Raw genomic sequence first — 71516 nt, forward strand, 5'->3', positions numbered from 1 at the left:
GCTTACGGTTACTTGGGGTAGGAACTTGACAGATAGATTTTTTTTTTTGAAAGCTGACGCTCCCCTTGCCTTAGCTGTAACCTGATTCCTCTTCACTTTAGACAACAGGGTTCTCAGGAGGACGTTACAATTATTCCAGTCCGGCTTGTGACTACTGAGGCACCCCTTAAAGACTGATATAAACCTGCTTGGGTTGGTGGAAAACTCTTTTGCCTGTGCTTTGAAAGCAGCCAAATCCACAGGATTAAAGGGCACATGAGTATAAACCTGCATAGTTGTGGCAGGACGCCTGTCTGATTCAGACCGGGCGACTTTAGTTTCAGTGATTAAGGGGTATAGGCCAACCATTGGGGACTTACAAGATGTGGGTGTAGGGGCCGAAGGGGACACCGGCTCTGCCATTACAGTGGGGGTGGGGGTCTGGGGACTAACATTAGCTGCTACCAAACCAGTTGGAGTCAGATTACAGCGCTGTAAAATATCTGGTCGAGTACATAAAGTCAGAAACAAATGCGCATACATATGTTTATTCCATTTTCTTGTTTTTTGACAGAACAGGAGTAACTGAAGGATCGTGTTGTAATTAATTGACCCTCCTGGTGGCCACCACTCCTGGTCCTTTAGTTGATATTGAGGCCAGTCAACTGTACAGAATTGTTTTAATTGGCTTTTAGTTATTGGATTCGCACCAAATATCTTCCAGTTTGCTAGAATGCACTCTAGGGGCGTACACCGTGCCCTAACCTCTGAGCTCTGTCCCTGTCCCGTACCTACAGGGTAACTCTGGGCGTCCCCAGGTTCCAACAGAGCATATAATCCGGATTTTAAAAGGATCCTACCTTATCCAAGGAACCGGTCCTTCACCGTGGCCTGCAGCTGCTCCTCCCCCAAGTCTAAGGGACCAGTTTTTTACCGTGGTCCACAACAGCTTCTCCACTATATGAGTGCATTGCACCATTGTGCCCTCTGGGGTCGATCAAATCGCGTCTCCTCCGAGGCCCCCGCTGAACTCACCGGTGCGCACTGGGCGTCGGTTCTTGCCGCAATCCTTGACCTCCAGGAGGGGTCCGGGCAAGGCTAAATTGCAGCCTCGAGCCCACCCAGGGACGCCAAAAGCTGTTGCTGGCACCCAGTGCCGAGAGGCTGAACAACAGCTTGAGTTGGTTCGTTACCCGGTGTGCTACACCCAATAATTACAACGGGGTGGAGAAGCAGAAAAGTTTATTTGAAGCTTTAAAAAGGTACAGGGAGATTTGAAAAATCTTTTGGTCTTCCATCCCCTTGAGTTACTAGTGGCCATGCCCCAGTGTTCCCAACACTCCTGTGCTACTGCAGCTGTCTGTGCCGCTGCCTGACTGGCTGCTACCTTTATAGGATCCCTAGTCAGTGAAGCCCCGCCCCCTAATCAGGGCTCAGCTTCTCTCCCAGCACGAAGCCCCTACACATACAGATACTACCAATACAAAACCAAACACACACAAATACCTTCTCCTCCAACAGAACTCCCACTCAAACTCCCCTGTTTACAGCTCTGTTTGCTAGCTCCTGTGCCGCTACCTTTATAGGACCCCTAGTCAGTGAAGCCCCTCCCCCAATCAGGGCTCAGCTTCTCTCCCAGCACAAAGCCCCTCCAAGTCTCTACAAATACAGATACTACCAATACAAAACCAAACACACAAATACCTTCTCCTCCAACAGAACTCCCACTCAAACTCCCCTGTTTACAGCTCTGTTTGCTAGCTCCTGTGCCGCTGCCTGACTGGCCGCTACCTTTCTAGGACCCCTAGTCAGTGAAGCCCCGGCCCCTAATCAGGGCTCAGCTTCTCTCCCAGCACAAAGCCCCTCCAAGCCTCTACACATACAGATACTTCCAATACAAAACCAAACACACACCAATACCTTCTCCTACAACAGAACTCCCACTCAAACTTCCCTGTTTACAGCTCTGTTTGCTAGCTCCTGTGCCGCTGCCTGACTGGCTGCTCCCTTTATAGGACCCCTAGTCAGGGAAGCCCCGCCCCCTCATCAGGGATCAGCTTCTCTCCCAGCACAAAGCCCCTACACATACAGATACCACCAATACAAAACCAAACACACACAAACACCTTCTCCTTGAACAGAACTCCCACTCAAACTCCCCTGTTTACAGCTCTGTTTGTTAGCTCCTGTGCCGCTGCCTGACTGGCTGCTCCCTTTATAGGACCCCTTGTCAGTGAAGCCCCGCCCCCTCATCAGGGATCAGCTTCTCTCCCAGCACAAAGCCCCTACAAGCCTCTACACATACAGATACCACCAATACAATACCAAACACACACACACAAAAATACCTTCTCCTCCAACCGAACTCCCACTCAAACTTCCCTGTTTACAGCTCTGTTTGCTAGCTCCTGTGCCGCTACCTTTATAGGACCCCTAGTCAGTGAAGCCCCGCCCCCTAATCAGGGCTCAGCTTCTCTCCCAGCACAAAGCCCTTACACATACAGATACTACCAATACAAAACCAAACACACACACAAATACCTTCTGCTCCAACAGAACTCCCACTCAAACTCCCTTTTTAGGGGAGTTTGAGTAGGAGTTCTGTTGGAGGAGAAGGCATTTGTGTGTGTGTTTGGTTTTGTATTGGTGGTATCTGTATGTGTGGAGGCTTGGAGGGGCTTTGTGCTGGGAGAGAAGCTGAGCCCTGATTAGGGGGCGGGGCTTCACTGACTAGGGGTCCTATAAAGGGAGCAGCCAGTCAGGCAGCGGCACAGGAGCTAGCAAACAGAGCTGTAAACAGGGGAGTTTGAGTGGGAGTTCTCTTGGAGGAGAAGGTATTTGTGTGTGTGTTTGGTTTTGTATTGGTCGTATCTGTATGTGTAGGGGCTTTGTGCTGGGAGAGAAGCTGAGCCCTGATTAGGGGGCGGGGCTTCACTGACTAGGGGTCCTATAAAGGGAGCAGCCAGTCAGACAGCGGCACAGGAGCTAGCAAACAGAGCTGTAAACAGCGGAGGGTGAGTGGGAGTTCTGTTGGAGGAGAAGGTATTTGTGTGTGTCTTTGGTTTTGTATTGGTCGTATCTGTATGTGTAGAGGCTTGGAGGGGCTTTGTGCTGGAAGAGAAGCTGAGCCCTGATTAGGGGGCGGGGCTTCCCTGACTAGGGGTCCTCTCAAGGTAGCAGCCAGTCAGGCAGCGGCACAGGAGCTAGCAAACAGAGCTGTAAACAGGGGAGTTTGAGTGGGAGTTCTGTTGGAGGAGAAGATATTTGTGTGTGTTTGGTTTTGTATTGGTAGTATCTGTATGTGTAGGGGCTTTGTGCTGGGAGAGAAGCTGAGCCCTGATTAGGGGGCGGGGCTTCACTGATTAGGGGTCCTATAAAGGTAGCAGCCAGTCAGGCAGCGGCACAGACAGCTGCAGCGGTACAGGACACTGTGTATTCACCTACATGGTATAGGGAAGCACAGAACCTGCCCTGGGGGCTGCAGATCTAAATATAGGAGGCCGTGCCTGAGTCTTCAACTGCCTGAAGCAACAACTGGGAGAAGTGCAAACTGGCTTGTTTCCTCAATGGAACATTAGTTCTGAACCCTAATGATAACAAACTGCTTTATCATGGGCGTGTAAAATGTACTGGTGCTAGAGCCCAGTCAATGCTGCAGGCTGGTGCCCAATTCATCAGAACCTCCCTTTTTTCAAATTGATCTCATATGTCTGTGAACTCCCACCATTTGCTATGGGTCACAGGCCCTCTCTGCAAATGGCTCACTGCATGGCTCCTACCATGGTCTTTCAGTCTCTGATGGTCCCGTTTTCACTAAGAACCCTGGGTGCACCTGGCTTTCCCAGAATTACTCTGCTCTAAGAGCCAGTTCAGCTAAAGGACACTAAGGGGGCAGCTGGAGCACCTTGTTCCTCACACCACAGGCACATTCTTCTGGTCGCCGCACGTTACTAGAAACCCGGCAACTGCAGACCAGGCCCCTTGGCCTAACATGAGCAGGTGCACCAACGGCATAGCACACGGAATGTTTTGTTAGGACAGAAGCCTGGGAATCAGGGCTCTGGGGCTCTATCTATGCTCTGAGAGGGGAGTGGGTTCTAGTAGTTAAAACAGGGTGGGGAGCTGGCAGCCAGGGCTCCTGAGTTCCTTTTCTGTTTGTGACAGCAGTGAGCTGTTCCCCACCCACCCCATTGCCTGGGCTGGGGCTGCTCTCAGCCAGACCTGGCAGCTCAGCCGGGTGAACAGGTGTTACTTATTTAACACAGTGCAGGAATGCTAAGTGGTTGATCAGCGAGGCTGTTGTCCCCCTAATCCCTTAAGGCTCATCAATTCCTGCTTGGCTGCAAGCAGCTTGCGGCTCAGATCCTGAGAGAGGCTATTTAACACAGCTGGTGCTTTGGCTCCAACTCCTAACAGCACTGGCCTGCAAAGCCACACCATACACACACACAGCTCTGCCACTCCCCTCACTGCCACAGCCGCCCCTGCCCCCCAGCCAGGGGGCAGCATAGGTAGGGCCCGAAGTGTCCTTCCGAACAAACCCCTCCTGAACTGAAAGAACAAAAAGGGGGATGTAACCAGGACTGAGCGACATGCTTAGACTGCAGGGCCCAGCCCTAGGGGCAGATTGTAAGGCCAGAGGGACTACTGTGATCATCTAGTCTGACCTCCTGCATAACACAGGCCATTGGACTTAGTTTAAAAAACAGCCAATCTGGACTTAAAAATTGCCAGTGATGGAAATCCACAATGAGCCTCGTTAATTACCTTCACTGTTACGAATTTGTACCTCATTTCTAGTCTGAATTTGTCTAGTTTCAGTTTCATCCATTGGATCTGGTTATACCTTTTTCTGCTAGGCTGAAGAGACTTAGATAAATTTCTGTTCTCCATGTAGGTACTGTGATCAAGTCACCCCTAACCTTCTTTCTGTTATGCTCCTTTGGAGACTGAGCTCCTTGAGTCCATCACTGTAAGCCATGTTTTCTAATCATTCTCATGGCTCTTCTCTGAACCCTCTCCAGTTTACCAACATCCTTCTGGAATTATGGGCACCAGAACTGGACACAGAATTCCAGCAACGAACATAAGGACAACCTTGGGTCAGACCAATGGTTAATCCAGCCCAGTGTCCTGCCTTCCAACAGTGGCTGGTGCCTGCTGCTTCAGAGAGAGTGAACAGAACAGGGCAATTTATTGAGTGATCCATCCCCTGTCATCATGTCTCAGAATCCGGCAGTCAGAGGCTTAGGGACACCCAGAGCAAGGGGCTGTGTCCCTGATAATCTTGGCTAATAGCCATTGATGGACCTAACCTCCATGAACTTTCTAATTTGTTTAACCCAGTTATACTTTTGGCTAGTGGTTGCATCCGTGCCAAATACAGAGCAAATATAACCTCAATACTCCTGTTTTGGACTGGGGGTGTGGTGAAGGGAAAGAGAGATGTGACTTTGGTGAATGGTGGGTTTGTGATTTGGCGTGGGGGCTGGTATTGCAAGGAGGAAGGGGACAGGGGATAGATGAGCATGGTGAGGTGGTGGAGGGGTGGGGGCAGTGTAGATGAGTGTGGTGGAGTTATGGGGGCAGGGGTAGATAAGTGTGGCAGAGTGGGGTCTGGGGACAGGGGGTATATAAGTGTGGCAGGGTGGTGGACAGTGCAGATGAGCATAGTAGGGTGGTGGGGGGCATGGAGTAGATGAGTGTGTCTGTGGAGTAGAGTGGGTGGCAGGGGTAGATAAACATAGCATGTGGGGGTTGGAGTTGGAGGCAGGGAGTCCATAAGCAGGAGGGGTGGAGGATGGGGGATCTATGATCATGGCAAGGGGGGGTAGATGTGTGTGGTGGGGGGCAGGGAGTAAATGAGCAGGGTGGATAAATGTGTGTGGTGGGGGTCATGGGGGCTGGGGTAAATAAGCAGGGTGACGGGAGGTGGTAGATGAGCATGACGGGGATGGATGGGCTGGATGAATGGACTATAAGGTGGAGAGAAAGCTGGCTAGATTGTCGGGCTCAACAGGTAGTGATCAATGGCTCCATGTCTAGTTGGCAGCCGGTATCAAGTGGAGTGCCCCAAGGGTCGGTCCTCGGGCCGGTTTTGTTCAATATCTTCATAAATTATATGGAGGATGGTGTGGATTGCATCCTCAGCAAGTTTGCAGACGACACTAAACTGGGAGGAGTGGTAGATACGCTGGAGGGTAGGGATAGGATACAGAGGGACCTAGACAAATTGGAGGATTGGGCCAAAAGAAATCTGATGAGGTTCAACAACAACAAGTGCAGAGGACGGAAGAATCCCATGCACCGCTACAGACGAAAGACCGAATGGCTTGGCAGCAGTTCGGCAGAAAAGGACCTAGGGGTTACAGTGGATGAGAAGCTGGATATGAGTCAACAGTGTGCCCTTGTTGCCAAGAAGGCCAATGGCATTTTGGGATGTATAAGTAGGGGCATTGCCAGAAGATCAAGGGACGTGATCGTTCCCCTCTATTCGACATTGGTGAGGCCTCATCTGGAGTACTGTGTCCAGTTTTGGTTCCCACACTACAAGAAGGATGTGGAAAAATTGGAAAGAGTCCAGCGGAGGGCAACAAAAGTGATTAGGGGACTGGAACACATGAGTCATGAGGAGAGGCTGAGGGAACTGGGGATGTTTAGTCTAAGGAAGAGATGAATGAGGGGGGATTTGATAGCTGCTTTCAACTACCTGAAAGGGGGTTCCAAAGAGGATGGCTCTAGACTGTTCTCAGTGGTAGCAGATGACAGAACAAGGAGTAATGGTCTCAAGTTGCAGTGGGGGAGGTTTAGGTTGGATATTAGGAAAAACTTTTTCACTAGGAGGGTGGTGAAGCACTGGAATGTGTTACCTAGGGAGGTGGTGGAATCTCCTTCCTTAGAAGTTTTTAAGGTCAGGCTTGACAAAGCCCTGGCTGGGATGATTTAATTGGGGATCGGTCCTGCTTTGAGCAGGGGGTTGGACTAGATGACCTCCTGAGGTCCCTTCTAACCCTGATATTCTATGATTCTATGGGGCGGGTGCAGAGGATAGATGAGCATGGCACGGGGGAGATGAGCATAGCAAGGGCAGGGGAGAGCATTTAAGTCACACATACTAATTAGAGGTTTCAGAGTAGCAGCCGTGTTAGTCTGTATCCGAAAAACGAAAAGGAGTACTTTTGGCACCCTAGAGACCATCAAATAAATTTGTTAGTCTCTAAGGTGCCACTAGTACTCCCTTTCTCTTTGAAGAACATCTGAGGAATGGGGGCGGGGGGAATAAACATGGGAAAATAGTTTTACTTTGTGTAATGACCCATCCACTCCCAGTCTTTATTCAAGCCTAAGTTAATTGTATCCAGTTTGCAAATTAATTCCAATTCAGCAGTCTCTCGTTGGAGTCTGTTTTTGAAGTTTTTCTGTTGAAGAATTGAACTTTTAGGTCTGTAATCGAGTGACAGAAGAGATTGAAGTGTTCTCCAACTGGTTTTTGAATGTTATAATTCTTGACGTCTGATTTGTGTCCATTTATTCTTTTACGTAGAGACTGTCCAGTTTGACCAATGTACATGGCAGAGGGGCATTGCTGGCACATGATGGCATATATCACATTGGTAGATGTGCAGGTGAATGAGCCTCTGATAGTGTGGCTGATGTGATTAGGCCCTGTGATGGTGTTCCCTGAATAGATATGTGGACACAGTTGGCAACGGGCTTTGTTGCAAGGATAGGTTCATGGGTTGGTAGTTTTGTTCTGTGATGTGTGGTTGCTGGTGAGTATTTGCTTCAGGCTGGGGGCTGTCTGTAAGCAAGGACTGGCCTGTCTCCCAAGATCTGTGAGAGTGATGGGTCTTCCTTCAGGATAGGTTGTAGATCCTTGATGATGCGTTGGAGAGGTTTTAGTTGGGGGCAGAAGGTGATGGCTAGTGGCATTCTGTTATTTTCTTTGTTGGGCCTGTTGTAGTAGGTGACTTCTGGGTACTCTTCTAGCTCTGTCAATCTGTTTCTTCACTTCAGCAGGTGGGTATTGTAGTTGTAAGGATACTTGATAGAGATCTTGTAGGTGTTTGTCTCTGTCTGAGGGGTTGGAGCAAATGCGGTTGTATCGAAGAGCTTGGCTGTAGATAATGGATCGTGTGGTGTGGTCTGGATGAAAGCTGGAGGCATGTAGGTAGGCACAGTGGTCAGTAGGTTTCCGGTATAGGGTGGTGTTTATGTGACCATCTCTTATTAGCACCATAGTGTCCAGGAAGTGGACCACTTCTTTGGACTGGTCTAGGCTGAGGTTGATGATGGGACGGAAATTGTTGAAATCATGATGGAATTCCTCAAGGGTTTCTTTTCCATGGGTCCAGATGATGAAGTTGTCATCAATGTAGTGCAAGTAGAGTAGGGGCATTAGGGGACGAGAGCTGAGGAAGCGTTGTTCTGTCAGACATAAAAATGTTGGCTTACTGTGTGGCCATGCGGGTACCCATCGCAGTGCCGCTGATTTGAAGGTATACATTGTCCCCAAATGTGAAATAGTTATGGGTAAGGACAAAGTCACAAAGTTCAGCCACCAGGTTTGCCGTGACATTACCAGGGATAGTGTTCTTGACGGCTTGCAGTCCATCTTTGTGTGGAATGTTGGTGTAGAGGGCTTCTACATCCATAGTGGCCAGGATGGTGTTATCAGGAAGATCACCGAGGGATTGTAGTTTCCTCAGGAAGTCAGTGGTGTCTCGAAGATAGCTGGGAGGGCTGGTAGCGAAGGGCCTGAGGAGGGAGTCTACATAGCCAGACAATCCTGCTGTCAGGGTGCCAGTGCCTGAGATGAAATTTATTTGTTGGTCTCTAGGGTTCCGCAAGTCCTCCTTTTCTTTTTCTGGATACAGACTAACACAGCTGCTACTCTGAAACCTGTCAGATGTTCTTGTCAACTGCTGGAAATGGCCCACCTTGATTATCACTAAAAAGGTCCCTCCCCCCCCTTGCTGGTAATAGCTCACCTTACCTGATCACTCTGGTTAGAGTGTGTATGGTAACACCCATTGTTTCATGTTCTGCGTGTAAATCTCCCCTCTGTATTTTCCACTGAATGCATCCAATGAAGTGAGCTGTAACTCAGAAAAGCTTATGCTCAAATAAATTTGTTAGTGTCTAAGGTGCCACAAGTCCTCCTTTTCTTTATACCAATTAGAGAGGAGCAAAAGACGGTGGGGACACCACTTTTCGGATTATCCCTCCCTCCATCACAGGCCCCACACCCCACTGCCAAATGTGGGTTTCCCCCGGTCATCAGCCTCACTCTGCACCCAATATCCACCCGAAGTGCCCGGAATCTGGCCCTCCCCCCAGGCCAGGGGTGACTCTGAATTGTCCCTGGAGAAACTGAGCTCCCTCCGTGTTCATTCAGTTGCCTCCCCCCCAGCCCAGCATTCGCACTCGCCTTCCTGTCCTCGGCTAGGAGCGAGACGCCTGGTCTGCGGAAACTCCTGGGCAGCGCGATTAGCCGCCGCCGCAGCCGCAGGGCACAGCGCATAGAAACCTGCGGGCTTCCGCTCATCGCGGAGCATCGCCGGTCTCGGTGGGGGAGTGCAGGGTCCTCCGGCTTTCACCCCTGAGCCTCCACCCGGAGAAATTCGTCAGCTGCCGCAGGTAACTCCCGGACGTACTGACCCTCTCTTCCAGCTTTTAGTGGTGGGGGTGTTGAAAGCTGCCCCCTGAGACCTGTCCGTGTCTCGCCCCGCTCAGTGGGGTTGGGAGCACAGTCGTGTCTCCGGGAGTGGGGACCCGGACAGGGGTAAGGGCCGGGGGCCCAGGCTTGGGCCACAGCCGGGACCCCGGGCGCGGGACCGGGAGCGGAGCCCCTTGTGAAGGCTGGGGGTGGGCGCCTATCCTTCCCGCGGAAGGGGGCCTTCGAGTGTGTGCGTTCAGGGGCGCAGGTTCATTTCACCCCTTCTCCGCTGGCACCCACCGCCTATGAGCTCCTTTCCCTGCCAAGTTTTGATCTTCGCGACTCTTTGAGTTTAGTCTATTTCGGAACATTTTCCTTCAACCCGAATCACTGTTTCAGCTAAAAGATTCTTAAGAGAGGAATTTTGTTCTGAAAGGACTTGACAATTGAACAAATCAACAAAGTACGAATTTCCCTCATGCTGAGTTATTTGTAAATTTCTGAAGTGGGGCTCAGCCACCTCTCCGGGTAGCATTAGTCCAGTTCTCAGTAATAATCATTAACTCGAATAACGTCCTCCTTATTCCAGCGCTTTGGGATTGGAATGGATTCTGTCATTCCAACATTGCTGGAAAGCTGACCTGCATGTATTATTTTACTAATGAAATACATTTATGCTGTTATTTTTTTAAGTAAAGGCATTTATTATTTCTTAATTTGGATGAAAGTTTGGAACATTGTTGAGGCTTAGGATTCCTAGCGCACTTTAGAGCTCTCTTTAGTAGCAACTGGTGAGCCAGATTTCTTAAACAATTTATTAGCAGAATGCAAATGTTTTATCAGATACTGGAGGGACAGGAACAATCTTAGACTGACAAGGACCTAGAAAGACAGAGAGGAAATAGACAGACAGGGGAAGAGACAGAAAGCAGGCAGAGACACAAGACAGTGTCATCCACAAATTGGATAAACAAATAATGCTAGATTGGGGATATCCTTTTAAAGCTGCTAACTATTTTATCTTATGTGAATTTTCCCAGCAAAGACCTTCTTACATCCTTTAAAAAGATGTTACATTTGATCTGAATGTAGAGGGGTTATTGGTTTGATAAAGGCTCCAGCTGATACCAGGGACCCATCATGCTATGTCTATCTATCAATTGCCAAACACACCCATCTTTCGCTTTATCCCTCTCTTTTTCACCATTCTTTTTCCTAATTTTTGGAAACAAGTTTGACAACTGATAGGCCCCTGTATTATTATTAATTAATCCCACATTTTTTCTGCAATATAATTAGAATTTTTTGAAGTTAAAGATTTGCTAAAGCAATCCATATCCCTTATCCACAATAAATAAAGCAGCCCAGATTGTTACTTTGTTCTGATCTAAAAGTGCCCCTGGTCTAGATAGACAGATAGATGCTGTCATATTTACAGGGTAGCCACAGTCCGGTCAACCTCCTTGCATCCCATCAGGTGTTTGATCTCTTGCCCTTACTTGTCTGGGTGTGGGAATCTCACAATTCTCCCACACTTAACCTGGGATCTGGGTACAACCCCGTCTGTGTCAAACCCTTCTTACTGAGCAGGTCCACCTGGCTGTCACAAGTGCATCCTCTTAAATCCAGCTACCATATTCAGCAGCAGAAACAAAACTTTGGAGAAAATTTAGGAACACACACATCCAGTCTCTTCTAATCTCACTGAGCTACTGGAACCCAATGGGTCCAGCTCACAGTCCTGTAGGAAGCCATGGGGCCCATGCTAACTTCAGTCTAGCAGGTGCAGATAATGCTGGTAGTGAACATGTGGCATCATGGGCTCGCTGCCCCAGTACCAGCCTGCCAGGGATGTACTCCAGTGGCTGGCTAATGACAGGGGTCCACGCTGCTGCAACTTCTTTGTTGTTGTTACCCATGTTAGCTAGATTGAAGCTGGCATGTTATGCCTAACTGTGCCACAATCACACCTTTCTGGATCTGTAGCCATAACCTCAGCTTGCCCTGCATGTTGGTCTCCCATTTCTCAGGGAAGTTGGGTCTTTGGTCCCAATCATCCCGATGCAACTATGGTGCCAAGTCTTGCCTTTTCTTTAGGCCTTGTCTGTATGGGGAAATAGGGAGCAGATCAATGATTCTGGAATTCAGTAACATTTATTCTGTAACAGTATCCACCCAGAGAGCTGGCTTGTTCTGCCCTGTCCCATTTCCCAGGGTAGACAATGAGAATGGCAGTGGGTCAGTTGGACCATCTAGAACAGTGGTTCTCAACTAGGGTTACGTGTACCCCTGGGGGTACTCGGAAGTCTTCCAAGGGGTACAAAAGCTCAACTAGATATTTGCCTAGTTTTACAACAGGCTGCGTAAAAAACACTAGTGAAGTCAGTACAAACTAAAATTTCATACAGTGATTTGTTTAGACTGCTCTGTGTACTATACACTGAAATATAAGTACAATATTTATATTCAAATTTATTTATTTTATAATTGTATGGTAAAAATGAGAAAGTAAGCCATTTTTTCAGAAATAGTGTGCTGTGACACTTTTGAATTTTTATGTCTGATTTTATAAGTTTTTAAGAGGTGAAACTTGAGGGGTACACAAGACAAATCAGACTCTTAAAATGGGTAAGGTAGTCTGGAAAGATTGTGAGCCACACTTTTTGGCATCGTGTCCCCTTTTTAATTTTCAAGAAACCCTCACGCCCCCCACCTCTCCTTTACCATCATCCAACCCCCCTTTTAACAAATTCAATTTGTAATTTAAAATTAAAAATAAGCACAAATAGTTTTTCTTGGCACAAAAATTTAATAAAAATGAAATTTAAGATAAGAAATAGCATAAACAAAACAAATTTAATGTGAAGGATGATGCTGCATTTTCTTCATGAGTTGGGAAATCCTAGGTTTGAAAGATGAAAGTGTGCAACGCAAATTGTTTTTGACATCCAGTTGATTCCTTTGTTTTGTTTTTATTATGACTAAACTTGAAAAGCTTTTTTCACAGAGGTACATGGACGAAAACGAAAGAATAATATGTAGTGCTTCTTCTCCAACTTTTCGGGTAAATTGGGAAATATTTTATCCCAAATTGTTCCAGGCTTAAGTTTTCAAAATTATCTTTTGCACTTGAATCGTATCTCATTTTGAGTGCTTGTTCTTGCAATACTTCTGGCAATGAATCGACATCAACACTGAATGGATTATGTGCTAATTTATGAACAGGGTTGCCAGAAAAGTTGTCTGGAAAATAGCAGATGAATTCGTCAGCAAGGCAGTCCAGATGAAACACAACTTTGTTCTTTGCATTCTCTTTACAAAGTTCTTGGAAACCTTCATTTTCAGCGAGTGATGAAAATGTTGGAAAAGACAAAAAGTTAGGCATCTGGGCTTGTGTTCGATGTTTCCAAAGCTTGATTTTTTCCGCAAACACTTTGATGGCACCGTGGTGCACTATAATGTTTTCAGTGTTGTTTCCTTACAACTTCAAATTGAGATTGTTCAAAGATTCAGAAATGTCCATGACGTATGCCAGTGAAAGTTGAAACGTGTGGTCTGTAAATGCATGCTATAACTCTCTTCTTTTTTCTGTTGCTTGAGGAAAATTTCCACTTCATCTTTCAGTTCGAATAATCTCGAAAGCATGTTCCCTTTGGAAAGCCATCATACCTCTGTGTGAAACAAAATAATTTTATGATCCACTCCCAAATCTGCACAAAGAGCTGCAAAAAGTCTCGTATTTAAAACACTGTTCTTCACAAAATTGACAACTTTGATGGCCAAATTCAACGAGTCATGTAAGTCATCTGGAAGGGTTTTAGCAGCCAATGCTTATCTGTGTATGACACAGTGAGTCATGGTTATGGCTGGATTTTTTTTCTTTCACCAAGGTCACAAATGCAGAGCAAGAGCCAAGCATCACTGGAGTACTGGCTGTGCATACACCAACCAGTTTTTCACATGAAAGGCCATTCTCTTAAAAAAAAAAAAAAAAAAAAAAGTCAGAAAACGTTTTCATAACATCCGAAGCCTTTGATGTGGTCATCAATTCCTTCGAAAAAAGCAGTTATTCTTTCACAGTTCCATCGTTAATGAATCAAACGTAGACAAACAAATGACAGCATTGTACTACATCAGTGGTATCGTCGCACTGAATTGCGAAAAAAGGAGAAGCTTTCACTGCCTCCACAACTTGAAGTTTTAGATCTTTCGCCATGTCATCGATGCGATGTTTCGTGGAATTGTCAGAAAACGAAATTTCCGATATATTTTTCTTGCTTTCAGCACCAAGCACAATATCCGCTTCTTTCAATAAGCAAGGCTTCACAAGAGTTTCTCCTATTATGTGCGCTTTCTTAGCTTTAGCGATGAGCAATGACAGTTCATAAGATGCTTCTACCACTTTGGCCGACGCTTAATGAAAAGCTCCAGTAGTGTCCAGCTTCATGCATTTTAAACGTTGAAGTTTAGCAGCAAAAAGCTCTTTTGGTTTCTCTTTCAAAGCGTTGTGGCTCTTTGCCAAGTGTCACTCAAGACGACTAGGTCTCAAGGCATCATTGCTGAGAACCGCGTGGCATACTATGCATTGAGGATGATCGATCCCATTTTTTTCCATGATGGTGAAACCATACTTAATGTAGTCTTCATCATACTTCCTTTTCTTAATCGTGGCCATAATACATTATAAAAAAATCTATAAAAATAATTTTCCTGATTCATGAATAATAACGGATGCAAGTTAATTTGAGTTGTCGCAAACATTTATTTACTACTACTACTATTACGTAGGGACGCGTGCTGCCCTATATATACCCCACCACCAGTCCGGCAAGTAGCCGATCTTGCATTGTGAGTGGTGGAGATAACCACTCCCATGATAGAACACTCTCGAAGTCTCGAGAGTCTTGAATACTCTCGCAAGTGAGCTAGGAAGTTTTTAAAAGTTCCCTTGCTTTCTACATCGTTCTTCGGCTTCCTCACCAACTGAAATGGCACTCCGACACGTCAAAAGGCAAAAAAATAAAAAATATTCCCATTTTGTGGTATGAAATTTGAAAACATTGCAGTTATATAGTTTTATTTATAGTTGTATTTTTATTATTGTACTTTATGTTATACCTTTATTCTTGTCTACTTATATTCATAATCAGAAACGAGAAGATTGTTAATACTTTATTGTAGTTAAATAATATAGACCTGTAATTGGACAATTTTATGAATACTTATTATTATGTATACATAATAATTATAATTTTGTCTGTTGGTCTATTATCTCCTTGACCCTTGACTACCCCCTCCCGGGACCCTACCCCCTATCCAACCCCCCTGCTCCTTGTCCCCTGACCCCAATCAACATCCCCGCCCCCTGACAGGCCCCCCGAGACTCCCGCACCTATCCAAACCCCCTGTTCCCTGTCTCCTGACCGCCCCCACAAAACCTCTGCCCCATCCAACCACTCCCTGTCCCCTGACTGCCCCCTGGACACTGTTCCTGGTTCGCTGTGCACGCACACACAGATCCTAAACCCCCCCGTGCACAGCGAAACACCACATGCACAAAAAATGAAATACTCTATTGGAGTCAGGCCGAAATATCATTTACGGGCGACTTTTGACACTGTTACCCTGCCATCTGTCAACACAGCCAGATTCTACTAGCTGGCAAGGGGAGAAAAGGGAAAGGAGGGCAATGAATCATACCCCTCCCTGCCAGCATTTCAAACGTGGAACGTTGATCATGTTGGGAAGGTCGGACCCACACATCTCCATTTTCCCTCATTTTTTTGCCCCAGATGCGTGGGCATGATTGGAGCTATGCACAAACTTCAGGTATCCTGATCTGACTGATCTCCTGTTTGCCCTTTTGTCGAGTCACGCTGCTAAGCGCATTGAAATAGTAGCCATATAATAAAAGTATTAATTTTAAATAAACCAATCTGGTAAAAATCAATCCCAAAATGTCACTGTCTAGAGGTCTAAAGCGTAAAAGAACAGTGACTTCATTTAAATCTGGAAGACTGGATGAGACTACAGAAACGGTTACACCGAAGTCACATAGTGTAATGCTTATGGCACCTTAGAGACTAACCAATTTATTTGAGCATGAGCTTTCGTGAGCTACAGCTCACTTCATCGGATGCATACCGTGGAAACTGCAGCAGACATTATATACACACAGAGATCATGAAACAATACCTCCTCCCACCCCACTGTCCTGCTGGTAATAGCTTATCTAAAGTGATCATCAAGTTGGGCCATTTCCAGCACAAATCCAGGTTTTCTCACCCTCCACCCCCCCACACACAAACTCACTCTCCTGCTGGTAATAGCCCATCTAAAGTGACAACTCTCTTCATAATGTGCATGATAATCAAGATGGGCCATTTCCTGCACAAATCCAGGTTCTCTCACCCCCCACCCCCATACACACACAAACTCACTCTCCTGCTGGTAATAGCTCATCCAAAGTGACCACTCTCCCTACAATGTGCATGGTAATCAAGGTTGGCCATGTCCAGCACAAATCCAGGCTTTCTTTGTGCTGGACATGGCCCACCTTGATTACCATGCACATTGTAGGGAGAGTGGTCACTTTGGATGAGCTATTACCAGCAGGAGAGTGAGTTTGTGTGTGTGGATTTTGGAGGGGGGGTGAGGGGGTGGGAGAACCTGGATTTGTGCAGGAAATGGCCCACCTTGATTATCATGCACATTGTGAAGAGAGTTGTCACTTTAGATGGGCTATTACCAACAGGAGAGTGAGTTTGTGGGGGGTGGGGGTGGAGGGTGAGAACCTGGATTTGTGCTGGAAATGGCCTAACTTGATGATCACTTTAGATAAGCTATAACCAGCAGGACAGTGGGGTGGAAGGAAGTATTGTTTCATGATCTCTGTGTGTATATAATGTCTGCTGCAGTTTCCACGGTATGCATCCGATGAAGTGAGCTGTAGCTCACGAAAGCTCATGCTCAAATAAATTGGTTAGTCTCTAAGGTTCCACAAGTACTCCTTTTCTTTTTGCGAATACAGACTAACACGGCTGTTACTCTGAAAGTGTAATGCTTGTTAAACTTCGTGAAATATTCACATATCATGAGGACAACGGAGTGGTTTGTGTCTATTGTCGAGACGCCAGAGCTTCAGGAGAATTTTCAACAGGAAGAATGTGGAATGATGTATGGAAGTTGGATTTCTTAAAGCGAAATCTGTCAAATCCCTATGTTCAAAATACAAAGACTTTCTTGCTGAAGAGATTGTTATAGTCAGTCAGTACAACGATTTCAAGTTTGCAGTAGCCAAAAGAATCAAAAGCCAACTGGTTTTAAGTTTCCCGGATATGGTGATATTTGCTCACCCGAACGAAGAGTTTCAGGATCTTGCAAAGTTGATGGATATTGGAGGAACATTCCTAGCATCAAGTGCAGACTGTGAGCGTGGCTTTAGCTTAATGAACACTCTAAAAAACACTACGGAATCGTTTACAAGTAGATCATTTGAACATGCAGATGTATATTAAGAGTTACCAGCTGGATGGAGGACTGATAGATCTGGACAGAGTTTATATTGAATGTGCAAATGAAAAAGATCGCAGGGAAAAACAGTAAGGTTAGTTTAGCAGTCTTTGACATTTCAACCAATAAGAAAATTTAAAATGCATTTGTAATTACATATCTTATTCTTGGCTGATAATCATTTATTGATATTTTTTAGGAAAATTTTAAATTTAAAACACAAACTCTTGTTTTGCTTTTTTAACTTATGATGTCTCTATCTGAAAACCCATATAAATGGACATAATGGCATACTTATTAAATTCTTTATCATATGTTTATCAAAGTCTTTTCGGACATGTGTATAGAATGAAAGGTGAAAGTGGACACCAATGGGCAGAAGCCTATGGACTGATAATGATCATGATTAATATGTGCTTGATATATGCTCGTGATTGTCTATAAAAAAGATCATAAAGGGTAATGCTTAAAACTAACTTCTGCTTCATGAAGAATGGTTAAATTTCCTTTTTCTAAGTATTTAAAATGACATTTATAAAATAACATGGTGTAAAACTATTATTATTACAAATTGCAAATTAAAACTTTTTAAATGTATAAGCATTTTACTCGCTTGAGTGCATTTGCCTCATGGTGCACAAATTTGAACTCTGCTTCAAAAATTTGCACAGAAGAAATTTTTTGCACACACGGCCTGTCAAAAATTAGAGGGAACGTTGTCCCCAGGACCTCCTGCCCCTTATCCAACCCCCACCCCCCTTACCAGGCCACTCAGAGTGGCAGGACTGGCTTACTGGAAAGCCTGGGAGGTGGGCGGGCACAAGCCGCGCTGCCCGCATGGTGGCATGGCTGCGAGGGGCATGGGGGCGGGGGGGACAGCAGAGGAGGAGCTGGGGGCTAGCCTCCCCAGCAGGGAGCTCAAGGGCCAGACAGCCTCACGTTCCCCCTTGGAATTTCTTCTTGCCCCCCAGTTTAGGAACCAATGATCTAGAAGAATGCCTGTGATGGCTGTTCCATTGCTTGGCATCTGGAACAATTTAATCTAAATGGGTTAAATCACTCCTCTTATGACTGCATCTGTCTCTGAGAAAGGTGTTCAAACTGACCATTCCCTCCAGCAGGCTCAGCACCTGTCACAGAAACCCAATACATAAACCATGTTTTGGGGTACAGATCAACACTCTCACCATGGAGCACCTTCCCAGCCATCACAGATTGAAGATATGTATTGAGTGTCAGACAGATAGATACAAATTGGGGATGCACAGAGAAATAGATACATATTGCAGATGTGTGGGTGGATATGTATTGGGATGGACGGCGAGAAGTTTATTGGGGATAGAGGGATAGATGCACGTTGGGGATGGCTATGGGATTTGGGTAGATGTATGTGTATTGGATGGATAGATGTTTATGAGGGTGGATAGATAGACATGTATTTGTAGTTAATGTATGTTTTTGCAAAAAGAAAAGGAGTACTTATGGCACCTTAGAGACTAACCAATTTATTTGAGCATAAGCTTTCGTGAGCTACAGCTCACTTCATCGGATGCATACTGTGGAAAGTGTAGAAGATCTTTTTATATACACACACACAGCATGAAAAAGTACCTCCTCCCACCCCACTCTCCTGCTGGTAATAGCTTATCTAAAGTGACCACTCTCCTTACAACGTGTATGATAATCAAGGTGGGCCATTTCCAGCACAAATCCAGGGTTTAACAAGAATGTCTAAGGGAGGGCGGGGTAGGAAAAAACAAGGGGAAATAGGTTACCTTGCATAATGACTTAGCCACTCCCAGTCTCTATTCAAGCCTAAGTTAATTGTATCAAATTTGCAAATGAATTCCAATTCAACAATTTCTCGCTGGAGTCTGGATTTGAAGTTTTTTTGTTGTAATATCACAACTTTCATGTCTGTAATCGCGTGACCAGAGAGATTGAAGTGTTCTCCGACTGGTTTATGAATGTTATAATTCTTGACATCTGATTTGTGTCCATTTATTCTTTTACGTAGAGACTGTCCAGTTTGACCAATGTACGTGGCAGAGGGACATTGCTGGCACATGATGGCATATATCACATTGGTGGATGTGCAGGTGAACGAGCCTCTGATAGTGTGGCTGATGTTATTAAGCCCTGTGATGGTGTCCCCTGAATAGATATGTGGGCACAGTTGGCAACGGGCTTTGTTGCAAGGATAGGTTCCTGGGTTAGTGGTTCTGTTGTGTGGTATGTGGTTCCTGGTGAGTATTTGCTTCAGGTTGGGGGGCTGTCTGTAGGCAAGGAAGTGGGTTTGTGTGGGGGGGGAGTGGGGGGGTGAGAGAACCTGGATTTGTGCTGGAAATGGCCCAACTTGATTATCATACACATTGTAAGGAGAGTGATCACTTTAGATAAGCTATTGCTAGCAGGAGAGTGGGGTGGGAGGAGGTACTTTTTCATGCTTTGTGTGTATATAAAAAGATCTTCTACACTTTCCACAATATGGATCCGATGAAGTGAGCTGTAGCTCAAATAAATTGGTTAGTCTCTAAGGTGCCACAAGTCCTCCTTTTCTTTTTGCGACTACAGACTAACATGGCTGTTACTCTGAAACCTGTATGTTTTTGGGCACCTCATTGCTGAGCAAAAAAAAAACAAAAAAAAACGCCCAGCAGTTTGGCAAACTGCCCTGCTTGTCCACCCCTAGAACTGACCCCGTAGATGTGTATTGGATGGATAGCTGTATATTGGGGTGGGTGGATGGTGTGGCAAGGCACCTCCTTCGCCTTGCTGGACCAAGCACTTCCCCCTCTGGTGATGGGTAAATCAGCCCCACCCTACTCCGAGGAGTGTTCATCCTCCCATTATCTGTGCTCCTTTGGCCCTACTGGGTGATCCTACACAAACAAAAGGGCAATAGTCCCATAAACATGAAAACAAAGGGATGATACCTTCCCCTGCCTCCTCACTGAGGTGGGTGTTGCCCTGTAGCCTGCCCCAGGATGTCAGTCCTTCCCCTAGAAGGCACTCAGGCTTGTCTGCTTCCCCTATGGGGAGGAGTGTAGCCTCCCATTCTGGAGAAGCTTACTTCCCTGCTGCCACTAGCCTGGTAACAGCTTGTCTCTCTCTCCCTTCCAGTTTTAAAAGTTCTCAGGCAGCCCTTAACTGGATCCAGGTGTTCCTAATTGACCTGAGGTAACCCCTTCTCAGCTTATAGGGAAGAGGGCCTTTAACATTCTAGGGCTAACATGCCTGCCTTCCCACACCCTCTTGCAGCTGTCCAGCTGACTTTGTCACAATGACTGGATAGATAGATATGGACTGGATGGATAGATATGTTTTGGATGTATAGTGGCTGTATATTAGAGAGGGTGAATAGGTAGATCGTATTTCATAGACTATCAGGGTTGGAAGGGACCTCAGGAGGTCATCTAGTCCAACCTCCTGCTCAAAGCAGGACCAATCCCCAATTTTTGCCCCAGATCCCAAGTGGCCCCCTCAAGGATTGAAAATTCTTTATTATTTTATTATTATTATTAATTCTTTACTCTTTATAAAGAGTATTTTAAATTCTCTTTATTAAAACTCCTAATTATTCACTATTATGGATTGGATTGTCAAATTGTCACCATCCTCTTTGAAGTGTGCACCCCAAAGCCAGATACAGGACTCATTGTTAGTCTGACTAAGGTCATATCCCAAGGGATCCCACCACTCTGCTCCTTCTTAATCGCTCTCACATGATATCGCACTAGGAGTCACTGGTCTGCTGGTTCTCATTGGGGCTCCTGAGTCCTTAGGGCCCAGAAATCGTCCCCAGCCCATATGTCTTATCTATATTCTCAGTACCTAGCTGGATGGCCTGGCGTCTGGTCCTCTTTCTAACCATCTCCAACCAATCCACCATTTGCACATGACAGGTGAGTTGCTTTCTCTGGGTCCCTGACTGGGCCAGCAGAGTCAGCCACTCAAAATTGCATGAGATTGGCTTCAAACCAAGAGTTTTAAAAGTAATCCATGTTGGCTTCTTTCTTTGCTTTCTGCTTTGTGACCCTTCAGGGGGGCCTGGGGGTTGTCTCCAGCCTTTGTGGGGAGGGAGCAGGGATCACATCTCCAGCTTTCTTGAGGGGCAGGGGTCTGGTTCCAGCCTCCTTGGGGAGTTAGGATGGGCATATATCACATCAACAACTTTCGGTGGGATGGGGGGGGAGTTTGAGTCCCCAGCTTTCGTGGGAGGTGGGGGTCATGTCCCCAGCCTTCTCTCTACAAACACAAAGATTAGAAAGTGCCTTTTTCCTCCATGGAGGCTGAGATTCCCCCCCACCCCACCCCCGTCTGAGGAGCTGAGGCTTTAAGGGAGTCAGCATAGCTGGTGAGTCTGGAGATCAAACCTCAGAGCTGCCATGTCATCTGGCTGAGCCAGGTGGCCCTCCATGGCACTGCCCAGGGTGCGGGGGGTGGGTGGGTGGGAAGGGAAGGACTGATGCAAAGCTCTGCCTAGTTACTGGGTAGTGGCACTAACATCATTTCTGTTATTTCTCTCTCCCATCCTCAGTTTGTCCAATTCCCTCTGTCTGCCTCCTATAGGCCTCCCCCTCAATCCTCTGCCCTGTCCCTCTCTGTTCCTCACACCCCAATCCCAGACCCATAACCCTCTGTTCCATACTCGGATTGCTTGTCCCATTCCTCTCATTCCAGCCCCACACAAAACTGCCCCATCCCCGCTCGCCCTGATTCCTGCCTCATCCCTCCTCCATCCCATACTCCCATCCCGATCCCCTGCCCTGTTCCCCTTTTCTTGCTCTATACCCTCCTGCCTCCTGCACTTTACCTCTCCATCCCATATTCAAACCTACACCTTTCTCTGCCCTGGTCCCATCCCCCCACTGGCCCTATGCCACTACCACCACCTGGTCTGTCACTCTTCCCCCCAGGGCAGGTGGCCCGAGTCTGTGAGGCCCTGCAAGAGAGTGGGGAGTTCGAGCGTCTGGCACGGTTCCTCTGGGCCCTGCCGCCTACCCTTGCCCACAGGTCCCACCAGGTCCCTCCATGGGTGCGGGCCTGCCCTGAGCTGGGGCCACTGGGCCCCCACACCGCAGCCCTGCTGGCACCCTATTGCAGCCAGGCCTCACCCCGTGGGGCCCCAGGGACCTTGGGGGGCCTGGACCAGTACCCATCATGCAGGAGACTATCCTTCTCCAACAGCAACATCCAGCACAGGGCCAGCAGCTTCAAGGTGAGCAGGGCATCGGGTGGTGGGGCAGGAGAGGAAGAGGGTCATGAGCAGCAGATTGACAGCTCCTTGGTGAGAGAATAGAGTGTAGGGTACAATCCCCCACCCCCAGGGAATAGACTGTGGGCGATGATTAAATAGACTGCTGGGGACAGCTCTGCCCCCCCTCCCCAAGAGGAATGCTCTGTAGGGCAATCCCACCTCCTCCTCAGGTGGGACAGACTGGAGGGGATGATTCTGTCTCCCACAGCCACCACCCAGTGAATAGACTGCAGTGGATTATGCTGCCCACCAGGATGGTGAATGCTCTATATGGGCCTGTGCATGGCTGGGAAGGCTCATCAGGATAGGGTATAAGGGTCTCCCTGCTGACCCCATCCCTGTGTTGATACCCATCCCACTGCCCTTCTCTCTGTCCCCAGGAGAAGACACGGAACCTGCTGCGGGAATGGTACCTGCAGGACCCCTACCCCAACCCCTCCTGCAAGCGCCATCTGGCCCATGCCACTGGCCTTACCCCCACCCAGGTGGGGAACTGGTTCAAGAACCGCCGACAGCGGGACCGTGCTGCCTCGGCCAAGAACAGGTGAGGGGCCTGAACATCCCCAGGATCCAAGATGGTGCCTGCCCCAGGCTGCAGCATACAGGCCAAGTGGGACTGGATAGGATAGGAGACATACATGAAATATTCAAGGGGTCCTGTGCTGCCTGGAGTGGGGCGGGGGCAATAAGGGGTCCTGTGCTGCAGAGAGTGGGGCGGGGTGCTTAGTAGAAGGCCCCTTGCTGCTGGGAGCGGGTGGGTCAGTAGTGTGAGCTGTGCTTCAAGGATCATGGTGGAGGCTCAGTATGGGGTGTTGTTCTTCAGGGATTGGGATAGGGTGTCAGTAGGGGGCACCAGGGTTCAGGGAGAGGGTCAGGGCCTGAATAGGGGGCGCAATGCTGTATGGAGTCGGGTGGCAGGGGTGCAGTAGAACAGGGGTTATCAACCTTTTTCTTTCTGAGGCCCCCCTCAACATGCTATAAAAACTCCAGGGTCCAGAGGGGGAGGGGAATCAGGGCTCCAGACCAAGAGTGGGCCGCTGGACATAGGCGTAGTTTGATTTCTATTGGGGGAGGGCAGGGGCTGGTGGGGCTTGGGCCAGCTCCGCACAGTGGGGTCCAGGAAGGCAGCGCCACCTCCACCCTCTGACTCACCACGTCAGGCCACCTAGCCTGTCTGGGTTGTGTGTGGTGGGGGTTCAGCTCCAAAAGTTTGAAAACTGTTCAGAGTACAGGGAGGGGGGAGCTCAGGGCTGTGGGTGGGGGGTGTAGCTCAGGGTGCAAGGAGGGGGGAGCTAGGGGCTGTGTGCATGCAGGGGGTAGTTCAGGGTGCAGGGAGGGGGTAGCTGGGGGCTGTGTGCGGGCAGGGGGGGGTAACTCAGGGTGCAGGGAGGGGGTAGCTAGGGGCTGTGTGCCAGGAGGGCTCCCCTGCGGTCACTACTCCCCAAGGGCTCTGCTGGCCACAGCGCAGGGTCCCCCTGCCTGGGCAGCTCTTACCAGATGTGTGAGCTGAGGAGCCGCTGCAACCCCAGGCACCAGCAGCAGCAGACAGGGGAATGCCGTGGCTGCCTGCTCTATGAAACTAGCCAGAGCAGCAGCTGCCCGCATTGCCCAGACTCTGGCTTCCTGCTTCCAACCTGGCCAGGGGGTGGGGGCCTCAGGGGCAGGGAGAGGAGGAAGTGGGGTGGGGAGCTGCCCCAGGGACTGTCCTGCTCTGGCACTGCAGTTGGTGGGGGGGACCAGGGCTTGGAGTTTCAGCACCGTGGTGGGGGGTGCTGGGGCTCAGGGTTTCAGCCCCATGACGTAGAGTGCCAGGGCTTGGGATCTGGGTTTCAGCCACAGGGTCCCGTCCCGTCCCCCCCACGAAAGGGCGCATGGACCCCTGGTTGAGAACCGCTGCAGAAGGGGATGTAGTGCTGCAGGGAGCTGGATGGAGGTTCAGTAGGGGGCACAGTTCTGCTGGAAGTAGCTTTCAGGGCTGAAAGCCAAACTGAATCTCCCAGTAATGTGGTTTTATTATTTCCTCCAAATACAAGTGGGGCTTCAGGGTGCGCCTGCTCAGGTTCAGTCCCTGGGATCCCAGTGCAGCCCCCCTGCTTATTGGAGAAAATGTTGCCACCTTATTTCCCATGTCGTGAGGGCTGGTCCAGGAGCACCTCATGTCTGGCACATGGGATCAGGACACTTGGGTTCTATTCCTTCCTCTTCCAGAGACCTTATGCAATTCCCTACTTCTCTCAGTGCCTGTTTGTTGTCTGTGCAGTGCCCAGAACAATGGGGAACCCAGTCTAGGTTGGAGGTCTATGCAGCATCCAGCACAATGGGTCCCTGATCTTGGATAGGGTCTGGACAATATCTGGCACCAAAGAGGCCCTGATCTTGGACAGGGTCTCTTTGCATGACCATAGCATGGTACTAATAACTTGCAGAGAGGGTTTACACTGGGAGAGGGATTACTATAATTGAATGGGGCTTTTAATTCTCTAGTTGCATTATTAATTGCCCCCACACCCAGACTCCAGAAAGATTCATCATCCCAGCCTCCCAAGGCTGAGAGTCAAGACACTGTGGGCCTGAGTGACACCCCATCTCTGCAAGAGCACAGCAGTGCCCTCAGCAGGAAGAAGTATCCCACCTCAACCATCAGTGACAGCAAGAGCAGTCTATGAACAGCAGAGACCTGCACCTGGCCAGGGGTGGGTAGGAGTCATGGATTTCCCCATCCCCACCATCCCCCTTGGATGACATGGAAGGATGTGACCTGCAGGGGGATCCAGCCAGAAGCCACAGGACAAGGATTACTTGTGTAAGCAAAGGCTGAATGAACTCTCCTCTGACATCTAGCAATGAGCCAAGATGAAAAGATTTCAGGAACAGACTGTATTTTCATAAACTCACCTACTCTTTCTAGGTGCACAGCATGATGGAGCTGCTTTGCCAAAGTGATCAGTTTTTGCTAGTCTTGGGTTACAAATCACTTTATTGAATGCAGGGGTAATGAAATGTTGTTATCCCTATTATATGAGTAAAGGGCAGCAGAACTGTACTTAGCCTGCCCTGATTGAGGGGCTTACCCTAAACTGAATCTCACTTGCTATGCAGGGGGCAGGGATGCCAATACCTAGGGCAGAAGAAAGAGAGTAAGAGTGAGTGTTCATGTCTGGGGGTATGGGGTCTTACTAGGGAGTCCTAGGTATTATTTGCTACTGTTCTCTGTAGTGTTTAAAAATAGAGCTGATTAGAGTTTTTGTGTGGGTTCAGTGATCACTAGAGCTGAAATCACTGATAACTAGGTGCTGAGCGTTAGATCTGGGGTATAGTAGTAATGGACTGAAAGAAATTGCAAAGTCTGTGGTAGACGTGAGGTTCCTTCCACCTCTTAAAATCACAGAGCTGTTTTAAGTAGTAGCACCTCAGAATGTGATATCACAGCAGAGAAATGGCAGTAGCAGTGGCCCAGTGAACAGTCCTGGCCCAGTGAACACTAGCAACTATGAGACAGTTGCAATGGTGAGCACAGAAGCAGTGCTCAACGCTTTTGGGGTGAACTCATGTGAACACACCTCTGAACTATGGGTCTTTACTGATTGAGGACAGTAACTGTGAGGAGGGTGCACTGGGGAGAGTGGTGTGTTTTTACACTGCAAGATGAGAAACTGAGGCAAAGAGTACTGCCCCGTGTACTCTGAGATGGGTGTTTGCTCATGGTCATATACTTTTGAATTGTGGTGTTTTCCAAAATTAATGCTGGGTTCCTTTTCCCGTTTTACTAAAAATGTTCTTTGTTGTACACAGACTCAATGCTTGTGAGTCTACCTCTTAGAGATGCCCAGGGGTGATATTTAATTTTCCCAAATTACTGGGTGGAGGTTGAAGCTATTTCTGTTTTGTACTATTAAGAGGCATCCCTAAATATTGAACCTGGCCCTTGTTGCTGCTGACTCCACCTGACAGAAGGGTTAAACCTGAGTGAGAAAGATACGATTTTTACCCCCTTCTGAGGGGGTGGGTGAGAGTAGGGCAGCAGTGCTGAGCTGCAGAGCAGGCCTCTCTCCATTGCTTTCTCCCAGCATGCACTGGGGCCCCTCAGGGAGTCTGCACGGTCCTGTCCAGTATGCATTGGGGCTCAGCAGGCGGTGCAGCTGGGGCTCACCAGGGCCTGATTCAGGAATCTAACCTGCTATCCCCACACTCTGAATAGCTGGTGCTACAGGAAACTAAGTCAATGGGGAAGAAAAATATATGTTATGAGAGACCTGGACTTGTGTATGGCTTTAGCATAACCATGTATGCTCAGCCACCATAAGTTGGAAACAAAAACCATAGAGTCAGGACAATTTGGCCTTGTACTGCAGCGTAGGTACACCCTGTCACAGGGTGTCAGGTCACGAATGGTTAAACAGAAGGGATGTACTGCCGCCGGCTAGATTCCATAATGGTGACTGACTACCAAGCAGGTTAGTACTGTCTAGTATTTAGACTCCCTTAGACTTCTCTCACTCTCAGGCAGTGTGGCCTGATGGCCTAAGTCAATAGGTAGCCCTTCCTTACAGGGCTCTGTGGGCCAGTGGCTGGAGTCAATAAAGTGGCCCTTCCTTAACGGGCTGCATGGCCCAAGGGCCAGAGTCAACAAAGCTGCCCACCTCCATGGGGATGTGTGGCCTATTGGCCCATCAGGGAAGCAGGACACCACCTAGGAGCGTGGGGTATCTGCGGTAGAGGAACTGGGATCCTTCCTGCTCCTCAGAGTCCCAAAGCAGGGCCTTGGCAGGTCTCAGACCCGGAACAAAAAGCAAAGCTACAAAAGTTGGTCCAAGACTTTCCCTCCATTTTATCTTTCCATCTAGTGCAGATGAACATTACCAGTCATCATAGACACCATTCCCAGGCAGAGAAGGTCTGCACCCAGCATTGCCCACTTCCCAGAAAAAGGTGGGAAGTGGTCCAGAAAGAACTTGAGGCAATGCTGGCCCTGGGGGATAATGGAAGAGTCCCAGCGTGAATGATGAAGCCCAATAGTCCTGATCCCAAAGTCTGAAGGGACGGTGAGGTTCTGCATAGACTTTAGGGCCCTGGCAATGGGGATCCTCCTGAAACATGCTGACCGGTTCGCTGGTTCTACAACTGGAGCAATGTTTCAGTCCCCTGGGCTACCTCCTACTTTGTCTTCTGCTGCAGTGGTCCACAATTCCCCTAGGTCTCTGGGGTCCTCAGCCAATGCAGCTCCTTATGGCTCATTACCCTCTCTGGGTTCTGCTGTCAGCCAGGGATCTGTCTGGGGCTCGGTGTGTGGCCCGGGCTGTTTACACCCAGTGTTGAGATGCAGCCTCCTCTGCAGTGAGGCACAGAGGCTGTTTATACAAGGATTGTTCACCTGAAGCAGAGATGAGTCCATTGCTGGGGTAAGGCACTGGGGCTGTTTGTATGTGGATCCTTCACATACACCTTTAGGCCGTGGCCCCCAGTTGTGTGTGGGGTTGACCTATTCCCTGAGGGGATGAACCCTGATCCCCAGCACTGCCCACCCCACCCCTTCACCACCACCACCAAGGCAACAGCACAGTGGGAACTGACGGGGCAGCTCTTGCTTTGGCTGAGTCACAGAGAACAGCCAGTTTGGGTGAGCCAGCTGGAGGGCTACACATATGGACATCTGTGCACAGATACAAACGTCTGTACACAAACACACACGGACGCAGCAGCCTTCTCTCCTGGAAAGAGCAGTATGTGAATCATAGAAGATTAGGGTTGGAAGAGACCTCAGGAAGTCAACCCCCTGCTCAAAGCAGAGCCAACCCCAACTAACTCATCCCAATCAGGGCTTTGTCAAGCTAGGCCTTAAAAACCTTTAAGGATGGAGATTCCTCCACCTCCCTAGATACCCATTCCAGTGCTTTACCACCCTCCTAGTGAAATAGTTTTTCCTAATATCCAACCTAGACCTCCCCCACTGCAACTTGAGACCATTGCGCCTTGTTCTGTCATCTGCCACCACTGAGAACAGCCTAGCTCCATCCTCTTTGGAACCCCATTTCAGGTAGTTGAAGGCTGCTATCAAATCCCCCCCTCACTCTTCTTTTCTGCACACTAAATAAGCCCAGTTCCCTCAGCGTCTCCTTGTAAGTCATGTGCTCCAGCCCCCTAATCATTTTCGTTGGACTCTATCCAATTTGTCCACATTCTTTCTGGGGTGGGGGGGAACTGGACGCAGTACTCCAGGTGTGGCCTCACCAGTGCTGAATAGAGGGGAATAATCACTTCCCTCAAACTGCTGGCAATGTTTCTACTAATGCAGCCCAATATGCTGTTAGCCTTCTTGGCAAGTAGGGCACACTGCTGACTCATATCCAGTTGCTCATCCACTGCATAGGGGTTTCCATTAATCACCCCCACAGTGGTTTTAGTTCCTGCAGGACACTCCCATGGGGACAGAATACAATCCCCAGCCTACATGAACACATACAACCTTTATACAGTTGATACCATGGCCTTGTGAGCCCAAGAGCAGGGCCAGCCCTACACCAAATCCCGCACGCCCCCCCCCTCCACCATTTGTTAAACTTTTCAATACCTTATTTATTGCCTTTGTGCCCATTTCATGACTTTGATGCACAATTTGCATGCATGATTTAGCCCTGTCATATAAGATGATAAATTAGTATGCTAGGAACTGTAAATGTGTATATATTCATGCCATTTTTAAGCAAATAAAAATTTTGTTTCAGCTAAGCTTATAGAAACTTTAATTTTAAGAATAATTGAAATTTACTAACATCAAGAAATTGATCTGTGCACCAGCACTATGTAGACCAGTATTAAACAGAGTTACACTAGGTGAGAGTATGAGAATGTTAACACTCGTTCAGAAGGCTGCTTTTCTCATCTTTGCCCTCACGAGCTGAAGCACAGCATCAGAGGAGCCAACACTTTCACAATTATATATATATATAAAGTTGCAGCTGGGCTCTCCCTTCACTTCAGTTCATTCTTATTTCTCACTGACTGGCTGGCAACACCCCGACCCTTATGTAAGCGGGTGAATAGTCCCGCTATTGTGAGGAACCTTCCTGGCTTCTGTACTACCCCGGTGAAGTAGGCTAGCGAAAGGATCTGAGTCCTTGCTCCCACTTCCTTTACCCACTGGCCTCCCTGTCCTTAAGGACTCCCCTTCCACTCTCCTGTCTGGCAGAGTCCTCGCAACTCCAACAAGGCTGGGCCCAGGATTCCTGGGGGGCTCGACCCCCAACCCTGCTGTGGTCACCTAGGACAGGGGCTAGGGTGTCCCCACTCCGGGGTACTCTCTCTGCACTGGGCACTTCTCTGACCCACTGACCATTACATACAAGTTAAAGCAAATACAAGTTATTTAATCAACAATTAATTTTAAAAAGAATAAGGCAAAATGGGAAAGGTTAAAGGAAACACATCAGCCCGCTCTGTGGCAGGGAACACCACAAACAGTGTCTCTGAAGTGTCAGGGCAGTTCACAGTCTGCTCCTTGTAAGTCCCAGGCCTTCTTCTCAGGCCCTGGCTGTGCTGCAGGGATGCTGTGGGTTGGACACTTGCTTTGGTGGTGGCCACATGCTCTCAGACTCTAAGTGGTAGGACCCTTCTTCCCAGTGTCACCCCCGCCCTATTGGGGTTATGATCCAAGCCTGGCCTGCAGAACCTCTTGACTGAGGAATCTCCCTGTGCTGGGCCCGCTGCCCAGGGTCCCCCTCGGTCTCCCCAGCTGCTCACTGCACCCAGCTCCAGACGGCTCCAGCTGCACCACTTGGTCTCTGCACTGCTGCTGCTCTGCCTCCAGCTCCCTGGGCTGCTTCTTTGGCCCCTCTGGCTCTGGGTGCTGCAGCTCCACTCACAGGACAGGTCTGCTCTGCAGGGTGCTTCTGTAACTCTGCTCCCAGCACTGACCTGCTTCCTGGGCTGCTTTTCTGGCCCCTCTGGCTCTGGTTCCTGCAGGTCTGTTCTCTCTGGGTTGTGCCTCTGGCTTTGGGGCTGCAGCTCTGCTTCCAGGACAGGGTCTGTTCTCTCTGGGCTGCTTTTCTGGTTCCTCTGGATCTGGCCCAGCTCTGCACCCCAGCTCAGCTTGAGCCCCTGCTTTCTCCTTGGCTCAGCCCCACTCTGACCCAGGCAATTCCAGCTCACACAGAGGACAGGACCTCCCTGGCCTCCTGACTCCCTGATTAGCCTGCTCGCCCTGTCATTCAGGCTGACCTGGAGCATTGGCCTCTCCCCATTGTTCCTGGGGGCTGTCAGTCTCAGGGTCCTGATTCCCCATCGACCCTTCCCCCTTTTTAGTACTGGGAGCTAGCAACTAAAACAACCCCATTGAATGTTAGTAAGGGGGCAACAGTCCCCTTACACTTATATACCCATAAGGGTGTGGCTGACCTTCTAGGACGTTGGAGGAAAATGTAGTTCTCAGAAAGTCTGGAAGATTCCATGAGATTCTACAAAGGTCCAGATATCTAGGACATTGGAGGAAAATGTAGTTCTCAGAAAGTCTGGAAGATTCCATGAGGTTCTACAAAGGTCCAGAACATTCTCAGAGGTGACCCCACATATGGAATACCTGAGACATTTTACTTCAAACATTCTATTTTCCCTTTTGTCACTAACAAAAACAGCCCCCTGAGCCCCCTGCCAAGAGTGCAAAATCTCTGTCACAGCTTCCCCTTTCGGAAAAGGGCCAGCAAGCGGTCTGGACCAGTAGCCTGGGAGAGCCTGCAGGTTGTGCCATGTCTGCTACTATGTCTGGTAATTTCAAATTTCAGCTATTCAGATAATAAATCAGCTTATAACAAGCTGGCACATCATTCATAAACCAGCTGGTTGACAACGACCCCATATACACATGTTCGTTTTAGACCCTGCAGAGAGGATTTGCAGCAGAGGTCTCCCATGCCCCCCTTACATCTGTCACCCCAAAACCTTTGGATGTGAACCTGAGACCTATTCCTCCCACCCGGTGCCTAGGGATGGTGACTTTGTTCCTTAAGGCATCAGCAGCCCTGGTGCTGCCCTGGAGTTCACTCTCTTGGGGCATTATGGGGACCAGGCAAGGCCTGGCTCTGAACCATGCACACTGCTTGAAATCACGGAGGGAGCCCAACCTCTGGTAAGGGACCCTCTCTCACAGCCAAAGCCCCTACTCTGCTCCATCTCCTCTCAGGTCAGGGCCTGGGGATCCTGTGGCATCCTCCCAGGTTCTCTGGGTACAGGGAGTAGTGGATTGACCTCCCCATCCTCCCGCTGGGTTAACCTTTGTTCCCACATGCTGAGGTGAGATGAAGATTTCTCCCTCTTCCATCCTGTTCAAGGTCATTCAGATTGTCACAGACCATCTCTGCATGGGATGGGGAAGGCTGCTTCCTTCCCTGAGGGCTTTTGGGGTGTGTCTGCCTCAACTATCGGAGGGGTAGCCATGTTAGTCTGTATCCACAAAAACAATGAGGAGTCCGGTGGCAATTTAAAGACTAAGATTTATTTGGGCATAAGCTTTCGTGGGTAAAAAGCCCACTTCTTCAGATGCAACTGCCTCAACTCTTGCTTCTGAAGGGTTTTTGTCTGGCGAGAATCCCTCAGGGGTTGTCATTGCCTCCCCCTCCCAATGGACACACTGCTCCACTAGAGCGAATTCCATCACTAGCTGTGGTGGGATAGCCAAGGCAGAGGGGCCTGGCTCAATCTTTTCTCTCCAATAAAATGCTCCAATCTGGAGAGTCTGGGAGCATAACAAAGGCAAGGCAAACTTGGCTTCATAACAGAGTGTTTGGCAGTCTTCCCTCTAGAGGCTATGGAACACACCTCCTTCCCAAGGAGGTCAGTGTGGAGTGAACACCATAATATCGCTGCTAAAATCAGAACTTTCTGCTTAGCAAGCCAGTACAAACACCTTGGGCTACTGAAAGCTGTCTGTCTCATAGGCAAGTAGCCACAGGTTCAAATCCTAGCCACATGCACAGATAGCTACTTGAGCTAGAGAAGCAGCACTTTTATCTGATAGTGGTACACGGATATTGAAATCCTCAAATGGACCAGGCGGTCAGCATTTGAATCCCATAATGATATTTACTGCGTAACAGAAAGTGCTCCCTGCCCTGCTGCAGCAAAAATGGAAGCTGGGATCCAGACTTCCAAACAAGATAGGAAACAAAGGGTAGGACTAAATGGTTAGTTTTCAGAATGGAGGGAGGTAAATAGCCAGGTTCCCCTACGGACCTGCACTGCACCAGTGCTGTTCGACATATTCAGAAATGCTCTAGAAAAGGGGATAAACAGCTAGGTAGTGAAATTTGTGGACAATACAACATTTACTCAAGATAGTTAAGTTCAAAGCTGACTGGGAAGAGTTACAAAGGAATCTCACTAAATTGCGCAACAAAATGGCAGATGAAATGCAATGTAAATAAATGCAAAATGATACACATTGGAAAACACAATCCCAACTATACATACAAACTGATGGGTCTGAATCAGCTGTACCGGAATGTGAAAGAGCACATCAACGTCCTATTCCGCATCTAGGCATGCATGTATCCCTAACCCTCCTTGCCCCAAGAGTCCGCACTGAACAACTTCCTTCCCAAAATAAAAGCTGCTTACTGGGAACCTCCTCTGGTGTTTGTCCTTCCCCAAGCACCGGCCGCTGTGACTGGCTACCTTCCTCTTGGCTTGAGAACAGCTCCTGGCTGCATGCATCTAGGGATGCCGGGGTGTCTCCCTCTTCCTCAGCACCCTTGCTCCCGCTTTCCTCCTCCTCCTCCTGCCTTGTTGAACTGGGCTCTGAAGTGACCAGGGTGGTCCTTGGAGTAGAGGTGGAGTTGCCCCCAAGTATATTGCATCCAGCTCTTTGTAGAAATGGCAGGTCGTGGGGACAGCACTGGAGCGGCGGTTTGCCTTGCAGGCTTTGTGGTAGGCGTTCTATAGCTCCTTCACTTTAACCCTGCACTGCAGTGCGTCCCGGTCATGGCTCCTTTCCATCATGTCCCTTGATATCTGCTCGAAGGAATCGACTGGACAGCTTCCTCCACCCAAATACTGATGAGGTCCAGCACCTCGCCATTGCTCCATACTGGGGATCACGTGGTGCGTGGAGGCATGGTCAGCTGGAAAGGTTAGCTGGGAGCACTCCATGCCTTGCTGAGCAAACAGGAAGGGAATTTTCAAAATTCCCAGAGAATTTAAAGGGTGGGTCTCATGGTTGGTCACCTGAGGGCAGGACAGTACTATAGCCCCGTTGTAAGTGGTGGCTATTAAGGTAACCACCGTAAGCAGCAGGGTGGGAAAAAGACAGAAGTGAAAGCTTTGGCCATTCATTATTTGGAGGTTTGTTATGGTCAGTTGTCTGACTCCTATTGCAGCAACAGAGACACACTGGTCTTGTATTATTCCAGAACTGAAATATCTTTAAAATCATGATGAGATTACTGGTTCTGTGGATGAAGGGAAAGCAGTGGATGTATTGTTTCTTGACTTTAGCAAAGCTTTTGACACGGTCTCCCACAGTATTCTTGTCAGCAAGTTAAAGAAGTATGGGCTGGATGAATGCACTATAAGGTGGGTAGAAAGTTGGCTAGATTGTCGGGTTCAACGGGTAGTGATCAATGGCTCCATGTCTAGTTGGCAGCTGGTGTCAAGTGGAGTGCCCCAGGGGTTAGTCCTGGGGCCGGTTTTATTCAATATCTTCATAAATGATCTGGAGGATGGTGTGGATTGCACTCTCAGCAAATTTGTGGATGATACTAAACTGGGAGGAGTGGTAGATACGCTGGAGGGCAGGGATAGGATACAGAAGGACCTAGACAAATTGGAGGATTGGGCCAAAAGAAATCTGATGAGGTTCAATAAGGATAAGTGCAGGGTCCTGCACTTAGGACAGAAGAACCCAATGCACAGCTACAGACTAGGGACCGAATGGCTAGGCAGCAGTTCTGCGGAAAAGGACTTAGGGGTGACAGTGGACGAGAAACTGGATATGAGTCAGCAGTGTGCCCTTGTTACCAAGAAGGCCAATGGCATTTTGGGATGTATAAGTAGGGGCATAGCAAGCAGATCGAGGGACGTGATCGTTCCCCTCTATTCGACATTGGTGAGGCCTCATCTGGAGTACTGTGTCCAGTTTTGGGTCCCACACTACAAGAAGGATGTGGATAAATTGGAGAGAGTCCAGCGAAGGGCAACAAAAATTATTAGGGGTCTGGAACACATGAGTTATGAGAAGAGGCTGAGGGAACTGGGATTGTTTAGTCTGCAGAAGAGAAGAATGAGGGGGGATTTGATAGCTGCTTTCAACTACCTGAGAGGTGGTTCCAGAGAGGATGGTTCTAGACTATTCTCAGTGGTAGAAGAGGACAGGACAAGGAGTAATGGTCTCAAGTTGCAGTGGGGGAGGTTTAGATTGGATATTGAGGAAAAACTTTTTCACTAGGGAGGTGGTAGAATCTCCTTCCTTAGAAGTTTTTAAGGTCAGGCTTGACAAAGCCCTGGCTGGGATGATTTAATTGGGGATTGGTCCTGCTTTGAGCAGGGGGTTGGACTGGATGACATCCTGAGGTCCCTTCCAACCCTGATATTCTATGATTCATGACTGATGTACAAGGCGAGTCCAGTGAACCATTTTAGAACATTGCATGGCAGATGCTGTCATCTCATACACCTTTGGAAGATGCGAGTCAACACACATTGTGACTGTTGACACCAGTCACAAATTATGGACCACACTGTAAATCAGTGCTCACTTTGATTGTTTGCTACTGGCATATCAGATTTACATCAAGCCATTTCCGAAGGTGCCCTCTGGCTCACTAATCTGGACTAGGTTATTTGAATATCTCTAATCACCTTTCTTGCCATATGAAAGATGAATACATTCTCAGAGAAGGGTGTAAGCTTGCTGTGTGAACCACAAAGCTGAGCATTCCAAGTTTTTCCTAATATCCAACCTAGACCTCCCCCACTGCAACTTGAGACTTGTTCCGTCATCTGCCACCGCTGAGAACAGCCTACCTCCATCCTCTGTAATCCCACTTCAGGTAGTTGAAGGCTGCTATCAAATCCCACATCACTCTTCTCTTCTGCAAACTAAATAAGCCCAGTTCCCTCCAGCTCTCCTCATAAGTCATGTGTCCCAGTCCCCCTAATTCTTTTCGTTGCCCTCCGCTGGACTCCCTCCAATTTGTCCATATCCTTTCTGTACTGGGGGGGGCCCAAAACTGGACACAGTACTCCAGCTGTGGCCTCATCAGTGCCGAAAAGAGGGGAACAATCATGTCCCTCGATTGGTGGCAATGCCCCTACTTATACATCCCAAAATGCCATTGGCCTTCTTGGCAACAAGGGCACACTGCTGACTCATATCCAGCTTCTCGTCCACTGTAATCCCCAGGTACTTTTCTGTTGTTTTTCTTTCTGTTTGTTGCACCCTAGAAGTGATATGAATTGTCTGTCACCACAAGGAGAAAGATAGACTGTAACTTAGAACTTTTGGTGTAGCTGTACTTGATCAGCTTTAACACAGTAGACCAATACTCCCCGGCTCCAGCCCTGAAGCTGGGGCTAGAACCATACTTTTATCTTGGAGCTCACAGTAAGGGTACACTTTGTAGGCCCAGTAGTGACAACAGACCCATGCCTCAGACAGGGAAGGTTCTAGAAGCAGTGAAGCCATGACATCACAAGTTCCCAGGGGGTTCTGGAACACTAGCCCTGACTTTGGCACTCAGGAGGAATCTGGGACTTGCTGCTGCTCTACACTCCACAGGCCCAGTGAGCAGCTATCTGGAACGGGATCCAAGAATCCAGGCAGGGGCCAAAACTCACAGTTCCTATTCCAGCTAGGCCCACAAAGGGGGAAGGACAGCCATCAGCACCCCTGCAGCCCTGACAACACTCCATGATCCCCGGGGCTGTCAGCTTCCACGCAGTGCTGGCCCCCTGGGCCCTCTTCGCTGGCCTAGCCATGGCGCCTAGTCTGAGGGCTGCCCAGCAGAGTGGGCAGACAGGCTCCAGGCTCTCATTACTATGGTTGCCCTGCTGATGGTAAGGTCCCACAACAGACACTAACCCAACTGCTTGCCTCCTCCTTCACAGTGCACCTTGTGTAAGCAGCTTGTGCTGGGCCTGGGGCCCCAGCTGTGCTCAGACATCACCTAGAGTGCAGCCTCCAGCTCTGGCCACACTGCAGGAATGGCAGCGCTCGTGCTCCTGTCCATCGTGGCCTGCCTCCTTGTGGGGAACATGGGAAAGATCTTCCGGCGCTGCGAGCTGGCCCAGGTGCTGCACCAGGCAGGGATGGATGGGTTCCGAGGCTACAGCCTGGCTGATTGTGAGTGATCTCCTGGCCTCCTCATGAGGCTGTACATATATTTCCTTCCCCTCCCCCTGGGGCTCGGTGCGTATCCCTCCCCCTGCCCTCCCCCTGGGGCTCGGTGCGTATCCCTCCCCCTGCCCTCCCCATGGGGCTCGATGCGTATCCCTCCCCCTGCCCTCCCCATGGGGTTCGATGCGTATCCCTCCCCCTAGGGTGACCAGACAACAAGTGTGAAAAATGGGGACCGTGTCGGGGGTAATAGGCACCTACATAAGACAAAGCCCCAAATGTCAGGACTGTCCCTATAAAATCGGGACATCTGGTCACCCTACTCCCCCAGCCCCATCCTGCATGGGGCTCTGTGCATATCCCTCCCCCCGCCCTCCCCGTATATTACTAAATCCTGTACCAGGGCTGTGCATGGCGTTCCATGAAAGCCGGTTCAACACGGACACCGTGGATCATGAAGCTGATGGCAGCACTGACAACGGCATCTTCCAGATCAACAGCCGCCAGTGGTGTGATGACTATAAGCGCTCCGCCCGGAACCTCTGTCACATGCACTGCAGTGGTGAGTAACTCCTTTCCAGTCCTGGTCCTGACCCCTAGGCCATGGCTCAGTGCTAGAGACCTGTGCGGCAGGGAGCAGGGTGGGGCCTGTAGGGGGCAAGTCCTCCTGGTAGTCAGGGGAACCAACGTCAGGCCCAAGACATTTTGGAATGGCAAAGGAAGGTCACCCTTGCCTTCAGTGGACAGCAGAGGGCAGCACAATGGGGGCTGGGTTGGTTGGCTGAATGGTGGTATCTCCTGCTAGGAGGACCAGGGCTCCCATGCTACAGTGTTGAGCTACCAAGGGTTATGCCCTATCCTCACTCTCTTCTCCTCCCCCACCACCAGATTTGCTGACCAGTAACATCAACGATGACATCGTGTGTGCCATGCAGATTGTGCAACAGCCAAGGGGAATGGGGGCCTGGTAAGGGGGAGCTGGTGGAGGGGTGGGGGTGGAGTGCCAGTGTAGCAGTGCATGGCAAAATATGCAGCACAGGGTAACATGGCACTATGCTGCCCACCCAGCTCTGCAGCACGCAACATGAAACCGCACAGCACTACACGCCGCTATACAGCTTTACACAATGTACTGCTACAGCACGGAACTACATAGTCAATGCCATGAAACACAATGTTATACAGCTGTATTTAGTGCAACAAGGCACTACACCAGACAACCCCACGATACAATGCAGTGTAAAGAAAACATACAGTGTAGCGCAGTACTTTGTTTATACAACCAAACAAAAGACAAAACTCCACAGAGCAACAAGGCTGTTACCATGCTGCCCTGCCCATAGGCAGCTGCATCTCAGTGCTGGACAAGCAATCCTTATGCAGTGTTGCTGTTCCCCAAATGCTCCACCCCGGAGGCAACTACTGCTCAGCACCCTGGGAGTTATCCCCATACATTTTCACTGTGTGGTTGTAACCTGGCTGCCCCACCCGAAAGGCAGCTGCATCTCAGAGCCTGGTGAGTAAACCCTGCATAGCTGTTACCCAGCTGCCCCGCCCAGAGGGCTGCATCTTAGGACTGGCCCATCCCCATGCGACAGCACTGCTCTCAATGCCAGCTGATCTTGCTGACCTTGCTTTCTTTGTTTATCCTTCTCAGGCTGGCCTGGAGGAAACACTGTGAGGGCCATGACCTCTCACAGTGGGTGGAAGGATGCAATGTGGGAAGTAGATGAAGGAGCACCTTTGGATGCCCTGGACCCGCTAGATGCGGTGTACTGCAGTCACATTAGGCCCCTGCAGATTTAGTACCTCATTGAAATCCTCTGTGAGCAACTGCTTCTCCTTCTTAACTAGCTCCAAAGTGGGTCTTTAACTGTGGGGGAGTGTTGTCCCCCTAGTGGGATTGCACCGTAGGGTGCTGGGAGCAGGTTTTCCTGAATAAAGCTATCTGACAGTCTAATGACAAAAGGGTCACAAGTTTTATTTAGAGACGACAATAGGATCTTGGGGGGGGGGGCTGAGAGTCAGGACTCCTAGGTTTCAGAGTAGCAGCAGAGTAGGAGTAGAACTCCTAGGTTCTATCCCTCGCTCTGGGATGGGAGTGGGGATTCTAGTGACAAGATTGGGTGAAGGAGGGCTGAGTGTCAGGGCTCCTGGATTCTATTCCCAACTCTGGGACAGGCTGGGAGTCAGGATGCCTGGGTTGTATTCCTGACTGTGGGAATGGCTGGATGTCAGGAATCCTGAATTCTGTTCCCATTTCTGTTAATTCATCTCCTTGGAGCCTGTTTCTATCTATTGTGGCCCCCTTGTCACATTAACTCTGAAGCAGCTACTATCTACAATGAGACCTGGGGGAAGATGGAGTCCTCCTGGCCATCTCAGGGAGGGCAGGCTCATCCCCACAGAAGGGGGGGCGAAAAGTGACCCTTTGCACACAAGGAACTGTAAAATACAAAACTCAATACAATACACTTCTTGGTTTAGCATGGTGAAGGGCCTCTTTGCCTTTCCTGATCCTCCGCTGCGCCCATGTGATTGCTTCATTGTGTTTACATAAATCCCCAGTGGCTTACATGGGAAATGTTTTCAAATTCCCCAGCTAAGGCCACACACATTCCAGTGTCAGTCACTTAAACTGAAGTCAATTCATCTGTCGGACTCTATGGTGGTGGTGGTGTGGAGTGAATGGGGATAAATAGATAGCCAGGTGTTTATGGTGATAGACAGACAGATGCATAGGGCAATAGAAGAACAGACAGAGGTAAAGCTAGGAGTGGGAGAAGAAGACTAGTGGTATCTGAGGTGATCAGAGGGCAAGCAGAAGGAGCTAGTGGCTCTGGGCAGCCCCAGACCTGTGTGAACTGGTCCCATATGCTGGTCAGATTTGCCTGTGCCCTGATCCTAGCCCCACTGCCTGTATGACCAGCATGGGTGCAGGGACCTATGTACCCCTCTAGCTCCAACTGGGAACAGGTTGAAGGGACAAGCCTGAGCATGTTCAGTGCTCCCCTTCTTCAGAGTGTGTTGCACAACCTGGATAGGTGGTTAAAACGCCAGAACAAACCACTCTTGGATACATTACTGCACATAGCCCTGTGGCTGGGGTTTGATTAAATAAAAATTAGCAGCGAAGCTGCAGCACTGCCAAATAGTGCAACCCCCTCCTGCTTTGGTATAAATAATTCAGTAAGCACGGAACCCAGGAGTCCTGATTCCTGCACTAAGCATTGATGAATGGGGAAACTCCACATCTCTCTGCTAGCAGGTTATTTTCCTGCATGTTACAAAGCAGCAACCAGGCAATATATTGGGCCTGAAGCCTTCAGCACCTAGGAAACTCCAACTAGTACAAAATGCTTCAGTGTGTCTCCTCAGAAACTGGCTACCATGAACACATCAAACCTGTCCTGCATTGCCTACTCTGGCTCCCTATAGAATTTAAACAAGTTCAAGGTCTCAGTCCCTGTCTTCAACGTGCTCCATGGACTTGGCTGAGGGTATTGAAATGACTGTCTAAAGAGACTTTAGGTGAAGAAACTGATTATTTGGGTCATTATTTCCTTGGTGCAATCCCGTTCATTTACAAAGAATGGCCGCACAGGCCTGTTTCCATGAACACAGCAGAAACAAACAACAGCAGGCAGTTTCCTTATTCAGAAATCAAAGGACATGTCTACACTAGCACTTCTGTCACTATAACATATGTAGCTCAGGGGTGTGACAATCTCCCCCCCCAGCAACATAAGTTACACCGACAGAAGCACTAGTATGGACAGTGCTAGGGTGGTGGGAGCGCTTCTTTCGCCACCCTAGCTACTGCCATTTGTTGGAGGTGGTTTAATTATGTTGACAGGACAGATCTCTCCCAGTACAGCTGTGCTGCTGTAGGCTCTTTAGTGTAGACATGGCCTCTCTCCCCAAAAAGTACTGCATTCAAAAGGAAGCCCTGCCTCTTGCTTCCTGCCAGGGTCACACTCACAACTAGAGCTGGCTGAAACTTTGGGGTTTCACAAGAAAGTTTGGTATTTTGCAATTTGGTTTTGTTTCAATTCTGGACATACCAAACATTTCAGGGTCACAGTTCTCTCCCATTTCTCACTGAGCGTTGTGTTGAAGCTTTTGAACAATTTTTTAGTTTTCTCATGTTACGGGGGTCAGAAGGATTTCCAAAAACAGCTGAGTTTTCTCACCGTATGTTTCTCCTGCAGCTTTTGTGCTAAATTTAGTTGAGATTTTGGTTGTTAGGATCCAGTAAATATCTGTAGTGGCAAACGTGTTGGCAGTAACTGCAGAAAACTCGTGTTTTCTGTGTGTTACACAGTGATTCTAAGTTTTCCATTATGAAATTACCTTGGTGCGCAGAATCTGGTGGTCATTTCAGTTATTTGCCAGCCTCTTCAGAGTTTCTGCTTTAGAACCAACAAACTCAGCATGATCTAAGACAGTGATTCTCAATCGGGAGTCTGTGGCGGCCCCGACGCCCCCTGCAGGGCTGAAGCTGGAAGCCGAGGGACTGAAACCTGGAGCCCATGCAGGGCTAAAGCTGGGAGCTGTGGGGCTGAAGCCCTGAGCCCCAGTGCTCTCAGCGGGGCAAAAGCTCTGAGCCCAAGGGTGGAGTTGAAGGGGTAGGGGGAAGAGAAGGGAAGGGAAGGGGTCGGAGGCGGGTAGGGGTGCAGGAACAATTTCTATAGTAGGGGTGCTGAGAGCCATTGAACCAAATTGTAAACCATGTATAGAATGTAATCCACTTCAACACCTAGTTCCAGCACCTGTGGCGGCAGGAAGTCAAAGCCGGGCAGTGTGGGGCAGCTGCTGCTCTGGATGGTGCCATGGAGCAGGCAGCAGCGGTGGTCCCGTCTCCTGCTGCTGCCTGGGATTGCAGCTGCTCCTAAGCTCCCAGCCCACTTTGACTGCTCATGCAGTCAGTAAGAGCCCCCCAGGCAGGGGGATCCAGCTCAGAGGATGCAGAGTCCTTGGGTAGCAGTGATGACAAGGGGGCCCTCCCAAGCTACCCCTCTGCCCACACACAGCCCCTAGCTAATCCGTCTCTGCACCCTGAGTTACCCCCTGCCTGCACAGCCCCTAGCTACCTCTGCCTTCACCCTGAGCTACCCCTTTGCTCGCACACAGCCCCTAGCTACCCCCTCCCTGCACCCTGAGCTACCCCTCTGCCCGCACGCAGCCCCTAGCTATCCCCTCCCTGCACACAGCCCCTAGCTCCCCGGCGCATGCATCCTGAGCAACTTTCAAATTTTTTGAGCTGAGCCCCACCCCTTGAGTTATAATTTTTCATTGCTCCACCACGACCCAGACAGGTGAGTTAGGGGGTGGAGGTTGCGCTCCCTCCCTGGACCCTGCCATGTGGAGATGGCCTGAGCCCCACCAGCCCCTGCCCCCCAAATACAGAAGATAAACTACGCTATGCCTGAGGTCCCCTCCTGCCTTGGAGTCCCAAGTCCCCTCCACCCAGATCCTGCAGTTTTTATAGCATGTTTAGGGGATCTTCAGAAAGAAAAAGGTGGAGAACCCGTGATCAAGGAGATGCATTAGCCCAGGCTACATGTTATTTACATGACAGGTAGCAAAGTACAAGCTCATCCACTGATGTGGCACAACAGGGGTAAGTAAGCAGCAGTTGTCTCTGTATTCTTCTCGCACTGTGTAAAACAAAGCCTTCAACTTCTTTGCATGCTTGAAAATGGCCCCGAATCCAATGATGCAAGATTTCAGGTCTTTCATTTCTTCTTGGTGGTGTTGGTCCTGTTTTGAGCAGGGGATTGGACTAGATGACCTCCTGAGGTCTCTTCCAACCCTGATATTCTATGATTCTATGATTCTGTAGCAGTAGCTGCTGACAGCGCAACGTTAATCAGATCAGCAGGACAGGTATTATGTAGCAGCTCCGTTTTCCAATTGAGTTTAATCTCCATGCCCACTTAGCTATGTAGGAAGCAGAATCTATTAGTTGTGGCCACATTTTCCAAGTTTATTGGAACATCGTGTGACCCGGTGTGCCTAGGGTAGCCCTCACTGGAAATGCCAAGGTCAGGGCAACCTGCAAAAGAGAGAGCAGACATTCCCAAGACTGGTGGTTAACACGAAAGTTAAACTCTTCAACCAGTCACAAACTGTGCTTCTGATCCCCCACACTGGTTATCAAGAAGCAAAAAAAGAAACCACACAGCCCCCTTTATTGCATTCCAGTTCTCTGGCTCCCAGTCAGGACCTAGGTGCAGTAAGGTGAGGAGTTACTTAAAAACTCTTCTCACTACAAAATTTTCTTCTGAACCCCACATGGCCAGCCACATTGCTTGGTGAGTATTAGGTTGGATCTTGCCCAAAATACCACGCTGCCAGCCAATCCTTTAGTATCTAAAATAAAGGTTTATTAAAATTAAAGAATGGATGGATTCACCAAGGGAAGGTCATGCCTGACTAATCTAATTGCCTTCTATGATGAAATTACTGGTTCTGTGGATGAAGGGAAAGCAGTAGATGTATTGTATCTTGACTTTAGCAAAGCTTTTGACACGGTCTCCCACAGTATTCTTGTCAGCAAGTTAAAGAAGTATGGGCTGTATGAATGCACTATAAGGTGGGTAGAAAGTTGGCTAGATTGTCAGGCTCAACGGGTAGTGATCAATGGCTCCATGTCTAGTTGGCAGCCGGTGTCAAGTGGAGTGCCCCAGGGGTCGGTCCTGGGGCTGGTTTTGTTCAATATCTTCATAAACGATCTGGAGGATGGTGTGGATTGCACTCTCAGCAAATTTGCGGATGATACTAAACTGGGAGGAGTGGTAGATACGCTGGAGGGCAGGGATAGGATACAGAGGGACCTAGACAAATTGGAGGATTGGGCCAAAAGAAATCTGATGAGGTTCAATAAGGATAAGTGCAGGGTCCTGCACTTAGGACAGAAGAACCCAATGCACAGCTACAGACTAGGGACCGAATGGCTCAGTATCAGTTCTGCGGAAAAGGACCTAGGGGTGACAGTGGACGAGAAGCTGGATATGAGCCAGCAGTGTGCCCTTGTTGCCAAGAAGGCCAATGGCATTTCATAGAATCATAGAATCATAGAATCTCAGGGTTGGAAGGGACCCCAGAAGGTCATCTAGTCCAACCCCCTGCTCAAAGCAGGACCAATTCCCAGTTAAATCATCCCAGCCAGGGCTTTGTCAAGCCTGACCTTAAAAACCTCTAAGGAAGGAGATTCTACCACCTCCCTAGGTAACGCATTCCAGTGTTTCACCACCCTCTTAGTGAAAAAGTTTTTCCTAATATCCAATCTAAACCTCCCCCACTGCAACTTGAGACCATTACTCCTCGTTCTGTCATCTGCTACCATTGAGAACAGTCTAGAGCCATCCTCTTTGGAACCCCCTTTCAGGTAGTTGAAAGCAGCTATCAAATCCCCCCTCATTCTTCTCTTCTGCAGGCTAAACAATCCCAGCTCCCTCAGCCTCTCCTCATAACTCATGTGTTCCAGTCCCCTAATCATTTTTGTTGCCCTTCGCTGGACTCTCTCCAATTTATCCACATCCTTCTTGAAGTGTGGGGCCCAAAACTGGACACAGTACTCCAGATGAGGCCTCACCAATGTCGAATAGAGGGGAACGATCACGTCCCTCGATCTGCTCGCTATGCCCCTACTTATACATCCCAAAATGCCATTGGCCTTCTTGGCAACAAGGGCACACTGCTGACTCATATCCAGCTTCTCGTCCACTGTCACTCCTAGGTCCTTTTCTGCAGAACTGCTGCCTAGCCATTCGGTCCCTAGTCTGTAGCTGTGCATTGGGTTCTTCTGTCCTAAGTGCAGGACCCTGCACTTATCCTTATTGAACCTCATCAGATTCCTTTTGGCCCACTCTTCCAATTGGTCTAGGTCCTTCTGTATCCTATCCCTCCCCTCCAGCGTATCTACCACTCCTCCCAGTTTAGTATCATCCGCAAATTTGCTGAGAGTGCAATCCACACCATCCTCCAGATCATTTATGAAGATATTGAATAAAACCGGCCCCAGGACCGACCCTTGGGGCACTCCACTTGATACCGGCTGCCAACTAGACATGGAGCCATTGATCACTACCCGTTGAGCCCGACAATTTAGCCAGCTTTCTACCCACCTTATAGTGCATTCATCCAGCCCATACTTCCTTAACTTGCTGACAAGAATACTGTGGGAGACCGTGTCAAAAGCTTTGCTAAAGTCAAGAAACAATACATCCACTGCTTTCCCTTCATCCACAGAACCAGTAATCTCATCATAAAAGGCGATTAGATTAGTCAGGCATGACCTTCCCTTGGTGAATCCATGCTGGCTGTTCCTGATCACTTTCCTCTCATGTAAGTGCTTCAGGATTGATTCTTTGAGGACCTGCTCCATGATTTTTCCAGGGACTGAGGTGAGGCTGACTGGCCTGTAGTTCCCAGGATCCTCCTTCTTCCCTTTTTTAAAGATTGGCACTACATTAGCCTTTTTCCAGTCATCCGGGACTTCCCCGGTTCGCCACGAGTTTTCAAAGATAATGGCCAGTGGCTCTGCAATCACAGCCGCCAATTCCTTCAGCACTCTCGGATGCAACTCGTCCGGCCCCATGGACTTGTGCACGTCCAGCTTTTCTAAATAGTCCCTAACCGCCTCTATCTCCACAGAGGGCTGGCCATCTCTTCCGCATTTTGTGATGCCCAGTGCAGCAGTCTGGGAGCTGACCTTGTTAGTGAAAACAGAGGCAAAAAAAGCATTGAGTACATTAGCTTTTTCCACATCCTCTGTCACTAGGTTGCCTCCCTCATTCAGTAAGGGGCCCACACATTCCTTGGCTTTCTTCTTGTTGCCAACATACCTGAAGAAACCCTTCTTGTTACTCTTGACATCTCTGGCTAGCTGCAGCTCCAGGTGCGATTTGGCCCTCCTGATATCATTCCTACATGCCCGAGCAATATTTTTATACTCTTCCCTGGTCATATGTCCAACCTTCCACTTCTTGTAAGCTTCTTTTTTATGTTTAAGATCTGCTAGGATTTCACCATTAAGCCAAGCTGGTCGCCTGCCATATTTACTATTTTTTCGACTCATCGGGATGGTTTGTCCCTGTAACCTCAACAGGGATTCCTTGAAATACAGCCAGCTCTCCTGGACTCCTTTCCCCTTCAAGTTAGTCCCCCAGGGGATCCTGGCCATCCGTTCCCTGAGAGAGTCGAAGTCTGCTTTCCTGAAGTCCAGGGTCCGTATCCTGCTGCTTACCTTTGTTCCCTGCGTCAGGATCCTGAACTCAACCAACTCATGGTCACTGCCTCCCAGATTCCCATCCACTTTTGCTTCCCCCACTAATTCTACCCGGTTTGTGAGCAGCAGGTCAAGAAAAGCACCCCCCCTAGTTGGCTCCTCTAGCACTTGCGCCAGGAAATTGTCCCCTACGCTTTCCAAAAACTTCCTGGATTGTCTATGCACCGCTGTATTGCTCTCCCAGCAGATATCAGGAAAATTAAAGTCACCCATGAGAATCAGGGCATGCGATCTAGTAGCTTCCGTGAGCTGCCGGAAGAAAGCCTCATCCACCTCATCCCCCTGGTCCGGTGGTCTATAGCAGACTCCCACCACTACATCACTCTTGTTGCACACACTTCTAAACTTAATCCAGAGACACTCAGGTTTTTCTGCAGTTTCGTACCGGAGCTCTGAGCAGTCATACTGCTCCCTTACATACAGTGCTACTCCCCCACCTTTTCTGCCCTGCCTGTCCTTCCTGAACACTTTATAACCATCCATGACAGTACTCCAGTCATATGAGTTATCCCACCAAGTCTCTGTTATTCCAATCACGTCATAGTTCCTTGACATCACCAGGACCTCCAGTTCTCCCTGCTTGTTTCCAAGGCTTTGTGCATTTGTATATAAGCACTTGAGATAACCTGTTGATCGCCCCTCATTGCCAGTATGAGGCAGGAGCCCTCCCCTCACAGACATTCCTGCCTGTGCTTCCTCCCGGTATCCCGCTTTCCCACTTACCTCAGGGCTTTGGTCTCCTTCCCCCGGTGAACCTAGTTTAAAGCCCTCCTCACTAGGTTAGCCAGCCTGCTGGCAAAGATGCTCTTCCCTCTCTTCGTAAGATGGAGCCCGTCTCTGCCCAGCACTCCTCCTTCATGGAACACCATCCCATGGTCAAAGAAACCAAAGCCTTCTCTCCAACACCATCTGCGTAGCCATTCGTTGACTTCCACGATTCGACGCTCCCTACTTAGGCCTTTTCCTTCCACGGGGAGGATGGACGAGAACACCACTTGCACCTCCAACTCCTTTATTCTTCTTCCTAGAGCCACATAGTCCGCAGTGATCCGCTCAAGGTCATTCTTGGCAGTATCATTGGTGCCCACGTGGAGAAGCAGGAAGGGGTAGCGATCCGAGGGCTTGATGAGTCTCGGCAGTCTCTCCATCACATCACGAATCTTAGCCCCTGGCAAGCAGCAGACTTCTCGGTTTTCCCGGTCAGGGCGGCAGATAGATGACTCAGTCCCCCGGAGGAGAGAGTCCCCGACCACCACCACCCACCTTCTCCTCTTGGGGGTGGTGGTCGTGGAACCCCCAACCTCAGGACATCGCATCTCATGCCTTCCAACCAGCGGAGTCTCCTTCTGCTTTCTCGCCCCAGACATATCATCTGGTCCACTCTCCGCAACGATACCTGTGGAGAGAACATGAAAGCGGTTAGTTACCTGTGTCTGTGTTACTGGAACCTGGACATTCCACTTACCTCTTCTGGAGGTCACATGTTGCCAAGCTTCTTCACTGGCCTCTTGGCTCCTCTGTGCAACCTGCTCTATATCTGTAGAGCTTTGTGCCCCTAGAAGCCTATCCTGAGTTTCGTCCAGGAAATCCTCAGTTTCCCGTATGCAACGCAGGGTTGTTATCTGTTGCTCCAGACCTTCAATCTTCTCTTCCAATATGGAGACCAGCTTGCACTTTGTACAGACAAAGTCGCTTCTGTCCTGTGGAAGAAAGACAAACATGGCACATCCAGTGCAGGTCACAACAGCTGAACCCCCCCCTTCCATATCACCTTCCTACTATGAGCTTCCTCAGAGCAGTTTGCAAGACGTAAGCCTCACTGGGCTCCCTCCAGGCGAACTCCCAGGCAAACTCCTGCTGTGTGCTGCTCTGCTGTCCCCGCTGCTCAGCTGGTTCGCGAAGCTCTGGCTATTTTTAAACAGCCAGGCTTCCCTGTCGCAAACAAACAGACACCCTACTGCCCGCCCCCTGCAGGCTAGCAGCCAATCAGACACTCACTCAGGCTCTCACACTGCCCCCCCAGCAAACACACGCTCGGATACTTCCTCAGCAAGCAAACAAACACAGACTCGGATACTTACCAGTCCCAGGCAAACTCCTGCTGTGTGCTGCTCTGCTGTCCCCGCTGCTCAGCTGGTACATTTTGGGATGTATAAGTAGGGGCATAGCGAGCAGATCGAGGGACGTGATCGTCCCCCTCATCTGGAGTACTGTGTCCAGTTTTGGGCCCCACACTACAAGAAGGATGTGGATAAATTGGAGAGAGTCCAGCGAAGGGCAACAAAAATGATTAGGGGTCTGGAACACATGAGTTATGAGGAGAGGCTGAGGGAGCTGGGATTGTTTAGTCTGCAGAAGAGAAGAATGAGGGGGGATTTGATAGTTGCTTTCAACTACCTGAGAGGTAGTTCCAGAGAGGATGGTTCTAGACTATTCTCAGTGGTGGAAGAGGACAGGACAAGAAGTAATGGTCTCAAGTTGCAGTGGGGGAGGTTTAGGTTGGATATTAGGAAATACTTTTTCACTAGGAGGGTGGTGAAACACTGGAATGCGTTGCCTAGGGAGGTGGTGGAATCTCCTTCCTTAGAAGTTTTTAAGGTCAGGCTTGACAAAGCCCTGGCTGGGATGATTTAATTGGGTATGGGTCCTGCTTTTGAGCAGGGGGTTGGACTAGATGACCTCCTGAGGTCCCTTCCAATCCTAATATTCTATGATTCTATGAAAAAAGAAAGAACAAGAAGAGAGTGGTTAAATGGTAAAGCAGTCACATACATACAAAGACTTCAAAGTCCATATGTCAGGTTCTTAGCAGTATTGGTGAATTTGCTGTCTTGAAAGTCCCGCTGGAACACATCCACAGCTCGGATAAGTCATTCAGTCCTTTGTTCAGCGCTTCAGTTTGTAGAAAAGTTACTCCAGAGGTAAGAAGCAGGACTGAATATAAAATGGAGGTGATGCAGCTGCCTTTTATAGTCCTTTTGCCATGTGTCTGGTACTTCCTTTGTTCCAAACACAAACTTTATAGCACTTGGAAAGGCCTTAGAGTTCTCAGTTCACAGGCATGCCCCTACATGCCTTGCTGAGCCATGTATCCCCTGGCTCCTTTCATAGAATCATAGAAGATTAGGGTTGGAAGAGACCTCAGGAGGTCATCTAGTCCAATCCCCTGCTCAAAGCAGGACCAACCTCAACTAAATCATCCCAGTCAGGGATTTGTCAAGCTGGGCCTTAAAAACCTCTAAGCATGGAGAGTCCACCACCTCCCTAGGTAACTGTACCCCACTCTTGAACAATGAGGGAAAAGTAGGCTGATTGGGGAAGCAGCCACAGCTGGGGCCATGCCCCAATCAGGCCACACCTGGTCCTGTTATAAGGGATCAGGGAGGAGCTGGGTCAGTCTCCCTCTAGCTCATAAAAACATGAGAATGGCCATACTGGTTCAGACCAAAGGTCCATCCAGCCCAGTACCAACAGTGGCCAATGCCAGGTGCCCCAGAGGGAGTGAACCTAACAGGTAATGATCTAGTGATCTCTCTCCTGCCATCCATCTCCACCCTCTGACAAACAGAGGCTAGGGACACCATTCCTTACCCATCCTGGCTAATAGCCATTTATGGATTTAACCTCCATGAATTTATCCAGTTCTCTTTTAAACCCTGTTATAGTCCTAGCTTTCACAACCTCCTCAGTTCCAGAGGTTGACTGTGCACTGAGTGAAGAAGAACTTCCTTTTATTTGTTTTAAACCTGCTGCCCATTAATTTCATTTGGTGGCCCCTAGTTCTTATATTATGGGAAAAAGTAAATAACTTTTCCGTATTCACTTTCTCCACACCACTCATGATTTTATAGACGTCTATCATATCCCCCTTTAGTCGCCTCTTTTCCAAGCTGAAAAGTCCTAGCCTCTTTAATCTCTCCTCATATGGAACCCATTCCAAACCCCTAATCATTTTATTTGCCCTTCTCTGAACCTTTTCTAATACCAGTATATCATTTTGAGATGAGGGGACCACATCTGTATGCAGTATTCAAGGTGTGGGCATATCATGGATTTATATAAGGGCAATAAGATATTCTCCATCTTATTCTTGATCCCTTTGCTAATGATTCCTAACATCCCGTTTGCTTATTTGACTGCCGCTGCACACTGCGTGGACGTCTTCAGAGAACTATCCACGATGACTCCAAAATCTTTCTCCTGATTAGTTGTAGCTAAATTAGCCCCCATCATATTGTATGTATAGTTGGGATTATTTTTTCCAATGTGCATTATTTTACATTTATCCACATTAAATTTCATTTGCCATTTTGTTGCCCAATCACTTTTTTGTTTTGTGAGATCTTTTTGAAGTTCTTCACAGTCTGCTTTGGTCTTAACTATCTTGAGCATAGAATCATAGAATCATAGAATATCAGGGTTGGAAAAGACCCCTGAAGGTCATCTAGTCCAACCCCCTGCTCGAAGCAGGACCAATTCCCAGTTAAATCATCCCAGCCAGGGCTTTGTCAAGCCTGACCTTAAAAACCTCTAAGGAAGGAGATTCTACCACCTCCCTAGGTAACGCATTCCAGTGTTTCACCACCCTCATAGTGAAAAAGTTTTTCCTAATATCCAATCTAAACCTCCCCTACTGCAACTTGAGACCATTACTCCTCGTTCTGTCATCTGCTACCATTGAGAACAGTCTAGAGCCATCCTCTTTGGAACCCCCTTTCAGGTAGTTGAAAGCAGCTATCAAATCCCCCCTCATTCTTCTCTTCTGCAGGCTAAACAATCCCATCTCCCTCAGCCTCTCCTCATAACTCATGTGTTCTAGACCCCTAATCATTTTTGTTGCCCTTTGCTGGACTCTCTCCAATTTATCCACATCCTTCTTGTAGTGTGGGGCCCAAAACTGGACACAGTACTCCAGATGAGGCCTCACCAATGTCGAATAGAGGGGGACGATCACGTCCCTCGATCTGCTCGCTATGCCCCTACTTATACATCCCAAAATGCCATTGGCCTTCTTGGCAACAAGGGCACACTGCTGACTCATATCCAGTTTCTCGTCCACTGTCACCCCTAGGTCCTTTTCCGCAGAACTGCTGCCTAGCCATTCGGTCCCTAGTCTGTAGCGGTGCATTGGATTCTTCCATCCTAAGTGCAGGACCCTGCACTTATCCTTATTGAACCTCATCAGATTTCTTTTGGCCCAATCCTCCAATTTGTCTAGGTCCTTCTGTATCCTATCCCTGCCCTCCAGCGTATCTACCACTCCTCCCAGTTTAGTATCATCCGCAAATTTGCTGAGAGTGCAATCCACACCATCCTCCAGATCATTTATGAAGATATTGAACAAAACTGGCCCCAGGACCGACCCTTGGGGCACTCCACTTGATACCGGCTGCCAACTAGACATGGAGCCATTGATCACTACCCGTTGAGCCCGACAATCTAGCCAGCTTTCTACCCAACTTATAGTGCATTCATCCAGCCCATACTTCCTTAACTTGCTGACAAGAATACTGTGGGAGACCGTGTCAAAAGCTTTGCTAAAGTCAAGAAACAATACATCCACTGCTTTCCCTTCATCCACAGAACCAGTAATCTCATCATAAAAGGCGATTAGATTAGTCAGGCATAACCTTCCCTTGGTGAATCCATGCTGGCTGTTCCTGATCACTTTCCTCTCATGCAAGTGCATTAGGATTGATTCTTTGAGGACCTGCTCCATGATTTTTCCAGGGACTGAGGTGAGGCTGACTGGCCTGTAGTTTCCAGGATCCTCCTTCTTCCCTTTTTTAAAGATTGGCACTACATTAGCCTTTTTCCAGTCATCCGGGACTTCCCCGGTTCGCCACGAGTTTTCAAAGATAATGGCCAATGGCTCTGCAATCACAGCCGCCAATTCCTTCAGCACTCTCGGATGCAACTCGTCCGGCCCCATGGACTTGTGCACGTCCAGCTTTTCTAAATAGTCCCTAACCACCTCTATCTCCACAGAGGGCTGGCTATCTCTTCCCCATTTTGTGATGCCCAGCCCAGCAGTCTGGGAGCTGACCTGGTTAGTGAAGACAGAGGCAAAAAAAGCATTGAGTACATTAGCTTTTTCCACATCCTCTGTCACTAGGTTGCCTCCCTCATTCAGTAAGGGGCCCACACTTTCCTTGGCTTTCTTCTTGTTGCCAGCATACCTGAAGAAACCCTTCCTGTTACTCTTGACATCTTTTGCTAGCTGCAGCTCCAGGTGCGATTTGGCCCTCCTGATATCATTCCTACATGCCCGAGCAATATTTTTATACTCTTCCCTGGTCATATGTCCAACCTTCCACTTCTTGTAAGCTTCTTTTTTATGTTTAAGATCCGCTAGGATTTCACCATTAAGCCAAGCTGGTCGCCTGCCATATTTACTATTCTTTCGACTCATCGGGATGGTTTGTCCCTGTAACCTCAACAGGGATTCCTTGAAATACAGCCAGCTCTCCTGGACTCATTTCCCCTTCAAGTTAGTCCCCTAGGGGATCCTGGCCATCCGTTCCCTGAGGGAGTCGAAGTCTGCTTTCCTGAAGTCCAGGGTCCGTATCCTGCTGCTTACCTTTCTTCCCTGTGTCAGGATCCTGAGCTCAACCAACTCATGGTCACTGCCTCCCAGATTCCCATCCACTTTTGCTTCCCCCACTAATTCTACCCGGTTTGTGAGCAGTAGGTCAAGAAAAGCGCCCCCCCCCCCCCCCAGTTGGCTCCTCTAGCACTTGCGCCAGGAAATTGTCCCCTACGCTTTCCAAAAACTTCCTGGATTGTCTATGCACCGCTGTATTGCTCTCCCAGCAGATATCAGGAAAATTAAAGTCACCCATGAGAATCAGGGCATGCGATCTAGTAGCTTCCGTGAGCTGCTGGAAGAAAGCCTCATCTACCTCATCCCCCTGGTCCGGTGGTCTATAGCAGACTCCCACCACTACATCACTCTTGTTGCACACACTTCTAAACTTAATCCAGAGACACTCAGGTTTTTCTACAGTTTCGTACCGGAGCTCTGAGCAGTCATACTGCTCCCTTACATACAGTGCTACTCCCCCACCTTTTCTGCCCTGCCTGTCCTTCCTGAACACTTTATAACCATCCATGACAGTACTCCAGTCATGTGAGTTATCCCACCAAGTCTCTGTTATTCCAATCATGTCATAGTTCCTTGTCATCACCAGGACCTCCAGTTCTCCCTGCTTGTTTCCAAGGCTTTGTGCATTTGTATATAAGCACTTGAGATAACCTGTTGATCGCCCCTCATTGCCAGTATGAGGCAGGAGCCCTCCCCACACAGACATTCCTGCCTGTGCTTCCTCCCGGTATCCCGCTTTCCCACTTACCTCAGGGCTTTGGTCTCCTTCCCCCGGTGAACCTAGTTTAAAGCCCTCCACACTAGGTTAGCCAGCCTGCTGGCAAAGATGCTCTTCCCTCTCTTCGTAAGATGGAGCCCGTCTCTGCCCAGCACTCCTCCTTCATGGAACACCATTCCATGGTCAAAGAATCCAAAGCCTTCTCTCCGACACCACCTGCGTAGCCATTCGTTGACTTCCATGATTCGACGGTCCCTACCCAGGCCTTTTCCTTCCACGGGGAGGACAGATGAGAACACCACTTGCGCCTCCAACTCCTTTATCCTTCTTCCCAGAGCCACGTAGTCCGCATGTTTAGTATCATCTGCAAACTTTGCCACCTCATTGTTTACCCCTTTCTCCAGATCATTTATGAATAAGTTGAATAGGATTGGTCCTAGGACTGACCCTTGGGGAACACCACTAGTTACCCCTCTCCATTCTGAAAATATACCATTTATTCCCACCCTTTGTTCCCTGTCTTTTAATCAGTTCTCAATCCATGAAAGGATCTTCCCTCTTATCCCATGACAATTTAATTTACGGAAGAGCCTTTGATGAGATACCTTGCCAAAGGCTTTCTGGAAATCTAAGTACACTATGTCCACTGGATCCCCCCTGTCCACAGGTTTGTTGACCCCCTCAAAGAACTCTTATAGATTAGTAAGACATGATCTCCCTTTACAGAAACCATGTTGACTTTTGCACAACAATTTATGTTCTTCTATGTGTCTGACAATTTTTATTCTTTACTATTGTTTCAACTAATTTGCCCGGTACTGACATTAGACTTACCGGTCTGTAATTGCCAGGATCACCTCTAGAGCCCTTCTTAAAAATTGGAGTTACATTCGCTATCTTCCAGTCATTGGGTACAGTAGCTGATTTAAAGGAGAGGTTACAAACTATAGTAGTTAGTTCCGTAATTTCACATTTGCGTTCCTTCAGAACTCTGGTCCTGGTGACTTGTTACTGTTAAGTTTCTCAATTAATTCCAAAACCTCCTCTAGTGACACTTCAATCTGTGACAATTCCTCAGCTGTGTCACCTACAAAAGACAGCTCAGGTTTGGGAATCTCCCTAACATCCTCAGCCGTGACGACTGAAGCAAAGAATTCATTTAGTTTCTCCACGATGACTTTATTGTCTTTAAGTGCTCCTTTTGGATCTCAATTAGCCCGGGGCCCCCACTTGTTGTTTAGCAGGCTTCCTGCTTCTGATGTACTTTAAAAACATTCTGTTATTACCTTTTGAGTTTTTGGCTAGCTGTTCTTCAAACTCCTTTTTGGCTTTTCTTATTACATTTTTACATTTAATTTGGTAGTGTTTATGCTCCTTGCTATTTACCTCACTAGGATTTGACTTCCACTTTTTAAAAGATGCCTTTTTATCTCTCACTGCTTCTTTTACATGGTTGTTAAGCCATAGTGGCTCTTTTTTAGTTCTTTTACTATGTTTTTTAATTTGGGGTATACATTTAAGTTGAGCTCCTATGATGGTGTCTTTGAAAAGTGTCCATGCAGCTTGCAGGGATTTCACTCTAGTCACTGTACCTTTTAATTTCTGTTTAACTGACCTCATTTTTGCATAGTTCCCCTTTCTGAAATAAAATGCCACAGTGTTGGGCTGTTGAGGTGTTCTTCCCACCACAGGAATGCTAAATATTATATTATGGTCACTATTTCCAAGCGGTCCTGTTATAGTTACTTCTTGGACCAGAGCCTGCGCTCCACTCAGGATGACATTGAGAGTTGCCTCTCCCCTTGTGGGTTCCTGTACCAGCTGCTCCAAGAAGCAGTCATTTAAAGTACCGAGAAATTTTGTCTCTGCATTTCGTCCTGAGGTGACGTGTCCCCAGTCAATATGGGGATAATTGAAATCCCCCACTATTATACTATTATTGAGCTTTTTATTTTGATAGCCTCTCTAATCTGCCTTAGCATTTCATCGTCACTATCACTGTCCTGGTCAGGTGGTCGATAATAGATCCCTACTGTTATATTCTTATTAGAGCACAGAATTACTATCCATAGAGATTCTATGCAACATATGGATTCATTTAAGATTTTTATTTCATTTGATTCTACATTTTCTTTCACATATAGTGCCACTCCCCTCCCTGCATGACCTGTTCTGTCCTTCCGATATATTTTGTACCTCGGAATGATTGTGTTCCATTGATTGTCCTCACTCCACCAGGTTTCTGTGATGCCTATTATATCAATATCCTCCTTTAACATGACGCACTCTAGTTCACCCCTCTTATTATTTAGACTTCTAACATTTGTGTACAAGCACTTTAAAAAACTTGTCACTGTTTATTTGTCTGCCTTTTTCTGATGTGTCAGATTCTTTATGTGAATGTTTCTCGTCTGATGTGGCCCATACTTGATCCTCTTCCATCCCCTCCTCCTGACTAAAACCTTGAGAATCTCTATCAATAGACTCTCCTCTAAGAGAAGTCTCTGTCTGATCCACGTGCGCCTCTGCAGCCATAGGCTTTCCCCATCTCTTAGTTTAAAAACTGCTCTGCAACCTTTTTAATGTTAGGTGCCAGCAGGCTGGATCCACTTTGGTTTAGGTGGAGCCCATCCTTCCTGTATAGGCTCCCCCTATCCCAAAAGTTTCCCCAGTTCCTAATAAATCTAAACCTCTCCTCTCTACACCATCGTCTCATCCACGCATTGAGACTCTGAAGCGCTGCCTGCCCACCCGGCCCTGCACCTGGAACTGGAAGCATTTCTAAGAATGCCACCATAGAGGTCCTGGATTTCAGTCTCTTTCCTAGCAGCCTAAATTTGGCTTCCAGGACATCTCTTCTACCCTTCCCTATGTCATTGGTACTCTCTGGAGAGAGAAGGACCAGGCTGTCTGGGAGAGAAGGGTGCCTGAGGTAGAGTAGTGCTGGGGAAAGGCAAGAGGAGCTGGGGAGTTCCAGCCTGGTAACTCCTCAGGCTGCAGGCCTTGTGCAAGGCCTAAAGAAGCTACTGGGGCTGCAGAGGTACCATCCGGGGTTAGGCAGAGGCAGCTGGTCCAAACCCCCTTGCCAGTGATGAGTGATTTACAGACTGCAGTCTGCCCCAATGAGCAAGGACTAGATGATGACTGGCAGCAGCCACTGAGGCAAGGTGGGCTTAGAGGGTTGGGGGTTCCCCTGGGAGTGGAGACCCAGCGTTTGGGGGTACTGCAGTGGGCAGAACCCCAGGATAAAGGGGAACTGGGGTCTGGGAGGGACATGGGTGGCCTGAGGCAGGCAAGACACTGGCCAGCAGAGGGAGCTCCAAAGCTGGTGAAGAGCTAATTCCCAAAATGACCAGCAGGAGGCGCCTCACCAGTGAGTCTTCGACTTCGCTACAATAACCCATTCCAGTGCTTCACCATCCTCCTAGTGAAATAGTTTTTCATAATATCCAACCTAGATCTCCCCCATTTCATTTTAGACCATTGCTTCTTGTTCTGTCATCTACCATCACTGAGAACAGCCTAGCTCCATCCTCTTTGGAACCCCCCTTCAGGTAGTTGAAGGCTGCTATCAAATCTCCCCTCACTCTTCTCTTCTGCAATCTAAATAAGCCCAGTTCCCTCAGACTAGCCTCATAAGACATGTGCCCCAGCCCCCTAATCATTTTCATTGTCTTCCACTGGACTCTCTCCAATTTGTCCACATCCATTCTGTAGTGGGGGCCCCAAAACTAGATGCAATACTCCAGTTGTGGCCTCACCAGTGCCAAATAGAGGGGAATAATCACTTCCCTCCACCTGCTAGCAATGCTCCTACTAATGCAGCCCAATATGCCGTTATTCTTCTTGGCAACAAGGGCACACTGTTGACTCAGATCCAGCTTCTCATCCACCGTAATCCCCAGGTCCTTTTCTGCCGAACTGCCACTTAGCCAGTTGGTCCCCAGCCTGTAGCAGTGAATGGGATTCTTCTGTCCGAAGTGCAGGACTCTGCACTTGTCCTTGTTGGCCCAATCCTCCAATTTGTCTGATCACTCTGTACCCTATCCCTACTGTCCAGTGTATCTACCTCAATGCTTTTTTTGCCTCTGTCTTCACGAACAAGGTCAGCTCCCAGACTACTGCACTGGGCAGCACAGCATGGGGAGGAGGTGGCCAACCCTCTGTGAAGAAAGAAGTGGTTTGGGACTAATTAGAAAAGCTGGACGTGCACAAGTCCATGGGGCTGGATGCGTTGCATCCGAGAGTGCTAAAGGAATTGGCGGATGTGATTGCAGAGCCATTGGCCATTACCTTTGAAAACTCATGGCGATCAGGGGAAGTCCCGGAAGACTGGAAAAAGGCAAAAGTAGTGCCAATCTTTAAAAAAGGGAAGAAGGAGGATCCTGGGAACTACAGGCCGGTCAGCCACACCTCAGTCCCCAGAAAAATCATGGAGCATGTCCTCAAGGAATCAATTCTGAAGCACTTAGACGAGAGGAAAGTGATCAAGAACAGTCAGCATGGATTCACCAAGGGAAAGTCATGCCTGACTAATCTAATTGCTTTCTATGATGAGGTAACTGGTTCTGTGGATGAAGGGAAAGCAGTGGACGTGTTATTCCTTGACTTTAGCAAAGCTTTTGACACGGTCTCCCACAGTATTCTTGTCAGCAAGTTAAAGAAGTATGGGCTGGATGGATGCACTACAAGGTGGGTAGAAAGTTGGCTAGATTGTCGGGCTCAACGGGTAGTGATCAATGGCTCCATGTCTAGTTGGCAGCCGGTATCAAGTGGAGTGCCCCAAGGGTCGGTCCTGGGGCTGGTTTTGTTCAATATCTTCATAAATGATCTGGAGGATGGTGTGGATTGCACTCTCAGCAAGTTTGCAGATGACACTAAACTGGGAGGAGTGGTAGATACACTGGAGGGTAGGGACAGGATACAGAGGGACCTAGATAAATTGGAGGATTGGGCCAAAAGAAATCTGATGAGGTTCAACAAGGACAAGTGCAGAGTCCTGCACTTAGGACACAAGAATCCAATGCACCGCTACAGACTAGGGACCAAATGGCTAGGCAGCAGTTCTGCAGAGAAGGTCCTAGGGGTGACAGTGGACGAGAAGCTGGATATGAGTCAACAGTGTGCCCATGTTGCCAAGAAGGCCAATGGCATTTTGGGGTGTATAAGTAGGTGCATTGCCAGCAGATCGAGGGACGTGATCATTCCCCTCTATTCGACATTGGTGAGGCTTCATCTGGAGTACTTTAAGAGTAACAGCCATGTTAGTCTGTATGCGCAAAAAGAAAAGGAGTACTTGTGGCACCTTAGAGACTAACCAATTTATTTGAGCATAAGCTTTCGTGAGCTACAGCTCACTTCATTGGATGCTCATGAAAGCTTATGCTCAAATAAATTGGTTAGTCTCTAAGGTGCCACAAGTACTCCTTTTCTTTTATCTGGAGTACTGTGTCCAGTTTTGGGCCCCGCACTACAAGAAGGATGTGGAAAAACTGGAAAACGTCCAGCGAAGGACAACAAAAATGATTAGGGGTCTGGAACTCATGACTTATTAGGAGAGGCTGAGGGAACTGGGATTGTTTAGTCTACGGAAGAGAAGAATGAGGGGGGATTTGATAGCTGCTTTTAACTACCTGAAAGGTGGATCCAAAGAGGATGGATCTAGACTATTCTCAGTGATAGCAGATGACAGGACAAGGAGTAATGGTCTCATGTTGCAGTGGGGGAGATTTAGGTTGGATATTAGGAAAAACTTTTTCACCAGGAGGGTGGTGAAACACTGGAATGCGTTACCTAGGGAGGTGATGGAATCCCCTTCCCTAGAAGTTTTTAACGTCAGGCTTGACAAAGCCCTGGCTGGGATGATTTAGTTGGGGATTGGTCCTGCTCTGGGCAGGGGTTTGGACTAGATGACCTCCAGAGGTCCCTTCCAACTCTGATATTGTATGATTCTATGATACCTCTCCCCCCAGCCTAGTGTCATCCACAAACTTGCTGAGGGTACAATCCATTCCATCATCCAGATTATTAATGAAGATATTGAACAAAACCTGCCACAGGACCAACCCCTAGGTCACTCCGCTTGATACCAGCTAGACATCGAGCCATTGATCACTATCTGCTGAGCCCAACGATCTAGCCAGCTTTCTATCCACCTTATAGTCCATACTTTTTGAACTTCCTGGCAAGAATACTGGGGGGGACCGTATCAAAAGCTTTGCTAAAGTCAAGGTATATCATGTCCACCGCTTTCCCCAAATCCAGAGTCAGTCATCTCATCATAGAAGGCAGTCAGGTTGGTCAGGCATGACTTGCCATTGGTGAATCCATGTTGACTGTTTCTGATCACCTTTCAATGGGTTCACTGTACAGTTGATGACTTCTGATAAGCCATCAAACAGGGTAGGCAATGCGGATGCCAACTGTCTGGGGGTGTCACCCAGAAATACAACACAAGTTTGGAAATACAGATATACCATACATATCTATAACTCGTAATACAAAGTTGATAAAAACTTATAAACAAGATTATCATATTTGGAAATTGTAACATTTTTGCAAATATCTCATGTGGCATATCTGGTCAGATTTCTTGCAATTTTAAAATATTGGTGTCAACAATATCATGAGGTGTCTCCCATATTCCATACAGCATCACACATCTCAAATATGTCAGTTACTGCTGCATCGACAAAACGTCTGTCAGCAGAGAGGATGAATATCACATCAGCACAAAACAATGCGGGTTTATTCGCTTTGAAATAAAACAAGGAAAACAAAAGGCCAATAACTGGATGGTGAAAAGCATCAGGAAACTCATCAAAAATGAGACTAGACACCACATTTCCATCAAGTCATTCCATCAGTTTAGATATTAAAGTATCATCACATGCTTTCATATACTTATGAGTGAGGTGGTCTGCATAAGGAAGGGTTTTTGCTGCTGGACAATATTGTCACACAAAGTCACAAACAGGCCCCTCTCAGTTGTCTGGTGAAATAAAGAGCACACACAAATTCATTGACACAATTGTGCCGTGTCCTCTTTCATTAAAGCCCTAGTGAAAGCTCCTGATATTGATGGTTTATGCCAAAGCTCACTTTCTCCTTTAAACTTCTTGTGTCACTTGCTTTTGACATGGTCCTTTATTCTGTCAGCACATGCACTGCCCTGAATGGTGCAGTACTTGTAGTGCAATGCATCCTCTTCACACCCGTCTTTACTTTCCTTGAAAATTTAGCACTGATTTTCCTGTTGGTATTCAGGCATAGATTTGTAGTTTTGCCCCATTTTTACCTTATCTATATTTGTGGAGGATTGATTGTTTAAATTCAGCACTGTACTAAATGGATGCAAAGAAATAGGTGGAAAGCATCTACCTGTGATCCAATCACAGAGTGATATTAACATTGTTTGATTTTCTAACCTTCACCATGTGTGTGTTCTGTGTTTTGCACTGTGGAACTGCTTCAATCTCAGAGCTGCAGGACGTTAATGTTTAACAAAAGTAAGCACTCGAAAAAAATACTGAGTGGCTTGATAAACGGGTGTAAATCAGTAAAAACCGAACTCCTTTATTTAAAAAACCTGGTAATTTATTGGTGAAAATCAGTTAAAAACCAAAAATGAGGAATACTAGTTATACTGCAGGGTGACCTCAACACACCCACAATCCCAGCTCTTCCCCAGAAATGTATATCGTGTACTGCCCAGCCCTTTTCTGGACAGTAGAAATGTATTAAGTTAATTATTCCTTTAAAGGAATAATATGCCAGTTTATTATCTTAAATGGATTTACCCAGATACTTCAATTTAAACACACTGGATTAGATAAAACAGTAAAACAAGTTATTAACTATAAAGAGAGATTTTGACTTAAGCAAATACAAATAACGAGGCATAACAGTCAGAAATGATTACAAGAAAAATAAAGATAATACACTTACTAGTAGATACTAGTACTTAAGATACTAGCTTAATTACAAGGCAAATATTTTCACCACGTGCCCCTGCAGATTATTGCCCAAACTTCAGGTCAGGACCCCTCCCCCAGATGCCAACGACTATTTTCTTTTGTCATCTCAGGTGTGGAGAATGAGTGGGGGGGACGGGACCCTTGGGGTGTTTGTCTCTTCTTTTTATAGTTTCAGTCGCACTCTTGAAAAACATTTCCAGCTGAGATCCAAGAGACAAAAAGTCAGTGTAGAAGGATGTTCTCTGCTGTTTTTTTTCACCTGTTTGAAAAGACAGTTACCTTTTCTGTAACTGGTGTTCTTCGAGATGTGTTGTTCATGTCTACTCCACAATAGGTGTGCGTGCTCGCCACGTGCACTGCTGTCGGAAGTTTTTCCCCTAGCAGTACCCGTAGGGGAGTGCCCCTAGAGACCCCTGTAGTGGCGCCTCCTGCGTGCTTCCACCACCCTCAGTTCCTTCTTGCCAGACAACTCCGACAGAGGGGAAGGAGGACGGGATGCGGAATAGACATGAGCAACACATCTTGAAGAACACCAGTTACGGAAAAGGTAACCGTCTTTTCTTCTTCGAGTGATTGCTCATGTGTATTCCACAATAGGTGATTCCAAGCTATATCTGTTGGAGGTCGGTAAGAGTTCACAAGCTCTCAGGACGGAGCACAGCCCTGCTGAACCTGGCGTCTTCCCTGGGCTGGGAGACGATTGCATAATGTGAGGTGAACGTGTGAATAGAAGACCATGTGGCAGCCCTGCAAATGTCCTGAATGGGGACATGGGCTAAAAAGGCAGCCGACGAGGCTTGCACCCGAGTCGAGTGTGCCCTCACGACTGACAGTGGACGGATTCCTGCCAAGTCATAACAGGTACAGATGCACGAGGTGATCCAGTTGGAGAGGCACTGAGTGGAGATCGGCCGACCCCACATGCGTTCAGCTGAGGCCATGAACAGCTGCGAAGACTTCCTGTTCGGCTTAGTCTGCTCCAGATAAAAAGCCAGAGCCCATCTCACATCGAACGTGTGGAGACGGCACTCCTTGCTGGACACATGGGGCTTGGGGAAGAGGACCGGCAGGAAAATGTCCTGACCCATGTGGTAGGCAGAGGTCACCTGCAAGAGGAACAAGGGGTGTGGGCAGATCTGGACCTTATCCTTACGGAACACCGTGTATGGGGACTCAGAGGTCAGGGCCCTGAGTTCCAAGACCCGTCTAGCCGACGTGATTGCTACCAGGAAGGCTACCTTCCACGAGAGGTGTGACCAGGAGCATGTAGCGAGCAGCTGAAATGAGGGGGCCCGTCAGCCAGGCCAGCACCAAGTTCAGGTCCCACTGCGGGACAGGGGGCCTAGTGTATGGGAAGAGATGATCCAACCCCGTAAGGAATTGGCCAGTCATGGCATGGGAGAATACTGTGTGCCCCTGCACAGGTGGGTGGAAGGCTGATATGGCTGCCAAATGCACCTTGATGAACGAGGGTGCCAGGTCTCTAAGGTGAAGGAGGTAGTCCAAAATGAGCTGGATCAGGGCAGCCATGGGGGAAACGCATCGCTCAGCCACCGATTGGGAAAACTGAGACCACTTTGCCAAGTAGGCTTGGCGCGTGGAGGGTTGCTTGCTTTCCAAGAGGACGGGCTGGACGCCTTCCAAGCATGTTCTTTCCTCCTGGCCTAACCATTGAGCAGTCACGCCGTGAGGTGGAGCACCGCTAGGTTGGGGTGGAGGAGGTGGCCCTGGTCCTGGGAGAGCAGGTCCAGGTGGGATGGTAAAGGTTATGGTGGGGCAGACACCAGGCTCGTAAGGGTCCCGTACCAATGCTGCCTGGGCCATGCTGGGGCAATCAGGAGGACCCGGGCCCTATCCATCTTTATCTTTTCCAGGACCTTGCTGATCAGTGGGAATGGGGGGAAGGCATAGAGAACCTGGCCTGACGAGGACAGGGGAAAGGCATTGGAGATAGCGCCCCATCCTAGCCTTCCCCTGGAGCAGAACTGAGGACAGCGACGGTTCTGTCGAGTTGCAAACAGGTCCACCTGGAGAGTTCCCCACTCTTGGAAAAGCCTGTGCACCACCTCTGTGTGAAGAGACCACTCGTGCTGAGAAGAGAAGTCCCTGCTGAAGCAATCTGCCCAGGAGTTCTGGGCGCCCGGTAGGTGGTAGGCCTGTAGGCAAATGTCGTGGGCTATACAGAAGTCCCACAGCTTGAGGGCTTCCAGGCAGAGGGCAGAGGAATGGATGCCTCCTTGCCTGTAGATGTAAAACTTCGAGGCCGTGTTGTCCATGAGAACCCTGCCCACCAGGTGCGAGCAGAAGGCCATGCATGCCAGCCGGACCACCCTGAGCTCCTTGACGTTTATATGGAGGGACAGGTCCTGTGCAGACCACAGACCTTGGGTCTGAACATCTCCCACATGGGCTTCCCACCCCAGATCCAAGACATTGGACTCCAGCTCCAGAGACGGGGGCCTGCCTCTGAACGGAGCCCCTTATAGGGAGTCGATCACTGGTTTGGGCACAGTGAGGACCTTGTCCATCCTGTCTCTGGCCTGGGAGAACACCAAGGCCAACCAGAGCTGGAGAGGCCTCATCCTGACGAACCACATATGTGCATGCTGACATGTGACCCAAGAGTTGGAGACACGCTCTGGCTGTTGTCACTGGGAATCTTGTGACTGAGGTGAGGAGCCCTTTCAGAATCTCAACCTGTCTGGGGGGAGCGAGGCTCTGGCCGAGGTGGTGTCCAGGACTGCCCCAATAAACTCTATGCGTTGTACCGGGACTAACGTGACTTGGTGTTGTTTACCAACAGGCCCAGAGTGGCGCACGTGGACAGGAGGAGCGCCACGTGATCCCGCACCTGTGACCGGGAGCTGCCCTTGACCAGCCAGATAGGGGAAGATCTGGACCCAACGGCGCCTAAGGTAGGCCGCCACCACAGACATACACTTTGTAAATACCCTGGGGGCAGTGGACAGGCCAAATGGGAGGACTGTAAATTGGTAGTGTTCCTGCTCAACCGTGAAATGGAGGAAGCGCCTGTGCCCCTCGAAGATATGGATGTGGAAGTATGTGTCCTGCAGATCAAGGGCGGCGTACCAGTCCGCCAGGGAGACCATGTGGAACTTGAGCTTCACCATGTACTGGTTCAGGCCTCACAGGCCAGGATGGGCCTGAGCCCCGCTTTGGCCTTTGGGATAAGGAAATAGCGGGAGTAGTACCCCTTGCGTTCGAACTCTGCTGGCACCACTTCCACCCCTCCTAGTCCAAGGAGACACCCTACCTTCTGCTCAAGCAGTGCCTTGTGAGAGGGGTCCCCCAGGAGGGATGGGGGCGGAGGGTGGTTGGGCGGGGTAGAGGTAAACTGGAGGGTGTAGCCCCAAGAAATGGTGCTGAGGACCCATCGGTCCGAGGTCAGCTGCGACCACTCGAGGAGGAAAGCACACAACTGGTTGGAGAAGGGAAGCTTTATTTGGGGTGGATCCCTGATGAGAACTGGTAGGTCGCCCCCGGGCGTCCCGTCAAAACTACCGTTTCTCTGCCTGTTTTCCTTGGAGGACCCAGGCTGGGGGGGGCAGACCAAGACTGCCTTTGAGGTCATTTCTTACAGTCTCGTGACTTTTTATAAGGGGGCTCATATTTAGAGTGGGTGGCCTGGGTGGGAGCCTGCTGCGGCTTAAACTTAGATCTAGCCAGAACCGGAACATAGAGGCCTAGAGTCTTCAGCTTAGTGCGGGAGTCCTTCAGGCCAGGCAGTTTTATGTCCGTCTGTTCCACAAACAGAGCCTTGCCATCAAACTGGAGGTCCTGCAGGGAGCTCTGCACCTCACTGGACAGCCCAGACAGCAGGAGCCACCATGCCCTTCTCATGAACACCGTGAAGGCCATGGACCACATGGCTGTGTCTGCCACATCTGCTGCTGCCTGCAGGGTTGCCCTGGCAGCTGCTGTACCCTCCTCCACCAGAGCTTTGAATTCCTTCTGTCACGCTCCTGGAGGGAGTCCTCAAACTTGGGCAGAGCCCCATAGATTGAACTTGTACCAGCCCAGGAGAGCCTGATGGTTCACCACCCATAACTGGAAGCTCGAGGACAAATACATTTTTCTCCCAAAGGAATCCAGCCTCCTTGAGTCTTTATTCTTTGGAGTAGGGGCTGGTTGGCCCTGCCGTTCTCTCTGGTTGACTGACTCAACCACAAGGGAGTTAGGGGCAGGGTGGGTGTAAAGGTACTCATGACCTTTGGCGGGCACAAAATACTTGTGTTCTGCTCCCTTAGAGATGGGGGCCAGCGAGGCTGGGGTTTGCCACAAGGCATTTGAAATTTTCCCCACCCCTTCGTGGAGTGGCAAGGGCACTCTGCCCAATACCGAGGTGGACAGGATGTTAAAGAGGGATTCTGAGGGCTCCTCCACCTCCTCTGCCTGGAGGTTCAGGTTTGATGCCACCCTTTTCAAGAGTTCCTGGTAGGCTTTAGATTCTTCCTGTGGAATGGAGGGAGGAGGCGCTGTAATCGCCTCATCAGGGGAGGGCAAGGAGACAGGCGCGGTACTTTGCGTGTCCACCTGCACCGGGGATCCATTCCCTGGTCGCTCTCTGGGCACGGTGCCAAAGACGCACGTCCCACCTTCTCCTTCGTCAGAGGCTGGGAGAGGGAGGCCTACAGCTGTTCAGAAGCTTCAGCCACCGAACGAGCCCCCACCGGGGGCTGCATCGGTGGCCACAGTGCCCACTGGTACCACTGTGCTGGCCACGGGGCCTGGTACCATTGCACCTGCTGAGGCACTGGTGGAGCAGGCTGTTTGGCCTGGCTGGCCTGACCCATCAGTGGACGACTACAAAGGGAGGCTGGGCTGAGATATGACCTGCTGCTGTCCCTGGACCAGAAGGAGCAGTGATGCCGGGAGTGATGCTGACCACGAGACCACGACCCTGACATGGAAGAATGGTACCATCCGTAGCAGCTGCTCTGTGATCAGCTCCGACGAGCAGACACGCGCCAGCGAGGCACCAGCGATTGACGCCCAGGGCTACGGGAGTGGTGCTGAGGCAGGGTCCTGGAGTGAGACGACGAACGAGAATTGCATTGAAGTTTGTGTCACGACTGGCTATGGTAGCCCTGCTGAGACGAGGACCTGCATCGTCATCTGCCTCGGTCCCATTGGTATCCGCTTCTCGAGGCAGAGTGGTGCCTGGAGCCTCTGTCAGGCGGAACCCAACCAGACAACCTGGTGGGGGTCAAAGGCAACCTGCGTGGACTACGCACGGGATGGTCGCTGAGTGGCATCAGGAACATTCCCTCGACCGAGACCAGTATTGAGCTGGGGGAGATTGCGGGGATCTCAGTAGCGGCTTGCCTCTGGACTGCGGGGCCAACATTGGCGGTGCTCCTGGTACCGGTTACACCTCAGCAAAACCAATATTCCCACTGTGATTACGGCTGCTACTCTGAAAATTGTTATTACTGCTTGCTATGCGCTCCACAATCTCTGTGAGAGTAAAGGGGAGACGTTTATGGCGGGGTGGGAGGTTGAGGCAAATCTCCTGGCCGCTGATTATGTGCAGCCAGACACCAGGGTAGTTAGAAGAGTACAGGAGGGCGCAGTGCGCATCAGAGAAGATTTGAAAACCAGTTTCATGACTGGCCAGGCTACGGTGTGAAAGTTCTGTTTGTTTCTCCTTGATGAAAACCTGCCCCCTTGGTTCACTCTACTTCCCTGTAAGCCAACCGCCCTCCCCTACCCCCTTCGGTCACTGCTTGCAGAGGCAATAAAGTCATTGTTGCTTCACATTCATGCATTATTTATTTATTCATCACACAAATAGGGGGATAACTGCCAAGGTAGCCCGGGAGGGGTGGTGGAGGAGGGAAGCACTGGGTGGGGTGAGGGAGGGGGGAAGGACAAGGCCACACAGAACTTTAAAGCTTATTGAATGCCAGCCTTTTGTTGCTTGGGCAATCCTCTGGGGTGGAGTGGCTGGATGGCCAGAGGCCCCACCACCGCATTCTTGGGCACCTGGGTGAGGAGGCTATGGAACTTGGGGAGGAGGGTGGTTGGTTACACAGGGGCTGTAGCGGTGGTCTGTGCTCCTGCTGCCTTTCCTGCAGCTCAACCATATGCTGGAGCATATGAGTCTGATCCTCCAGCAGCCGGAGCAGTGACCCCTGCCTTTTTTCAGCAAGCTGACATCATCTACCACCTTCAGCCCGCCACCTCTCCTCCAGGCACCTCGCAGTCATATTGTGTTTTCCTGCACTCTGAGATTGTCTGCCTCCACGTATTTTGCTGTGCTCTGTCAGTGTTAGAGGACAGCATGAGGTCAGAGAACATTTCATCATGAGTGTGTTTTTTTCGCCTTCTAATTTTCGGGGAACGGCAGAGCAGTAGACAGCAGGAGATTGCCTGGGGTGAGCCCAGTGAGGCTTACATCTTGCCAGCTTCTCTGAGGAAGCTCATAGTAGGAAGGTGATATGGAGGGGGGTGTTCAGCTATTGTGACCTGCACTGGATGTGCCATGTTTGTCTTTCTTCCACAGGACAGAAGTGACTTTGTCTGTACAAAGTGCAAGCTAGTATTCATATTGGAAGAGAAGATTGAAGGTCTGGAGCAACAGATATCGACCCTGTGTTGCATACGAGAATCTGAGGATTTCCTAGACAAAAGTCAGGATATGCTTCTACGGGCACAAAGCTCTAAAGATTTAGAGCAGGTTGCACAGCGGAGCCAAGAGGCCAGAGAAGAAGCTTGGCAACATGTGACCTCCAGAAGAAGAAGGGGGAATGTCCGGGTACCAGCAGCGCAGACACAGGTAACAGAGTAACAGAGTAAACAAAAAAACTTCAAATCCAAACTCCAGCGAGAAACTGCTGAATTGGAATTCATTTGCAAATTGGATACTATTAATTTAGGCTTAAATAGAGACTGGGAGTGGCTAAGTCATTATGCAAGGTAGCCTATTTCCTCTTGTTTTTTCCTACCCCCCCCCCCGCCCCCAGATGTTCTGGTTTAACTTGGATTTAAATTTGGAGAGTGGTCAGTTTGGATGAGCTATTACCAGCAGGAGAGTGAGTTTGTGTGTGTATAGGGGTCGGGGGGATGTGAGAAAACCTGGATTTGTGCTGGAAATGGCCCACCTTAATTATGCACATTGTAGAGAGAATGGTCACTTTGGATGAGCTATTACCAGCAGGATAGTGAGTATGTGTGTGTGGTTTTTGGGAGGGGGGTGAGAGAACCTGGATTTGTGCAGGAAATGGCCCAACTTTATTATCATGCACATTGTGTAAAGAGTTGTCACTTTGGATGGGCTATCACCAGCAGGAGAGTGAATTTGTGTGGGGGGGTGGAGGGTGAGAAAAACTGGATTTGTGCTGGAAATGGCCCACCTGATGATCACTTTAGATAAGCTATTACCAGCTGGACAATGGGGTGGGAGGAGGTATTTTTTCATATTCTCTGTGTATATATAAAGTCTGCTGCAGTTTCCACGGCATACATCTGATGAAGTGAGCTGTACCTCACGAAAGCTCATGCTCAAATAAATTGGTTAGTCTCTAAGGTGCCACAAGTACTCCTTTTCTTTTTGCAGACATAGGTAAGTAACCATTTTCATGTTAATTTTCCTGATATCTGCTGGGAGAGCAATACAGCGGTGCATAGACAATCCAGGAAGTTTTTGGAAAGCGTAGGGGACAATTTCCTGGCGCAAGTGCTAGAGGAGCCAACTAGGGGGGGCGCTTTTCTTGACCTACTGCTCACAAACCGGGTAGAATTAGTGGGGGAAGCAAAAGTGGATGGGAATCTGGGAGGCAGTGACCATGAGTTGGTTGAGTTCAGGATCCTGACGCAGGGAAGAAAGGTAAGCAGCAGGATACGGACCCTGGACTTCAGGAAAGCAGACTTCGACTCCCTCAGGGAACGGATGGCCAGGATCCCCTGGGGGACTAACTTGAAGGGGAAAGGAGTCCAGGAGAGCTGGCTGTATTTCAAGGAATCCCTGTTGAGGTTACAGGGACAAACCATCCCGATGAGTAGAAAGAATAGTAAATATGGCAGGCGACCAGCTTGGCTTAATGGTGAAATCCTAGCGGATCTTAAACATAAAAAAGAAGCTTACAAGAAGTGGAAGGTTGGACATATGACCAGGGAAGAGTATAAAAATATTGCTCGGGCATGTAGGAATGTTATCAGGAGGGCCAAATCGCACCTGGAGCTGCAGCTAGCCAGAGATGTCAAGAGTAACAAGAAGGGTTTCTTCAGGTATGTTGGCAACAAGAAGAAAGCCAAGGAATGTGTGGGCCCCTTACTGAATGAGGGAGGCAACCTAGTGACAGAGGATGTGGAAAAAGCTAATGTACTCAATGCTTTTTTTGCCTCTGTTTTCACTAACAAGGTCAGCTCCCAGACTGCTGCGCTGGGCATCACAAAATGGGGAAGAGATGGCCAGCCCTCTGTGGAGATAGAGGTGGTTAGGGACTATTTAGAAAAGCTGGACGTGCACAAGTCCATGGGGCCGGACGAGTTGCATCCGAGAGTGCTGAAGGAATTGGCGACTGTGATTGCAGAGCCGTTGGCCATTATCTTTGAAAACTCGTGGCGAACCGGGGAAGTCCCGGATGACTGGAAAAAGGCTAATGTAGTGCCAATCTTTAAAAAAGGGAAGAAGGAGGATCCTGGGAACTACAGGCCAGTCAGCCTCACTTCAGTCCCTGGAAAAATCATGGAGCAGGTCCTCAAAGAATCAATCCTAATGCACTTGCATGAGAGGAAAGTGATCAGGAACAGCCAGCATGGATTCACCAAGGGAAGGTCATGCCTGACTAATCTAATCGCCTTTTATGATGAGATTACTGGTTCTGTGGATGAAGGGAAAGCAGTGGATGTATTGTTTCTTGACTTTAGCAAAGCTTTTGACACGGTCTCCCACAGTATTCTTGTCAGCAAGTTAAGGAAGTATGGGCTGGATGAATGCACTACAAGGTGGGTAGAAAGCTGGCTAGATTGTCGGGCTCAACGGGTAGTGATCAATGGCTCCATATCTAGTTGGCAGCCGGTATCAAGTGGAGTACCCCAAGGGTCGGTCCTGGGGCCAGTTTTGTTCAATATCTTCATAAATGATCTGGAGGATGGTGTGGATTGCACTCTCAGCAAATTTGCGGATGATACTAAACTGGGAGGAGGAGTAGATACGCTGGAGGGGAGGGATAGGATACAGAAGGACCTAGACAAATTGGAGGATTGGGCCAAAAGAAATCTGATGAGGTTCAATAAGGATAAGTGCAGGGTCCTGCACTTAGGAGGGAAGAACCCAATGCACAGCTACAGACTAAGGACCGAATGGCTAGGCAGCAGTTCTGCGGAAAAGGACCTAGGGGTGACAGTGGACGAGAAACTGGATATGAGTCAGCAGTGTGCCCTTGTTGCCAAGAAGGCCAATGGCATTTTGGGATGTATAAGTAGGGGCATAGCGAGCAGATCGAGGGACGTGATCGTTCCCCTCTATTCAACATTGGTGAGGCCTCATCTGGAGTACTGTGTCCAGTTTTGGGCCCCACACTTCAAGAAGGATGTGGATAAATTGGAGAGAGTCCAGCGAAGGGCAACAAAAATGATTAGGGGACTGGAACACATGAGTTATGAGGAGAGGCTGAGGGAGCTGGGATTGTTTAGCCTGCAGAAGAGAAGAATGAGGGGGGATTTGATAGCTGCTTTCAAGTACCTGAAAGGGGGTTCCAAAGAGGATGGCTCTAGACTGTTCTCAATGGTAGCAGATGACAAAACGAGGAGTAATGGTCTCAAGTTGCAGTGGGGGAAGTTTAGATTGGATATTAGGAAAAACTTTTTCACTAAGAGGGTGGTGAAACACTGGAATGCGTTACCTAGGGAGGTGGTAGAATCTCCTTCCTTAGAGGTTTTTAAGGTCAGGCTTGACAAAGCCCTGGCTGGGATGATTTAACTGGGAATTGGTCCTGCTTTGAGCAGGGGGTTGGACTAGATGACCTTCTGGGGTCCCTTCCAACCCTGATATTCTATGATTCTATGATTCTATGTTCTCTCCACAGGTACCATTGCGGAGAGTGGACCAGATGATATGTCTGGGGGGAGAAAGCAGAAGGAGGCTCCGCTGGTTGGAAGGCATGAGACGCGCTGTCCTAAGGTTGGGGGTTCCACGACCACCACTCCCAAGAGAAGGAGGCGGGTGGT

The 71516-nt window shown here is 48.8% G+C and overlaps 1 protein-coding gene and 1 long non-coding RNA gene across 3 annotated transcripts; both read left to right on the plus strand.

Moving 5' to 3' along the window:
• Positions 1-9477: 9477 nt before the first annotated feature.
• On the plus strand, positions 9478-25002 carry LOC140899365 (uncharacterized). Of its 2 annotated transcripts, XR_012155299.1 has the most exons (4): positions 9478-9618; positions 20981-21054; positions 22790-22953; positions 24922-25002. It is a non-coding gene; the product is annotated as an uncharacterized LOC140899365 (long non-coding RNA). The 2 variants fall into 2 exon arrangements; XR_012155300.1 differs by lacking the exons at positions 9478-9618; positions 20981-21054 and adding an exon at positions 22307-22370.
• An 11594-nt stretch (positions 25003-36596) lies between these two features.
• On the plus strand, positions 36597-38462 carry LOC140899372 (sperm acrosome membrane-associated protein 3). Its single transcript, XM_073314802.1, has 4 exons — positions 36597-36735; positions 37133-37291; positions 37618-37696; positions 38387-38462. Exons 1-4 carry the CDS (start codon positions 36597-36599, stop codon positions 38460-38462), a joined length of 453 nt encoding a protein of 150 aa, XP_073170903.1.
• Positions 38463-71516: the final 33054 nt, after the last annotated feature.

The sequence above is a fragment of the Lepidochelys kempii genome, chromosome 16 (assembly GCF_965140285.1).
Source record: "Lepidochelys kempii isolate rLepKem1 chromosome 16, rLepKem1.hap1, whole genome shotgun sequence".
Taxonomy (NCBI): domain Eukaryota; kingdom Metazoa; phylum Chordata; order Testudines; family Cheloniidae; genus Lepidochelys; species Lepidochelys kempii.

Excerpts from the sequence above, each read along its gene's own strand:
- LOC140899372 (XM_073314802.1), top strand. The coding sequence starts at position 36,597 with ATGGCAGCGCTCGTGCTCCTGTCCATCGTGGCCTGCCTCCTTGTGGGG. Across the intron at positions 36,736-37,132 it reads AGGCTACAGCCTGGCTGATT|GGCTGTGCATGGCGTTCCAT; the intron begins GTGAGTGATCTC and ends ATCCTGTACCAG. Across the intron at positions 37,292-37,617 it reads CTGTCACATGCACTGCAGTG|ATTTGCTGACCAGTAACATC; the intron begins GTGAGTAACTCC and ends CCCCACCACCAG.